At 46.6% G+C, this 71149-nt stretch overlaps 1 protein-coding gene across 13 annotated transcripts; it reads left to right on the top strand.

Annotated features, from left to right (window-relative positions):
• The first annotated feature begins 31920 nt into the window (after positions 1-31920).
• STX16 (syntaxin 16) lies at positions 31921-62372 on the top strand. Of its 13 annotated transcripts, none has more exons than XM_017891205.1 (10): positions 34894-34910; positions 42444-42455; positions 50102-50219; positions 50390-50497; positions 50891-51031; positions 52201-52363; positions 53415-53506; positions 54067-54210; positions 56097-56177; positions 59040-62372. In XM_017891205.1, exons 4-10 carry the CDS (start codon positions 50405-50407, stop codon positions 59142-59144), a joined length of 819 nt encoding a protein of 272 aa, XP_017746694.1. In that variant the 5' UTR covers positions 34894-34910; positions 42444-42455; positions 50102-50219; positions 50390-50404; the 3' UTR covers positions 59145-62372. The 13 variants fall into 13 exon arrangements, with proteins under 13 accessions (XP_017746690.1, XP_017746692.1, XP_017746698.1 ...); XM_017891204.1 differs by having other exon boundaries at positions 34895-34961; XM_017891201.1 differs by lacking the exons at positions 34894-34910; positions 50102-50219 and adding an exon at positions 31921-32133.
• Positions 62373-71149: the final 8777 nt, after the last annotated feature.

The raw sequence follows: 71149 nt of genomic DNA, 5'->3' as shown, positions 1-71149 counted from the left end.
GTCAGCAAGCAAATGGGAATGCCTAAATCCTGGAGTCTGGGCCAGAAGCCCCAGGAACCCCAACCCACACAGAAACCCTGCCCCTGAGCCAGAGCATTGCATACACACACACACATGCACACACACATATATACACACACATACACACGCACACACGTGCGCACACATTCACACACACACATGTGCGTGCACAAAGCACACACATGGAACTGGGGTGGGAAGCCCTGAAGGGTGTCGAGTCCCAGGACAAGGGACTGGGGTGTGTCCCAGCAGACCCCCAGGGAAGAAGCAGCTTTGGACTCGCCTGACCCAACCCCTTGCTGACAGACAGGCTTAAATTGCCGACTTTCCCCGTGAAGCTCAGACAGGAGGATGGAGTAGCAACTGCTTTCTGGGGTCAGAGTCTGTCCCCGCTCCTGCAGGCCAGAAGCATGTGTGGTCAGTGGTGGGCCAGAGCCTCTCAGCCTCTCAGCAAGGGCCTTCCTGTAGCTCTCCGCTCCTCCAACAGCCCCCATCCCTTAGCCAAGGAGGAGCTAGCGGAGCACTGCAGGGGCCAGGCGCAGCCACGGTGCAGCAAGGCACAGCTGCCTGATCAAACCAGATCAAAAGCCATTCGATCATCCAAGGACTATTTTCATTCGATATTTATTGATTCCTGCCGCTTACTGGGGCTGTACAGGGCCCTGAGCTTGCCGTGAGGAGCACATTTTAGCCCCCACCCCCTCCAGGCTCACAGTCTGGTGGAGGAAGCACAAGAAATAAAAGAATTGCACATGTAAATATCTCATTACAAATGTGCCAAGAGCCATGAAGGAAAAAAAAGAACATGATGGGAGGTAATCACAAAGTCCACTTATTTTAGACAAAGTGGTTGGAGACAGCCACATTTTTGCCAAGACCTAAAGTATGGGCAACAGTAAAAATCATCATCATCATCATCATCATCATCATAGTAATTTTTTGAGCGTTTCATTGATGGCGTGGTAAGCACTTAATATACATTGACTTTGTATGGACTGGCTTATTTAATGCTGAGAAGAACTGTATGAGTAACTGTTGTCATTATCTCCATTTTACAGATGAGGAAACTGAGGCACAGAGCGGCTCAGGGACTTGCCCAAGGTCTTAAGTCTGGTTGGGAGAGCCGAGCTAGTGGTGAGAGTAGCATTAAGCATTTTCTGAAGCAGGGGCCATGCCCTGCATGATGCTTTGCAGCTGGGGAAATGAAGGCACAGAGATGTCAAGCCTCCTCCAGGGACAGAAACCAACCCTCAGGGCCCCTCAAGCCCCAGCTGGTGGGACCCTGCAAAGGGGCCTTCTGCAGTCCTGTGTGTGCCCTCCACGCTGCCCAGGATGAGGCTGGGGTGGAAGAAGCCGAGCTTCCCAAGCAAGTCCCCATTGAGGCCCCAGGACTCCTGCCTTGAGGACAGTGGCACAGAGCCTGGTCTAGCTGGCAGAGCTGGCCGCCCCAACATCCTTCAGGGTCCTTATTGAAGCCAAGACATTCACAGGGGCCACTGAGGACAACTGTGCTCCCAAACCATTTGGATAGCAATGGAATGACAAGGCCTCTGTGCATGTGTTCCTTTGGTTGGGGACAATGAAATATGTCAGCAAGCAAATGGGAATGCCTAAATCCTGGAGTCTGGGCCAGAAGCCCCAGGAACCCCAACCCACACAGAAACCCTGCCCCTGAGCCAGAGCATTGCATACACACACACACATGCACACACACATATATACACACACATACACACGCACACACGTGCGCACACATTCACACACACACATGTGCGTGCACAAAGCACACACATGCACGCACACACATGCGCGCACACATGCACACACGTGCCCACACATATACATGCACACGCACACACGTACACATACACGCATACACAGAGATACACGTGCACATGAGCACACACACGCAGGCATCCCTCGGTGGTGGAAAGGGATGGCCGTGCAGGTATCAGTGTGTGCTTTACAGCCGTGATCAAATAAGAGCTGCGGTCCTTGGGGAGCCGCACAGGCAGCTGCTGCTTGCATCTGGTGGGTGCAGCCTGACCTTAACCCCTGGGCTTGGCTTCCCCAAATGCTCTCCTCTTCATCCCTTCCCATCCAGTCCCTCACCATGCGGCCACGGTCCACATCTCCTCCTCCAGGAACTCTTCACTGGCCTCTGTACCAACCTCCCACCTCACTGGAGGAGGTGTCATCTGTGTATGGCGTCCACTCAGCCATGTCGTTGCCAGTTTCTGTGTCATTGATGTCTTAGCTGGACAGTAAGCAGTGTGAGGGCAGGAAAGTGTCACAAAACTGAACATTTGGCACTTGGTAGATGCTTAATAAACATTTAGAATCAATCAGTAAATAAGGGGGTGTGTTCATTTGTCCTCACCATGGGAACTCTCATCTCTTGCTAACATAGCATTTTGTAGATGCACCTCAAAAAATCAAGCCCCCCTGGAGTGCACTGAATTGTTTCTCCCCAAAAGATAGGTCTACCTGGATTGTGACCTAATTTGGAATAAGCGTTATTGCAGATGTCATTAAGGTAAGGATCTGGAAATGACATCATCCTGCACTGAGGACGGCCCTCAATCCAATGGTCAGTGTCCTTTTGAGAAGCTGAAAAGGAGGAGACATGAGGAGAAGGCCGTGTGAAGACTGAGGCAGAGACTGGGGGTGATATGTCTACAAGCCAAGGAATGCCAGGATCCCCGCAGCCACCAGACGCTGGGAGAGAGCTGGAGGGACAGGTCCTTCCACACTGCCTTCAGAGGCAGTATGGTCTGGACGGCACCTTCATTTTGGACTTCAGTAAATTTCTGTGGTTTGAAATTACCCAATTTGTAACAATTTGGTGTGGTAATCCTAGAAAATTAGCACACTCTCCTTATGGAGTCTAGTACCCCCACCCCAAGGAGCTCCATCCACCAACCGCAGACCTCAATGCTTCATACCCACATCTTGAAATCTGTCAGGATGAATTCTAGTCTCTAAATGGGGACGTAGCCTGTCCCCATCTCCCCATTGCTCTCCACTCACAAATTCAGCCTATCTTCCCCCAATCCATCAGTCACCATCTCTCTGTCTCTTAGCAAGCAGGCCTCCCAGGCCCTGATGCTAAAGAAGATGGACTGTGTTGTTCCAACAGCCCTGCCTCGATTTCCCCTTCCGGTGGCAGTGCACTGGTTTTTCTTTAGGGACCACCCTTCCCCAGCTTTCAACCCATGATGTCTGTGTGAAGCCCATGACCCAGAGCTGATTAGAGCATTCTATCCTCTGGCCACTAGGGCTGACTTAGAGATGGACACATGAGCCAGCGAGTTAAGAAGATGAGATCATGGTTTTGGGAAGGACTATAGGGAAACAAGCTTTTTCTGTGGGAAGGCTGACTGGGTGGCTGCAAGTTGGGACCCATCATGAGCCCCCATATAGGGGTAGCCTGCCTAGGAATGAAGCCAATGTGAAGTCCAAATCTCAGAGTAGAGCAAGACCTAGATTCCTGGTGGCAGCTCAGATGTTCCTGGGTCTCACCATGCCTGAAATCCACCCTATCACCAGATATGCACTTTCATGAGCCAATAAAGTCCCAGTTTTTCCTGGGGCTACACTGAAGTGGGTTTCTGCTCTTGACAACCAAAAGAGCATTGTCAATACAAGAAGACATCCTTCTCCTCCACCTAGAGGTTAACAAAAAACCTCTGAGTGGTTCTTCCTGCTCAGCGCTGGTCACCTCTGGCTGAAGGCCACTCCCCAGCTCTCAGATTCCTGCTGACCACCCTTCCTGAACTGTTGGCAGCAGTAACTAGAAAGCTGAACGGCTGTTTATCATCGTCAACCCTCCCTCCACATTACCCCTATGGTTTTCTTCCCCAAAACCCAAGCCTTCTGTGCCTCCTACACCTACCCCACTTGGTGCCAGCTCGGTGGCTCACTTGCTGTCTGGAGGATAACTCATATGTGTACCTGTGGTCTCTATTCCCAGACTCCGGGTCTACGAAGAGGAGGATATGCAGCTCAGACTGCACATCCAGCAGATGCTCGTCAGATGCACAGCTCAGTGACTGATCCTGACCACAGGGGCCGGAGCCAACACTGTGTGCTGTGGTGTGTCCAGCTGCGATCAGCACTTTACATGGAGGCTCATCCTAGGAAGTGGCATTCATAGTCTCCACATCTCACAGATGAGGAGTCAAGGTGGACAATCTGCACCAGCCATGCATCCATGGGGTCACACCACTGGTGGCGGGGCTGGGGTAGGATGACCTTGGTCCCCAAAGCCATGTGCTGTAACCAGGAAGGAAGAGGAAGGCATGGAAAGGGAGAGAAGAAAAGAAGGAAGGAGAGTACGGAAGGAAGAAAGAGGGAGGGGCTGTGTAGGGCATATGAAATGTGGTATGTAATGGGATGTGGATGTGGGTGTGTATGCACGTGTGTGTGAATGGGATGTGAACATGAGGGTGTATGAGGGTGTGTGGAGGTGGGTGTGAAACCCTGTGCATACGAGTGTGTGCATTCCAAGGGTGTGTGTTGGGAATGTGGATGACCTGAACGTGTGTATGAGGGTGTGTATGTGTGTATTATGGGGTGGGCGTGGTGTGATGTGTGGGAACCGTGTGCAATGTGTGTTGCATTTGGAGGGGTGTTCTGCACATGTGGTATGCGTGTGGTGAGATAGTGTGTGATGTGTGTATACCGTGTGCATGTGTGTGTGTGTATTGGAGGGTGTGTGTGCATGTGTGAATGTACAAGTGTGTGATGGTGTGTGAAGTGTGTGTGAACTGTGTGCATGAGTGTGTGCATTGGAGGGTGTGTGTGTGCACCTGTGTACAAGTGAGTGTGATGGTGTGTGAATTGTGTGTGAACCATGTGCATGAGTGTGTGCATTGGAGGGTGTGTGCAGTGCACGAGTGTGGTGATAGTGTGTGATGTGTGTGTATACCGTGTGCACATGCATGTGTGCATTGGAAGGTGTGTGTGTGCACCTGTGTACAAGTGCTTGTGACAGTGTGTGTGACCTGTGTGCACACACGTGTGTCCATCGGAGGGGGTGTATGTGCCCTCCTGTGCCCTCTGCCTGAGCACCCCATCCTCCATGTGCTCTGTCCTGCTGGGGTCTCATTAGTGTGCTGAGGGCGTCAGAGCTGGCCGGAGCCGCAGAGCCGCTGACTCACGCAGCGTCTGGAGTGAGTCACTGGCTGAGCTGCAGGCTGCGGGGGCCGCACTCAGCCGGAATCCCTGCTGGCCTCCTGTTCTCATCCGCCTGCTCTGAGTCACCCACACCTATGCTTAGGGCCGTTGTGGAATTAAACTCTCCTCTCCTTGCGGAGGATGGGAAAGGGATTGAAGAGCCCGTGGACGCTGTTCCCAGCTGGAACCTGGAGGTCTGAGGGCAGAGAGATGTGCTCCCAGCACTGCTCTTCTCAGAAGCTCCATGAGCTGAGGGCCAGGCTCCAGCCATTTCCAGCCCAGTCTCTGGGGTGTCCCCCAGATGCGGGCAGTGGGGCCTCTCGAGTCTTGCTTGAGGCCTGAGCCTCTGGGAGGCTCTTCATGGGAAGAGTTGCCCCCATCCCCACCAGGGGCAAACCCCCTCCACAATGGGTTCCTCTTCTGAGTATGGTCCAGAAGCTTCTAGAGAGAAAATGTCAGCACCAACCCCCAACCTCATGAAGCTGACAGTCCAGGGGGAGGGCAGACAGCAAACAGAAACAGATAAATAATAAGAAACAGAGCCAATATCAAGGGGCCGTGCTCCATGTGTTTTCAGAGCTACTAGGACTGCCTGGAATCCACACTTGTTTGTGTACTGAATGCAAACCCCATATGGTCGGAGCCATGCTGATCTTGGTGCATCTTTGTGTTGAGTACAGGGCTTGCATACAGTAGGCGCTCAGCAGATTCATGCTAAGTGAAGGCTCGTGTGAACAGCAAGGCAGAAAAGTAGGTGCAATGATGCAAGAAAGAGCAACTGGGAGAGCTGCTAAAAGAGGGTGTCTGAGCAGAGGGAGCAGCTCGTGCCGAGGCCCTGGGGCAGGAGCATGCTTCCATATTCCAGGGAGGTCAGCAGGGCTGGAGAGCAGGGGGAGGCGGCGAGAGGTGCGCTTGCAGAGATGAACCTGTGGGCTGTGATCAGGAGGGTGGATCTTGATTCTCTCCTCCTGATGGGTTGTTCTTCTAGATGCAGCCCAGAAGCTTCTAGAGGAAGATGTCATGGAGCACCAGCTCCAGACTCTTGTCCCTCCTCAGAAAGCAGGAAGGTGTGATTCCACATGCATGCCTGTTATCTGTCAGCTGGTGTTAACATGCCCACCAGCAGGACAGAGGCCGGCTCAGAAAAGAAGAGCAAATTTGGAAACATCCGTGAGGGCCAGGGAACTGGAAAGAGCATGGTAAACATGAGCCCTCTGCTCTTGGCTGAGGCCAGACCAGACTCACATCTCCATCATTAGGGGCCTCCTTTGGAGACGAGAGAGCAGGCAGAAAGCCTGCCCTGTTGAAAATGGACCTATGTTTTCTAGAATAAATAGTAGCAGCATAATGACTCTTTAGTGTAGGTAAAAATGTGTTGCTGACACTTAGCAAGAGACTAGGCACCCAGTGACATGGGAGAGGTAGGTTTGGATGAGACACAGCTCAGAATTGTCCAGATCACAGAGAGTTTGGGAAGTGGCCTAGTGGCTGTGAGCCTTAAGGGTGACAGCGGAGAGGGGCCCCTAAATTGCATGTCTCAGTGTGACCCAAGGCAGGCCAACCTTCCTGGGTGGCGTGACCTGCCCTGCCCTCCCGCTCTGCAGCTGGCTTCACTGGCTTCCCCTCAGCCCGTGTCCCTGCATTTTTCTATCACTGCTGGGACACAGTTTCCCCACCCTTGCCACATGCTTTGCAGATGCTGGCACCAGCCTGTATCCCTGGCCACCTGGCAGTCATTGGACCTATTAAACTGGAGTTCACACGCAACACAGTGGTGCTTGGCTAGGGTCCCTCCCTCCCCCTGCCTACTCCACCAGGCTGTGAGCTCTGAGTGCAGATGTACTTCCTGTTTCTGGAAACCCAGCACCTGGAACAGTGTCTGGTGCAATGTACGAGGTCAATAAATAGCTGCCAAGACGGGGATAGGTGATCCCATTTTATGGATGAGGAAAGTGAGGCCACGTGGCAGAACCCTGTGTTCCTTCTCTCCCACTCAAGTGAGATGCCCAGGGTACTAATTTAAGGGGGCGCTCACCTTCAGAGTCCAATCCTGTACTTGCACCCCTTGTGAGTGAGTACCACCTTAAGTATAATGCCTTGCTTGCCTCGCCCTTGTCCCATCCCAGAGAGAAAGGAGGTGAAGGGCAGAGGGACAGTGGCCAGACAGCCCCTAGCCCAGGGGGCTCTCCATCCCACTCCGGAAGTATCTAGGCTGCCCTAAAAGTCCTGAGGTGAGCTCACTCTGTTCATCGCGTCCAGATACCCAACTGTGCAGGGAGCAATCAAGTCAGCCATTTCCCCCAGTGAGCTTGACTTTAGGGGACCAGAGGAGCTCTTTGTAGCACTTTTAAAACCTTTTATAGATCAGTGTGTTACCACTGACGACAGTGGAGGAAATGCTGCTATTAGACGCAGGAGCTTTAAGAGGTTTGGTTATTGGCTATTTCTGATCAGGAATGCCGTGCTGGGAATCAATGCTTCATGCATCCTCACAGTGCTGCGTGAGGAGGTCACATGTTGGCTTGAGCCTCCCTGCCATGCACACACCCCTTGGCTTGATAACCCTCTTGACTGAGAACTTGGGGTGATTTTCTCCTTGGTAGCCAGGCCAGGGCCCCCAAGCTTCCAGCTCAAGCCTAACCAAAGCTTGGTGTTAGGTCTGGGTTTCTTGGGGGTGCCGTGAGCTGATGGCGCTCCCGCAGTCGGAGGCTGCTTTGTCTCTCTTGCTGTCTCTTTTCCTCTTGTCTCTCTTGTTCTCACTCCCTCCTGCTATGTCTTTGCCCTTGTGTCTGCCCTCCCTCATCTTCTTTCTCTTTCTTTTGCTCTTTCTTCTCCTCCTTGCCTCTCTTTTTCTTCCTTTCCTTCCTCTTCACAGAGTCCAAGGAATTCTATTGAAATGAGAGGTGTGGGTTCGTAGGGTTTCTCACCTTGACCACCTGGGCTCCTGCTGAGAACTAGGTTCCTTCAAAAGGCCTATTGCATCTGTGGAAGTGGCTCTTCTGGAAGAGTCCGTGGCACCCATGGACAACAGCAGAGTGAGGCCCATTGAGACCATGAGGCTCATGTGATTCCTAATTCCACTAAACACTACGGGTTGGATGCCTGCTACCTGCCAGGGGATCCCTTTCTTGGAAGGAAGCCAGACGCAGCCCCAGGAGACCACAGTGCAAGACGGAGGAGGGCAAGGCCAGTGGAGGAGCTGAGGAATGACATGCAGGCCCCACTGAGTGAACCAAGATGGTGCCAGGTGGGGTTGGCCTTGGAGCGGGCCAGGACAATTGAGTGGGGAGGTGCTCATGGGTATGGCAGTGGTGAGGGGGCAGAGAAAGGCATTTCAGGAGGAGGTAAAAAAGGGAAGTGGATAAGAAGATTTAGTCTTGGGTTCAGATCTTGGTTTCACAGCTTTCTGGCCATGTGACCTTGCTGAAACCGCTTCCACTTCTGGATCCTCTTTTCTGACACGTGAAAGGGAGCCTACCTTGCAAAGGAATGACACAAGATGACGTTTGTTGTGTGTTTGCCCCCTGCCTGGCATATCCTCAGAATGTGGCTCGTGATATCTTGATGAACTTGACAACAGAGGCAAGCTGTGCATGCGACATCGCTGGGCGTGCGGAAAAGCCTAGAAAGGTAATCCTAGAAGCCCTTGCTAATGAGCACTCACTGTGTGCTAATGAGCACTTATATGTGCCAGGCAGCATTCTGCAAGCTGTGTGTGTCCTGCCACTCAGTGCTCATGACAAGGACTCAATGGGAAGGATTCACCACCACGATGCCCACATGGCTGAAAAAGTGGGTCCCCTGGAGGGGACGCGGCTGCCCAGCAGCTCCTGAAGCCGGCGTCCTCCTGGGCATGTCAGCTCTGGAGCCATGCTCCTCTCACCGTGGTTCTTGCCCCCTATTGAAGGGCTTCGGGGGCCAGATGAGGGGTTTGGGCTCTATCCTGGCAGGAGGGGAGAAGGGGTGGCAGCCTCTGAAAGTGTCTGTGCAGACCAGGCCCAGTCTTATTACTGGTGGCCAGTGGGGCAAAGGGCCTTGGGGGCTGTGGAGCAGCCACTATTGCTCCTGTTTCTAGGAGCTTCTCTCTCTCTCCCCAGACTCATCACTGGGGAGCATCCTGTCTAGGGTTTCTGGAAGGCTGTCTTCTTACTTCCTTCCAGCTTCATGTCCTGATGGTGTTGTGTGCCAGGGGGCTCACGGAATATTGTTTTCCTCTAACAACTCAGACAACTGATGAAATACTTGGTGCCTTGTTCTGCCTAAGACCTGTCCCCTGGAGAGCCTGCCTTCACATGGCTGCCAGGGCCTTCAGTGCCGAGGCTGCTTTCCGTGGGGACCATCCCCATGTGGAACTTATTTCTAATTTTAAAAGAACAACAGACTCCCCATCTCCTTTCCCGTCCCTCCCCTGCCTCCTGCCGCTGCTCCTGGCTATGTGGTGAACACCAGGCTGTTGCTACCTCTTGGCTTTGCCATCTTGTCCAGCCTGGAAGTTCTTGCTGGGCTATCTTCAGGGACCAAGCCAAGGCCCTGGCCAGACCAAGGAAGCCCATAAGCACCTCAGCCTTCCCCATCTCTGCCCCCTGCATCCCTCTGACTTCTAGGCAAGCTGACCCATGCACTCCCTTCTCTAGCAGCCGCCCTCTGCCTGTCCTTGGCAGGGCTACGGGAAAGAGCACCATGACCCAAATCTTTAGATGGTTTGGACAAAAATTAGATGGGTTCAGTCAAACTGTACCTACTGTCCCAGCAAGGCTGACGCCTCCCTGAGCGTGAGGGTCTCCTCCTACAGACAACACCCCGCTCATGGCTGCTCCTGCCCAGACCCTGCGCTTTCTAACTCCTGAGGTGCACTGATTGATTTTGTCCTCCTCACACACCCATTTTACAGGTGGAGAAACTGAGACAAAGGGGCTGAGTAACTCATTCAAAGTCCAGTGGTATAGGCAGGACTTGACCTGAATTCTGACCCCAAAGCCTGGCCCTTGACTGCCCCCTAGAACTGCACTGGCTAGGGTTCCATGGTGGCCACCTTCTAAGATGGCATCACAGCTCGGGGAGGGGCCCCAGGACCACTTACTTGCTCTTAACATTGGCTACAAGGATGTGCTCTTGCAGATGTTGGTTTGTTCATGAGAAATTCGAATCAGATTTGAGGGGGAAAGAGGAAAAGAGAGAGAATGTGTGTAGAGCCATTATGTCTAATTCAGGTACCAACACATTTCTCTGTGGGCCTCTTCTGGCTCCTGAAGCCCCCTCCCCAGCTGTGATGTCACCAGCCAGCCTCTGCAGATGACAGCCCTGTGATTTATCATCAGCCACCTGCTTTCTCACTGCTGGGGACAGCCAGAGCCCAGAGCAGGCCCACTGGTCTGGGCAGCAATTGCCCCCTGCCTCACTGCCGCCCTTCCAGACCTGTGAGCTTTTTGAGATTGTAGGCATTTTGGGAAATGCCGGTTGTTTCTCCTAAATCTGCAGAGAGCAGCATCTCACTATCCAGGGTTGGAATTTCTAAACAGTCAGATAACCTTGCTCGCAGAGAAACAGCCTGAACACCATTTACAGAGAGCGACAGGATTTAATGAGATAAAGCCTTGGGCATCCATGAACCAATTTATGTTACGAGCCATGATGAAATGGCTGTTTTCTTAATAGATACCCAAACGGAACACAGTTCAGGGCTCCGAGAGCTTCAAAGGAACTTCTCAGCTCTAGCCTCTTGAAATTTTGGGCAAAATCCGAACACTTACCAGTCTTACCACTACCATGAAAATGATATGTTTTTGTAAAATTATGTGGGACCCACCTGCCAAGGGAGAGATGCCCCAGATGCTTTGGGGGCTCCAAGCCAGCACCTTCAGCCTTTTCTCACATAATGTGAACACCAAATTCCAGTACCACTTTCTAGAGGGGAGACTGCAGATGGACAGCTTGTCCTGGAGAGGTTGAAATGGTGGGAAAGGGAATAAAAAGCATGCTCTCACTTTTTCTCCAATTCCCTGAACTAGCTGATTTCCTAAAGACTCCAGCGCAGCTAGACTGTGGCAAGTGGGCGACCGAATACTGACCTAGTCCTTGAAAAGAAAAAAAAGGTCAAAGGGCACCCTTCCAACCGCCACTGTGTGACAATGACCTCCTCAGGGAGCAGCCTCATGGCCCCCCTTTGAAAAGGCACAGTTACCCCCTGGTGTCTGTCTGTTCTGCCCTGCTTGGAGAAACAGCTTCCTCCTCTGAGTTCCTAAAACATTTATCATCCCTACGATTTGCCAGGTAATTAATCAAGCCCTGCCTTGAATATCTCTTCTATTGTTGTATCAAACGGCTGTTTAACCCTTATCAGCAGTGCAGTTTTCTATATCTTGTCTTTCTAACTCGATGTGAGCTTCCAGAGGGCTGTGCAAATGTCCACCCATGTCTGTCTCCTGTGCCCATGGTCCAAACACATCTGGTCATCACCATCAGAGGGTAGGACTGTGTCCTGCCATTACAGGTAAAGTGTTTAGCATGCAAAATGCTTAGCACAGACACTGGCATCTCACAAGGGCCCAAGAAAGAAACCCTCGTGTTTACCTTGTTATTCATATTATTATCTGGTTTACAAGAATAGCTACTGAGCACCCTCCATGCCTGGTGCTGCTGAAGCCACTTGAAAATGGTACCCGTGAATTTCCCCAAAGCCGTCTGGAATCCAGGTGAAAACTCTAGCTGTTTCCTACTGAAGGGAGACACGTACCCCTCAGTGAGAAGTCTTTCCTCAAAGGCCCTTGGTCAACGTCAAGGACCCTGCAGATCTAGGTGAACTTGGTTGTTTTGGTCTCCAGAGTGGTGTGTGACTGTCACAGAACAGAGGATTTGTAGGTGGAGATCCTTGTCAACCTCTCCCCCAAAGAAGTCAGAGAAATGCCAGAAGAGAAGGAGCTCTCCAAAGAGGGGTGGGCTGGGCTGGGGGAGCTCGGAACAAACCATGCCCACCGTGGCTGGAACTCACTTGTGTCCCAGCTACTCCTCTCACTGGCCAAGGAATAAGGTGAGACAGTACAAAAGGTTGAGGTTGGAGAGCTGGGTAGATTTAGGAAGATACAGAGTTGGAAACTTTGCTGTAGCCACGTCAAGTCAGACCATCTGATGTAACTTCATCCACGCCAGCCTCCACCTTCTTTATAAAAGCTCCCTCTGGTTCCTGTGTGGAGAATGTTTAGGGGTACAGGAGGGAACCCAGGAGTCCCATGGGGGACTTTCACAGTGGCCCAGATGACCTGGATTAGACCAGGGAGGTGGGGGTGGGCAGGGCAAAGGAGAGCGAGAAAAGCCAGGACCTTCTGAAGCCTTCCTCCTGGCCACCTGGACCCCAGCTCAGGGTCCCTCCACTTCCTCCAATCCCCTTGTCCCCAGCCCTCCTTGCCCTGTATCAGGGCTTCTTGTTTGCATGTTTGGCCTCACGGATGGGGGGTTCCATGAGGGCAGAGCCCTGGTTTACTTGTCCCTGCTCACTGACCCCAGCAGGAAGAAAAGGAGGCCCAGTCTTGCGCACCCTCCCGGCTGAGCTCCTCACAGTCCCTGCATCTGCAGCCTGTAACGGCCAGGCCTGGAATGAGAGGAGAAAGTCTGATCTCCCAGGCTGTCAATTGTTTCATTCTAACCCAAGCATTCTGACCCATGCCGCACTCCCGCCTGGGGTTTATGACTCTCTGTGAGTCCACTCTGCAGGCCACTTCCCAGCAAAGCCTGCTTTGAGGGCAGCTGAGACCAGCCCCAGGCCCCAGGAGGAAGGAGACCTACATCTTCCCAGAGTACCCCAGCCCCGTGGACAGTGGATCCTCTGTCAGCCTGCAGCAAATGTTACAAGGCCCTAAAAACACTCTCTGGCCCTAGTGAGCCTTTTAAGAAACAAAACAAATTTTTAAAATACACATACCCAACAAAACACAAAGTGAAAATTGATGATGCTGATGAAGATGATAGAATCCAAGGTGAACTTACCTTCACCAGGCCCCAAAAGAAAAGAAATGCGATGTGTGGCATCTCTAAAACGACTCCGGAAAGTGAGGGGGCAGAAGCAGACCCCACTGAGAAGGAGCTCCATGCCAAAGAGGAGCAGGGCTGGAGGTGTGAGGATCACCAGGAGGACGTGAACAGCAGCAGTCTGGCTGCCCATGTTGGCCTCTCTTCTGGGGTCCTTTGGGCCTGTGGGAAGTCCTGGGTACCCAGGGACATCTGCCCATAGCCAGCCAACACCCTGATGACCCTGGGAATCCCTACAAATTCCATGTCCACTGGAACCTCAGAGTGAGCTTATTTGGAAATAAGTTCTTTGCCAATGTCATTAGTAAAGGATCTTGAGGCACAATCATCCTGGTTTTAGGGTGGGCCCTAAATGCAATGATGGTGTCCCTCTGAGAACAGAGGAGGACACAAGACACATAGGGAAGAGGGGCCATGTGAGGACACAGCAGCGACAGGAGTGATGCGGCCACAAACAGAGGAATACCAAGAATCAGCAGAATCCAGAAAAGGCCAGAAGGATCCTCAGCTAGAGCCTTTGGAGGGAGCGTGGTCACACCTTGATTTCAGACTTCTGGTTTCTGGAACCGGACCTTGGCCAAGTGAATACATTGATGTTTATGTTTTTCCATGTCAAGGTTACATGATTTATGGATGATTTTCTATCCACCAGCCAGTGGGTTGACCACACCAGTCGTTGCCTCCTGTGCTTACCTAGGGAAAGCAGAGCCCCCACTGATCGGGTCGGGAGAGATGCAGAAGTAACTTCGCAGAGGACCAATGAGCTCATGCAAGGGACATAAGTTGCTCTGCGGCTTTCCACAGGGGCAGAGTTATGGACAACTTCAGAGTAGCAACCAGGATTCGGTGAAATACTTAATGCAAAGTACTGCTCTATAGCAACCTGACAGCCCTGGCCTCGTGGCCAGTACTTCCCAGGGAGACCACTGCAGGTGCATTTGTTCTTCATTCTTTGGACAAATACTTATGGGGGAGCTAAATACGCCTCGCACTAGGCGTTAGGCCCACCGTGGTGAGCAGGCCAGGCCGGCTCACATCCTAGTAGGAGAGACACATGAAGGAAATGAACAAGGAACCAGGACAGAGACTTACAGGAGAGAGTGTGTCTGGAAGGCTTCTCCGAGGAAGGGACTTGGGGACCTGAAGGACAGGAAGGAGTCAGCCATCAAATGAGCTAGGGCAAGACCATTCCTGGCCGAGGCAGCCAGAGAACAGAGTCCTTGAGGTGGGGAAGGGCTTGGCCAGTTCTAGGCATGTGCCCAAGGCCACTTTGGCTAGAAAACAGTAAGGCCTGGAAGGCTCCGATAAGGAGGAGGAGTTTGGCACCATCTCACCTAGGAGAGGTGAAACTGCTAACACAATGGCACATCACTACCTCCAGGAAGTCTTTCAGGGTTGCCTTTGTGGAGGTGAGCCGCAATATCACAGAAAGCTTGGGCCTACTGTCATGGTCTCAACTGGCCATCATCATCTGTGACTTTGTCTCTTAAGATTCTTTGTATTATGAGGGTTGGGTGTCTTCCCAAAGGCCTCTAATTCTCCCACCGCCACTGCTGGAATGACCTCCTAAAGGTATCTAATACTCAGCATAGGGTGACGTGCGGGTGATTGGTCTGTGATGTCTGTTACACCACTGATCACCAGGATCCGTGTGGCACATCTCCGGCTGGTCAAGTGGGTGGCCCCTTACCTCCCACAGCCATGCACGGAAAGCCCTTCCCAAGAAGCAGCAGCCCAGAGCTCTCTGTCAACCAGCATTCTGAAGCTCCAATGTGGTGATGGTTTAGCAGTGTCTGCTGGGAGTGTGGGAGGGGAGGGTGGGGTTAGGTGTGCCATGCATTTGCCCTCCTTCCTAACAGAACCTCCTTCCCCTCCCCAAAGCCCCATATACTTTCTAGGTCTTAACCTAGTGGCATATACATGATAGATGTTCAAAACATGTGCTGTTTGATCGATAGTGCATTCAGCAGTCATTTCGCAGCCTAGTGACTGTGAACTCGACTCAGAGAGGGAGTGACAGTGACGGGGTAGAAGCACGCGGCTGCCAGATGGGCAATGGGAAATGTTCTGCACACAGAAGTCAACCCTCCTGCCAATTTGGGAACAAGAAGTCACTCGTTCAATGCCTGTTAAGTCCCTCTGCTGTGCCTGCCACTGCCCTTGACACCAGGGTGCCATGAACGCCACCAGGAAGACACCTTCCTTGTCTCTAATTCCATGAACTTTCTGCAAGAAAATCTTGCTTGCCTTCCCCAGGGGTCAGGTCTTCAGAGGGGAGACCCCTGCCCTGGTGTGCCCGGCTCCTGCCCATCCAGCAGAGCAGGAAAAGGTGACTCAGTTTCCATTCGACAAACGCTCTTCTGAAAGCCACCCTTAGCAGGCAGGAGAAAAGCTCCATTTACTGGGGCCTTGTCAGAGTTTCTAGAGTTTAAATTCTTTTCTTGAGAAAGGGAAAATATCTGCGGCCCCACACCCGCAGATGCATAAACGTGGGCGTGATTTATGAGTGCACACGGTATCCGGCGCTTTCCCCCAGCTACTGTGAAATCGTTCCTCTTCTCTGACTGAGACGTCAACAGTATGGTCACTGTATATGTTTCCCTACTTTTTCCGGAGCCAAGAACCAGGGGAAAAAAAAAGAAAAATGAAAATGTACGGGAAGTCAAGGTCAGGCCATACCCACCACAGTTCGGGGAGCCAAAGAGGAGAGCTTTCTTAACAGTCTGCTGGGCCCCATCTGGGCCTCCCCTGGGACGGCGTGCTCCCCTACGGAACCTGATGGCTGGAAACACTCACACTCCTGCCTGTCCCGGCATCTCTCCCTCCACCGCAGGGGCTGGTACTGCCACAGGACACAGAGCAGCAGGCCCCAGAGACTTCTGGAGGCTTCTCTGCACCTCTGCTGCCTTTCTGAGTAATCAGAGGAGGCCACACCCACTCCAGGACACCCAGACTGGCCTCCTGGGCAATGACGCTTGTGGCCTGGGAGTAGGGGGCTGCCTCACACCTGCTGCTGTGGGGCAGAGTCTCTCCTGGATCGAGGCCTTGCTGGCAGATTTGCTCCATGTCGTGTGATGTGCTGCAGCCCTGCGTCACCAAGAGCCTCTTGTGGGTCACCAAGTCCAGACGGCCACTGGCCATGGGGCACCCTGCAGGTCCTCTGGACACGGAGACCTGTGGTTCTCAGCCGATGGTGATTTTGTGTCCAGGGAACACCTGGCAATGTCTGGGTTCATTTTTGGTTGTCAGAATTTAAGGTTGAGGTGCTGCTAGACATCCTCCAATGCACAGGACAGCCCACAGCAGACCAGCCCCACTGTCAGCCTCATCGAGCCAGGAAAGCCTGGTCTGGAGCCGTTTCTCTCCAGGCTCCCTGCTGGGGAACCCCTCACTGCCATGGAGAACCCCTCTCCTCCTGTCTCTCAGGACTCTCCGAGGGTCAAGGATGGATGCCTCCCCATCGAGAGCCAAATAAACTGACAAATCGAGTGGGCAAAGGACTTACTCAAAGGCCAGAAGCAGCTACCCCACGGCTGCTCCCTCGACCTCTCTCTTCTCACTTTCCTCCCTATTCCATCCTTTGATAGGTGGCCTGTCACATGTTTGGAAATAAAAACAAGTGGGAAAGAGTGCCATAAACATTCCTGGAAGAAAAGCAGGGCCAGCTGGAGGTTCGTTGTTGCTGAGAGACAAAAAAGATCAAAGAGAAAGAAAGAAAGGATGGAGGGAGGGGAAGAAGAGAGGGAGAAAAGGAAGGAAAGAAGGAAGAAAAGGAAGAAGTGAAGGAGGGAGGATGGAAAGGAAGGAAGGAAGGAAAGAAGGAGAAAGAAAGAATGAAAGAAAGAGAGGGAGGGCGGAAGGAAGGGCAGGAGGAAGGAAGGAAGGAAAGGAGGGAGGGAAGGAAGGAAAGCAGGGAGGGAGGGGAGGGAGCAAGGAAGGAGGGAAGGGGGGAGGGAAGAAGAAATGGAGGAAGGAAGGAGGGAGGGAGGAGGGAGGGAGAGAGGGAGCATGGAGAGAGGGAGGGAAGAAGGAAGCAAGAAAGGAAGGAAGGAAGGAAGGGAGGGTTGGTTCTCACCGGTAAATCTCCCTGACTGCCCTCTGTGCACGTGTCATGTAGAGATGTTCTGTAGAAATTTCAGGAGAAGGGCTTTGGAATCCTTTCATCCCAAGTGATATCAAGCGCAGGTGACCATCAGGATGTGGGGATGAGACTGCCCAGTTGGTGGGAGCTCACCAGACCAACATTAAAAGGAAAGGCCACCCCAAACCTTCTCCAGAGCAGTAGCTGGGAAGGCCTGAATGGCTGTGTCTGGCCTGGAGGAACTGCTCCCCTCAGGAACTGTAGCCCTTCCAGGGCCTGAAGCTTTTCAGAGCGGAAGAGGTAGCCCCTGAGATGCCCACATGTAGATGTTCCAGGAAACAGCAATACCTGACTACACTCAACAAACCCGAAGTCCTCACGGCCTGGCAGGCTCTTCACCTCTGGCCCCTGCCATGCTCCAGCCTCACAGCTTCCCCTTTGCTCCCTGCTTTTCCCACTCCCTGTGATACTCTTCCCCGCGACAGCTTCGTGGCTTACTACTGGTCTCTGAATCAATGTCACCTCCTCCTGAAAGCCTTCCCACCATCCTTCTTGTGTGTCTCCTGTCTGTCAGAGGGCAGGGAGCTTGTGTCTGGCTGCCAGTGGCATCCCCAGCAGCCAGATCCTTGCCTGGCACATAGTAGCTGCTCTGTCAATATCTGTCTGTGGTTGAGTCCAGCTCCTATTCCTGGCGGCTCTGTGAGGTCCCCAAGGACTTGGTTACAAGGTGCTCTCAGCTGAGTGGCCTTAACTAAGATTATCATGGGTGATGCTGGTAGGTTTCCCCCAAATCAACATGATTGAGTGGTCAGGAGGTGGGAACTGGAGCCAGACATATCTGAGTTCTATCTTGACTCTGCCTCTCCATGACCTCAGGTCACCCGAGCTCTCTGAAATGGCTTCTTTGTCTGTAAAAGAGAGCTCAGTGAGACAGACCGTTTTCGGTGCTGAGCACAGAAGAAACTGTGGCATCCTGCCTTCCCACTAGGGGAAGCCCAGTTAGGCGAGGTCTTGAAAACCTGGATGCTTCATCAGCCTGCGCCAAGAGCCTGGGGATGCTTCTTTCCCAGCAGGTCCTTGGGGACCACCAAATTCTTCCACCCTCCATGTGCCTCTCATTTTAAAAGATCAAAAATCTGTGAAAAAGCTGCTCCCTGCACATGGGAAACTCAATTACAGGACTTGCATGAGACACATCCCAAAGCAGCCTTGTTTTGCCTTCGGACATGGGTGGCCCCTTCTGCCCACCCCTTCCCAAGGCTGAAGATTGCCTTTTGGAACTTCCTGCATTGAAAACAAAAATCTTCAGCTCCATTGACATTGTCATTGGCTCAGCTCTGCTGGTTGGGACCCGGAGGGCTGGACTAAGGACAGCAAGGGGACACCAGCCAGGCTGAGGTCCGCCTCCAGGGTAGATAGAGATGCTGTCCCATCCTTGCTCCCGGATGTTCTATGGGCCTTCTACAACCACCCCATCTCAGCAGAAATGCCTATCCATTCTCCATTCTGATCTGCGACAGCTCAGCCTCCATGGAGTGAGAGAAATTAGCATGCCTTCACTCCAGATCCATCTGTTGCCTCCAAAGTTTCTCTAGGACGAGGGCCGCTGGCCAAGGCTGACATGTCTGAAAAGAGCAGCCCTCATTTCACACTGAGCTGCATGCACCCTGAGCCTCAACCCTGCCACCAGCATGCCAGCCTCCCTGCTCTAACTCCAAGCCCAAGTGCCCTTGGCAGGGACGCTATCCTGCCTGCTGTGGCCCTCCACACTGTCCAAACAGCCTGGGCACCAGAGATTGTCTCACTGGCCAATCACACCGAGTGTGGAGCCCGCAGCCGTTCCCTGCACACAGTAGTCCCTGCCTCGTGCCCACTGTAAAGACCTGCCTCTATCACTCGGGAGGTTCATTCATTCATTTACTATTCATTTATTCATTCACTTAGCAAATATTTACAAAGCCCTCACTCTGCGTGAGGATAGTGCAGACATGAATTAAGTACACGTGGTTCCACGGTTCTTAGTGGTTCTGACCAGGAGATAAGGAAATCCTTGTTTGCCATCTGTAGGGCTCGCTGTTCTTTCTTGCTTGCCAGGGTGTTCTGGTAACAGCACCCTGATTTTCCTCAGGACAGCACCCCGGTGCTTCAGTCCACACATCGGGAGGGCCTGGTCCAGCTCTAGCTCTGTCGTGAGCAGGTGACCAGGCTGGACCAGATGAGCCTCACACCCCTGGTGATAGCCACTAAGTGGTCACAGGTATGGGCATGTGACCCGCTTCAGGCCATTGAGACTCAGTCCTGGGACCCTTACCAGAAGGACTCATGAGTCCAGAAACAGTAGAAGTTGCCTAGGTAACTGGTTCAGGCCAAAGACTGATCTTCCACTAGTACAGGAAGGCTTCCTGGAGGTGGAACTTCAGGTCTTTAAATTATGAGAGAGAAGAGAGTGAAGCCAGCACTCACGTGTGACCACCATCCACCTACTGACCCATTCATCCAATGCAGTGAGGGCACACGGCACTGCATGCCGGGTGGGCTGCGTTTTTACCCTGCCATATGCTTCCTGTGTTGGTTGCCTCCAGCCTGTGCACCCCACCCTGCTCCACTCCTGCTTGTGAACTAAATCAAGATCTAAGTGATCATATCTCCACGGTGAGAAAAGACACCAATTGTCCCAGAGAACCAAATACAGGAGGTACTGGTCTTTGTAGGAGACTTGGAGAAGAAACGAACTCTTCTCTGAGGGGTGCTCAGGGCTGCTCTGGCAGTCGAAAGAGCTATCTCCAAGGCCAAACTATGCTACAGAGCTGCTGCGTGACCTTGGGCAAATAGATTCCCTTCTCTGGGCTACCTGATCTCCAGGCATCTGTGCAATAAATACATCATTTTAAAATCAATTAGACAGAAATGCTGAGGCTTAGAACAGGAGCCAGAGAACGTGAGGCTGACCAGTGACTCCTTGGGAAGGTGGCTGCCATCGGTCCTGTTTCCAGAGCCTCTCCCTCTGGTGGGCTCCAAAAGCCCTGCTCTCAAATGGCTGCCCTACCACTCCCAACCCAACTTCCCAATACCATTTCCCTCTTTCCATTTTTCTTCTGTTCCAAGGCAGAACAGGGTAGGAAATTGTGTCGAATAAAGACAGAAGTGCTTGATGTTCCTAGTGGCATCCCAAGGAAATGAAGCGTAAAATCACACGAGTTACTCAGCTTCACATAATGCTTTTATCAGAGGCCTGGACAGAACTCCTTAGCAGGAGGAAACCTGATTTCCTTGGGAAGATGGAATTCTGGTGAGAGCAGCAGGGAGCTGGGTTCTCCTGGCACCGGTGTAGGATGGAAAGGTCTGTAAGCCACGCCGAGGCAAAAACCAAGACACAAATCACCTCCCCCCACCCACACACACAGAACAAGACCACATTTTATCCCCGCTTTTCAAAGGCAAAGCTGTGTGTGGGCATTCACTCGGCCAACTTTGAAAGATCCTTTAACTCCAGGATGCTCTTAAAATAAAATCCAAACTCCCTGCTTTGTCTTCCAAGCCCAACAAGGTTGGAGCCAGCCTTGGGTTCCAGCTTACCCTGAGCTCTCTCCTCAAGCCCTTTGGTCTGCCTGTCTCCTTTCTGTTCCTCAAAGACTCCAGGCTCATGCCACCTCGGAGTATTGCCCCAAAGTGCCTGTTGTCCAGAGTGCTCCTGCACAGCTGTCCCCTCCTTCCCTTCAGGGCTCAGCTCAAATACCATTTGTTCTGAGAAGCATCCCTGAACTACCCCTGGTCCAAGTAGGTCACTCTTTTTGGTTTTCTCCTGGCATTTATCACTGTCTGGGATTGCATTATTTATTTGTTATTTTCTGATTCCTCCTCCTAGAAAGTGAATGGTGGGGAGGGCATGGGGGAGAGGAAGGCAGGAATTACACTGGTTTTGTTCATCATTGTATCCTCAGAGTCCACAACAGCGCCTAGCACAGGATGGGTGAATCTGCCAGAGTTCAACTGGAAAAGTGGAAATAGGACATATATACATATAAATTATTTTAGGGGATTTGTTACAGAGAATTGGCTTATGCATTTGTGGGAACCAGGTAAACAGTCTTTGCAAGGCTGCGTCTCAAGTCTGATGCTGGTGTTAGGTCCACAGAATAGGCAGTCGAGAGGAAAGGCAGATGTCAAGTAGGGAGGGCGGGAACCCACGAGCACAAGCTAGAGTCCCAGGATTGCAGCCTGAAGCCCATGGCTGTTCTTGTTGCCTCTAACCACAGTGATGAGGCTGTCCTGCAGAAGCCTAGCCCTTCATCACAGAGCTGAACACATACACATGGCCGGAAGTCAAAAAGCAGCAAGAAGATGTGGGAGAAGGTTGCGGGTGTTGTGGCAGGCTGCTTCACTCCAGTGAGGTGAGTCAGCAGATCAGCAGCAAGGTATGTCAACTGCAAAACACGGCTGCAGCCTCTCTTGCCTTCTGTAGCTTGCAAGAATCTTCCAAGAATATTCTTTGTGGTCCATCTTAACTGCAAACATGCAGGAAAGATAGTTCCAGGAAATGCAGTTGAGCCTGGCCAAGTTAACAGTCTCTGAATCCATCACAGGTCCACATTAATGCTGATGGATGGAGAGAGGGCGTGGTTTTAGACTGAAGTGTGAACCCCTTATGTGGCACACCAATCTCAGGGTCCAGCCTCTGCCTGCCTATCAGCCACCTATCCAAAGTCTACCTTCTCTCCAAGCCCTGTTAGGGTCTCTAAATAGCCGGGCTCATTTGGACTGTCCCCTATGTCCAGAACCCTATTCCTCGCCCATCTGCCTGGGTAACCCTCAGCACCTTCTAAGACTCAAGCTTTAAGCAATACCTCCTTTTGGAGTCATTTCACATCAAGATTGTGTCAAAGCCTCAGCTGTATTCCCCTCTTCATTCTCCTATCTGGAAACAACTATTATCCACGTCTCATGTCTCTTTCCAGAGATGGCCTAGTCATTTACGCACAAAATGTATATTTCTTTTTTTCTCACATGTAAGACAGAACACAATATATTTTTTCTGGATCTTGCGATTTGTTTCTCTTAACAGTGTATCTCCAAGATCTTTCCAAATCAAAATATACAGAAATTCTTTATTATTTTTAAAGGCTGCCTGGGGTTTCATGTGGGTGGACCAAATTTGTTTAACTTGTTGCTTTTTGCTGGATGTTTAAATTGTTTCTCATTTTTCACCAGGATAAACAACACTACAATGAACATCCTTACATGTGCCTAGATCATGCTCCTGCCCCTTCTACTTCCAGTGCTCTCTAGGATTAACATAAATATCACCTCCTCCGTGAAGCCCACCTAAATCTTTCCTAAATTGGGTTGGCTGGTTGCCCCACTTGGCCTGCTAGGCAGCTACTTTCACTGCAGCACTTACCATGAGATATTGATGTGTCTGACTTACCCTGTGACTTGTTCATCTGTTAATGTCCTGCACAGTTTCACAGTACCTGATACACAGTAGATACTCCATAAATGTTTGTGAATTCAATGCACATCAAATTTAAACCCCTGACTTTTGGGGCCTCCAAATCTTGCTCTTTTTTTTTAGACAGAGTCTTGTTCTGTCCCCTAGGCTGGAGTGCAGTGGTGCGATCTCAGCTCACCACAAACTCTGCCTCCTGGGTTCCAGCCATTCTCCTGCTTCAGCCTCCTGGGTAGCTGGGATATCAGGCACCCATCACCACGCCAGGCTAATTTTTGTATTTTTAGTAGAGACAGGGTTTCACCATGTTGGCCAGGCTGGTCTCGAACTTCTGACCTCAGGTGATCTGCCTGCCTCGGCCTCCCAAAGTGCTGGGATTATGGGCATGAGCCACCATGCCTGGCTGCTCCATTATAATTTATGTGTCCACACCTTGCCCAGGCTTGCACAGATCAGCCAGGCTCTCTCGCCCACCTTATTCTTAGCCCTGCTTCTTCAGCTGTGCTCCTACTGTTTGCTCTTGTCTGGAACACCCTTCCCTTTCTGAAGCCCCTTTCCATCCTTCAAGGCACAGGTCTTCCCCTACCTCCTCCATGAAGGATGCTCTCATTGAAATATCATCTCTCCCCTTTCTGAACTGCTGCTGCCTTTACAGTCACTTTGGCATATTTTTTCAAGCTCCATTGCTCACTAATTGTTTCCCGTCTGTTGGTTTTGTGTCCCCAGCTAGACTGTGAGTTCTTTGAGAGCAGAACTTCTTTATATAACTCTTGCGTCTCCCACAAGGCTGGGCTCATGGTAGCTACTCCATACTTCTGTGTTGGTCAGTCAACTGGTTCTTTCATGGATTGAGTCAGATCCTGGTACCGACTGTTAACAACCTTGTCCCTGGGGCACCACGGAGGTGCCAGAAATCATCGTGCTGGTAACTGTCACAGTAGGAAGCACGCTTAGATGGGGGAGTCCACTGGAGTGCAGCTCCTCTTATCCTCCTACTGCACCCTACCTACACTGGCACTTCTGCAAGAACAAACCTCTCAGTTACACCACGTTTTATCACTCTAGCGTCTTTATGGACCCCAAAAATATCTATCCTATGGAAGTCTCTCCTTTGGAAGACACAGATAACACATATCTTGGGTCCCCAGATTCTGAAATAGCTAGCTCCTCAGGAGAAATGGAGCACCCAGAGAGAATCAAATGAGACTCACCCAGACCCCCCTGTCCAGTCATATTTCCAGAGATAATGTGACACAGGTCCGACTCAATCAGCCTTGATTTCCATCAAAAAGACATGAAGGCCGGGCACAGTGGCTCACGCCTGTAATCAGGAAAGGAACATGAACAGATTGATATTTTTAGAAAGGTGATGGTTTGGAGAGCATTCCACACCAGGGACCAGCACTGGAGGTGTGACAGCCAGCTAGATAGTCTGTTGTGACTTTCCAGGCAAAAAAGGTGATAAGAGCAGTGAAGATGGAGAGGAGAGCAGACTGTTGATATTTAGGACGCAGAATCTGTCACACTGTGGTCCTGGGTGGTATATTGGCAGGTGGTGGGGGCACGTGGGAGCAAGGATGGTGAATGATACTAAAGGCTCTATTTAGGGGTGCCACTGAAAGATAAGGAATAGAGGAGAAGGAAGAGCATGCTCAGATGGGCAGCCAATGGTTCACCGTTGAGCATGTAAGACACCCAGGCAGCTCCGTGCAATGGAAAATCCACATGGATGCTCTGAATGAGTGGCAGAGTGTGTGCAGGAGGCCCATAGGTAGGCGGGACCTGCCACTGTGGTTAGGTGAAAGGAACAGAAAAGCAAGGACTTAACACGGGAAAATCAAAATTTAGGGGCTGGGCCTCAGAGGGATTACGAAGGAGAAGAACCAGGCGTGACCAAAGTTCCCGAAGCCAGAGGAGTGGGTTTGAAGGAGAGGCATATGGCAGTGGGCAAAGGGCACAAAGTGGATTGAAAACAGACCTGAGGCAGAAATCTGTTGCATGCGAGCACCCAACATCGCTTTCCTTCATTCCAACACACTGATTTCAGAAGAGGCAAGTTTGTAGCCCATTGTGTTTGGGTGGATCAGACCCTGCCACCCTCCCTGAGTTCAGAAGTGGTCACGTGATCCTGGTCTGACCCCTCTGATGATCACTACTTTCTGGCTAAGTTTAGAATTTCGGGATACCAGCTCACACCTGCAATTCCAGCACTTTGGAAGGCCCAAGGCAGATGAATAGTTTGAGCCCAGGAGTTCAAGACCAGCCTGGGCAACATGGTGAAACTCCATCTCTACAAAAAGTCTAAAAAATTATGGCTGGGTGTGGTAGCTCACACCTGTAATCCCAGCACTTTGGGAGGCCGAGGTGGGTGGATTGTTTGAGCCCAGGAATTTGAGAACAGCCAGGACCCATCACTACTAAAAATATAAAACTTAGCAGGGTGTAGTGGCACATGTCCATGGTCTCAGCTACTTGGGAGGCTGAAGTGGGAGAATCATTTGAGGTTGCAGTGAGCTATGATCGTGCCACAGTACTCTAGCCTGGGTGGCAGAGTGAGACTCTGTCTCAAAAAAAAAAAAGTATAAGAATTAGCCAGGTATGGTGGTACATGCCTGTAGTCCCAACTACTTGGGAGGCTAAGGTGGGAGAATCACCTGAGCCTGGGAGGTTGAGGCTTCAGCGAGCTGTGATTGTGTCACTACATTCTAGCTTGGGAGACAGAGTAAGACCCTGGCTCAAAAAAAAAAAAAAAAAAAAAAAAAAATTCAGGGATAAGGATGTAACTCATGACAGGCCAATGAGAGTCAATTCTAGGACTTTTGAAACCACTGGAAAAGAGAAATGCTCAATCTATTGGGTTGCCGTCCTGTGAGATAACAGGGCAGAGCTTCCAGAGAGCAATTTGCCACCTCCTGGGGTTCACTGGCTTGAGAATGAAACCAGCACAAGCAAAGGAAGAGCTGAGAGATAGAAACTCCTCGTTGATATTTTTCCCCCTCTGGATCCAGCCACGCATAGATGTTTGGGCCAACACATTTGCTTTGAAGCTTAAGTCCAGTTGATTTGGGTTCTATCCCTTGCGACCAAAGGAGTCTTGAGCCATGTATGGCCACGTAGCTACTAAGAAGCTGCTGGTTGCACAGGCAGCATCTGGGGAAGGTTGGAATCGAGCCCTGCACTTGCACCTCACACAGATGACCATGAGCAGGTCAGTGGCCATGGCCATGGGAAAAAAACTAGAAACGAGTGAGCTGGCTATGTTTCAATACCTGCTAGCGGAAAAACACAATGATTTCCTTTATGTTTTTCAGGGGTTGAGTCATCCAGGTCAGTCCTGGTTTGGCACATTAACTTATTGTTCCTGCCAAGGGAGATGGTTAAGATGGGAGGGTTGATTTATTTGAGTACACATGTGTCAACATCATCCTGGACAAAAAAGAAGTAAAATGCAGATATGCTTTGCTGGCATGTGTTGTGACCCAAGAGGCCTCTTCTTGGCCTCAAAGACCAAAAGCCATGATGTTAGACATTGTTTCAGTCTTGAACTTGACCAAGCGTGGGCAGGCACCTGGTGTGATGGTGACACAGGGGCCCTGGGAGAGGAGAGTCCTCTCCCCACACCGTGGACAGGGTAGGAGGATTACTTTCTATTGAGTGGTCTGAGACAAGAGTGGTGGGAAGGAGCCAGTTATTTGAAGAAGCCAGTAAGGAGAGCAGAGCAGGTGCTAAGGAGGAGTGAGGAATAGTGAGAAGGCTAGTGTGGCTGAAAAGGGGTGAGTGAGGGGGACAGGGAACTGCCCTAATCTCTCCACCCATTTTGAGTCTTGACCGTCTGGTATTCTCTAGCACTTAATATATTTAATCTCACCTTTTGTGCATCAAGCCATCCATTCATCCATTCCGAAAACATTTATCACACCTGACAGTGATGGGGGCGCTAAGTCTTGAAGGAAGGGTTTACCAAGCACAAGCAGCAAGACACATCCCCCGCCACTACCCCCACCAGGCAGAGAAAGGTCTGGGAGCCAAGTCCTGGAAAGAAAAAAGCTCACCATTTGGGTGAGGCCTGTTGGGCAGGGCTTTGAATACCCAGGGGCACTCCACCATGTGGAGAGCATACAAAACCTAAATGCAGAACTCCAGAAAATACTGATATATGGGGAAAAAAAATTGTAATGAAATCCATGATTCTGGAATAAGTCAGATCTAGTCTTATACTATATTCTAATACAGCCAAGTGGTAGCAGGAACTGAAGGTGTAAGAGAAAGTGAGAAGAGAAACACTTAAGATGGAGACTATTCTATTAATTAGCTGCTGCTGCTGCTTCTTTTTTTTTTTCTGACAACCAAGTAAAGACCATCATTAGTTAATATTAGTGATGCCCAGCTTGGTTCAACTTAGAGAGCACCTGTTTTCTGCTGAGTGTCATTTGGATTGACTGGCATAGGCCAGAGGGAGCTGTTTCAGGGCCTCAATCAGGCAGTGACATGATCAGATTTGTGCTTTGGAAAGGTCACTGTGGCTGCAGGATGAGGAGGGAAGAGACGGGTGGCTGCTAGCAGGCTGCTGGAAAAATGTACATGATGAGAGCCAGAATTTGGGCAGAGACAGTGGAGATGCAAATTCCCTGAAAGCAAAAGTTTTGCTCTGTTTCATTATTTTAGCAGTGCCCGGCAAGAGATAGGCACAGCCACTGGTAGATTTTTAGAAATGCCTACTGTATTGAATTGTCTGGTACTAAAAGCTACGGGACTCCAGACAAAACAAAACTGTTGCCTCTCTCCAGAGTCCCCCTTCTTGGGAGAGGCATCATAGCTGAAGACAGACCTAGGTAGGGAGTTTTCTGTTGTTGGAAATACTTAAGGTTTTGAGGAACTATTTGGAGACGTAGAACACACAACTCCTGTTACCTGAACCTGGCCCATATCTGTCTGTTAGATCTGTGCAGACAAGACATGTGTTAGGCTTGGGGGCTTTTGCTGCTTGATAAACGAACAACCATCTGTCTTTCTATAGGTGGGAGAAAGGCCAATGTTAAAAGGCATCTTTGAGACTGTTTAGCCCCCTCTTCCACATGAGAGTGAACCGCAGACACATCTGGATTCCCAAGGTCCAGAACAAGAAGCTCAGAAATGTGCTTAGATTTCCAAGTGTTCAGTTCTCAGTATCATGCCATTCTCTTTGCAGTTTATGATGCCTTCCAGGGAGAGCAGAGCCCACGTGAGCTTTCCAGCAGCAAGACTACTGTTGTAATAAGTCACATTGCCCATTTGTGGAGCACTTACTCTATGCTGAGGTTGTATAAGGGCTTCACAAGTCCTCTCACTTAAATTGTTTTCACCAAAGGTGTGTGTCCCACTGCTGACCTGTTGTGCTAACCATCCCCTCTCAGTACTTGAAAACCTGCTCCTGCCCAAGTCATGGCCTGGCTTCACTGGGGTTCCCTCCCGTACCGAATGAGATGACAACAATGAAATACTTGTCCCCAAAACTGACTTATTGGATTCGTTGGCAGAATGTTAGAAAGTGGGTATGAAGCCCAAGAAACAGGACGCTGAGCCTCACCAAGCCCAAGGAGTATTACGGAATCCGAACCCAGGCCAAGAATGAGTCACAATGAAAGCTTTTAAAATGTAAAACCATCAACCTAGATTTCAATTCCAAGGAAACACATACTTGGCCATCGGGGAATGCTTTAAAAAAAAAAAAAAACAAAAAATCAAGCTTAAGTTACTTGACAGGAAAATAAAACCGCCAACGAACATTCAAACATAATGATTTACATCCTTCCCCAACTCCCTTCCAGTGTGCGAACATGGACCATGGACGTGACTGGAGCCAGGAGTGCAGGCCCTCTCTGGGTTTCCTCTTCATTAACACTATTTCAGGCACACAATCCCATACCTCAACACAGCCTGGTTAGAGCTGCACGGTGCTACCTTTGGGCTGTTATGCCAATTTCTTGGATTTTCATGACCTCCCTGCTGTTGGGCTCTTGAGTTGCTTGGGGTGGCTGTTTTGGGAATACGAGGGTTTTTCTTCCGTTATTTATGTGTGCAAGCAGTGTTCATTTCGCTCAAAGAAATGGAAGCTTGATTGATTTCCTAAATATAAGAATAAGATTGTCCTGTAATAAATAAGACTGACCAGGAAAGGCGACCACCATCTGCTTAAACACAAGACCAGGAATTATTCTGTTAAGCTTCCTGAACGGAAGGAATGAATGAATAACCATCCTATACAATATTTGCTCAGCACCTGGTAGTTTACAAAGAGTTTTCACTTATCTTATTTGATCCTCACAATAACCCCAGAGAAGTAGACAGGGCACGGATTACGAAAAACCCACATTTTTTTCTTTCTTTCTTAACAGATAAGGGCTCTAAAGGCTTAAAGTCACTCAAGGGAGGTCAGAGAGTTTGGGGACTAAATCTCAGGTCTCTCATTCATTCATGCACATATCTAAAAAATATTTATCCGGAGCCTGTTCCAAGCCAGATGAGACGGCAGTGGGTACAAAGATGAATAAAACACAGTCCCTACGTAGGAAGAAGATCACGTTCTAGCCTGGGGGAGAACGCCAGGAAAAGTAAACAAGACCCCCTGCTTTGCGAGGTGATTAGTGCTGGGGAGATAGGAACGGAGTGGGGACCGTGTTTCTAATCTGATTCTCCTACCGACGACCAGCTCAGTTATTTGCAAATAACTGTCCCCTAAAGGGGCGAGGGGGGAGGCTTGGCCGTGCTACTGGGGTCAGAGCTCGCGGGGGGATCTGCCGCGGTGTGAGGACAGAACTCTCTCTTATTGGGCAAATATTTCCCGGGGCACCGCGCTAAGCACACAGGCTCCCCGAATTTCCCTCCCCAGGGCCTCTGTCTTTGGATGGCCTGTCAGCGCGCCCCTGCAGCCCCCAGCCCGGCCCACGAGGCGACCCGGTCCCCTGTCGCCGGAATCTTCCACCGCTGCGAAGCGTCCCCGGGCGAGTGCCCTGCTCTCCGCGCAGAGCGGAAGCTGGCGGGTCCTTACAGTGAACTCGCCCAGCCCCGCTCGCGGTGCTCTCGATTTTATGTGGGTTTCGTTGTATGCATTTTGTTATTTGCCTCAATGGATATGTTTGACATTAATTTTTAGTTGCACAACGAACGCGCGGGAACATTCTCCGTGAGAGAAAAAGCACGGCGGGGGGCGGTTACCGGCGTTTCCCCCGGTCGTCTGGGGGTCCCGCACGCGCCCCGCGGGTGCCGCTGTCCGGCCGGGGTCCCTGGGTGCGCCGCGGGCACCGGCTTCGCGTCTCCCGGGGCGCGACTCCGCTTTGCAAGCGCTCAGCACACGGGAAACCCTCGGAAAACACACACGTGTGTAAAGTTTGTTGCACGCAGAAACAAAGGACGCGTGGGGGCCGCTTCTGGGGCCTAGGTGTTCTGTTGGAACCCCACTCCGGAGTCCGGCCCGCAGCCTCGCCCGGCAAGGGGAAGCCGGCCCTGCACTGGGAAGCCGGCCCTAAACAGGCCGGGGGCCCGGAAGGCGCAGCAACACAGCTCTGCGCCCTCGACCCGCTCTCGCCGAGCGCTGGGCCAGGCCCTTGGCCTCAGGCCTGCCGGGCGGCTCCGGGCCGGACCAGGGTCTCCGTCACTGGGCGCCCGCCTGTTTCTGGGCGCCGTGCTCGGGCCCGGGCGGCTCCTGCCCGACGCGGCCCCGAGGAGCCCCTGCACGAACCCCGCCGACCCGGCCCGGGGCGGCAAGCCGGGGTGCTTAGGACGCCCCGGGCCCGGCCAGCGGCGAGAAACCGGGCCCGGGACGCCCCAGGGGGCGCGGGGCTCCGGGCCAGGGCCAGGGGGAACAGAGTATTTTTCGCGGGGAGGGGGGGCAGGAGGTGTCAAAGTTTTCGGGAAACTTTTCCACTTGAGGATTCCACGACCCCTGCAGTGCCACCTACAGAAAGCGGCAGCCTGGGGAGGGCGGGCCGCCCCAACGACCCCCGACTGCCAGCGGCTGCGCGGCCAGGCTGCCTGGAGCTCTCGCTTTTTTTTTTTTTTTTTCCCCTTTTTTTTTCCTCCTGGTTGTTTTGTCGGGTACATCTTTTTTTCAGAGTGAAAAAAAAAAAAAAAAAAAAAAAAAAAGCGAGCGCCGGCGCCTGCAGTAGAGCGTGCTTGGCCTGCAGAGGCAGTCGTCTCCAACTTTTCCTCTCCCGCTCCAACTCCCCGCTCCCAAAACTTCGGCTCTCGGGGAGCCCAAATTTGCCTGCCGCGCAACTTCCACTCTAATGCAGGGACCAAGGGCCCTGGCAGCGGTTTGCAGCCTGGGGGTCACGCTCCCCAGGCTCGGGCCTGCTCGCTGGCCTGCTCCTAGTGCCTAGACCCAGTTGGGGAAGACGAAACGGGGCGCCCCAGGAGCGCCCCGGGAGAGGGCGGAGCACTCTCGTGCCCCGGGGCAGGAGTGCAGGGAGCTCCCGCTCCCGGAACGTTGCAAGCAAGGCTTGCGAGATTCGCAGGGGGGCACTCGCGAGGGACGGACAGGAAGAGGGCCAGGGGGGACGCCAGAACCCGGGACCACAGCACGGAAACGGCCCGGGGCTGAGCTGCAGTCAGATCCGGGGATGGAGGGAGCCGGAGAAGAGGAGTGAGAAGGCCGGGGAGGCAGGCCCTGCTGTCCTCCTGCAGGCCGGCAGCCTGCTGGCAGTGGAGGACCAGGCCGCCCAGGAAAGGAAGGGGTCAGGAGGTCGGGCAGGGCCTCAGCAGGCTCAGACAAGGCCCCAGAAGGGAGCTGCAGGCGCCCTGGAGTCCAGGCCCCAGGCCTGGCTCTGGTTGTCCAAAGAGGGCCTAGGCCAGGCCTCTGGTGGGGAAACTGAGTCACAGCCAGACCTCAGGGCACGGCCTAGACGCTTACGAGCCAAGTTAGGGGTAGAGAGCAAAGACCTTTGGGGTCTCAGGGAGTAGGGGCTTCAGGGCCTCCTAGTCTAGAGCTGGATTGGCGAGTTAGACGCTTGTAGATCCAAGGTTGGATTGGGGTGGGGTCTCTGGACGTTGGATCGCTACGCAAGGATTGGGGGGATTCAAGTGCTTAGAGATCGAAGTCGGTCCTGGGTAGGGGAGTCAGACAATTGGAAAGCCTAGGTAGTTATTTGGGGAGGGGTCTCTACGCTTTGGCGAAGGGCACAGCTGCGCCTTTTGGCTTGAGGCCTGAGGCCTTGTCGAGAAGCTTCAGTGAAAGGGTGGGCTGGCCGGGCCAAGAGAAAGAAAGTGAATAAATCAGGAATATAAGTGGGCGGGGGGCCCCTGAGAGGGGGGTCACAAAGGGTGAGACATGGCCACCAGGCGTTTAACCGACGCTTTCTTGTTGTTGCGGAATAATTCCATCCAAAACCGGCAGCTGTTAGCCGAGCAAGTGAGTAGTCACACCACCTCCAGCCCTCTGCATTCACGTAGCATTGCTGCGGTGAGTCTCCCGGCGGCCTCTCCGACACACGGACCGTGTGCACTGCGGCTCTGCCTGTTTGTCTGTCTCTGTCTGTCTCTCTGTTTAAAAAAAGAAGATAAGAATAATAAGACTAAGAATAATAAGATCTCTTGGCTAGAGTCAGGGGCATCTGTAACCCTGGATGGGGAAAAGCGGTGCTGTGGGGCCGCAGCTCCACCTCTGCCTTGTCTTCTTCTCACTTCCGCAGCACCCCCCCGCATCCCCGCCTTGGCGTCACTGCGCTACAGGCCGCCTGCAATTTACATATGTTTTAACGCTAACATTGGGAAGCATTGGGCCTTTCTGAAGGCTTTTGTTTCGTTTTGTTTGAAGCTCCCCTCCCCCCAATAGGGAGCCTCAGTTCGGTCCTGATGGCTGGATCGCGGGACCGTGGACCCAAATCCTTGCAGATGAACGACTCCCTCCCCAAAGAGGAAGCAGTTGTGTTGTTGTTTTGTTTTGTTTTGTTTTCCGCCCGTTTTAACGGTCCCGCAGCCCTCTGTGTGGCCTTGTTCCCTATGAATAATTGTGTCACTGTTCTTCCTGGGGCTTGGGTTTGTGAGACTCAAGGTGCTAGCCTCTTCACTTTCCATTTCCCAGACGGGAAATTACGCTTTCCTCTCCATTCGAACTTCTTAAAAAAGCCTGAGGAGGTATATGTGAAAATTAACCCTCTAAAGTAGCATTTTTTTTTTTTTAATTAGCCAGAACCTTTAGTTGGCCTAGTAGGAGCGTTTTTTAAGGGTGGTCCTGGAAAATTACTGTTTCTGGTTTGTTTTAATGGGGCTACTTTTCCCTTTCTGAGCCACAGTTTACTGCTTTGTTAAATAAGGGGCGAGTCTGGATGATCTATACCAGACAGTGATCGTTAGCTCGGTAATGTCTTCAATTGAAAAGTGAAGTTATGAAACTGGCTGTAGTTCAGGCTACCTGCTGTAGGCAGGCTAGGTTGGAATAGAAGCAGCGTTGGAACAGGCGGGGAATAGCCATCCCAGGACCACATTCTTGGGGATTATATTTGATAGGCAATTTTGGAAACCCCGCATTTATTTCACCTCTTAGGGACTGTATTGCCAGTTCATTTTTTCTTTGTGATTTTATCTAAATGCTTCAGGAAAATTTTGCCATATGTCATGATTATCATGTCTACAAAGACAGTTTCTCCTTTTGTAAGTCACAAGTGGAGAATGTGTTTGGCCATATAACTGATAGAAAAGTGATATTAAGCCATATGAGCGGTTTCAGGAATAAAAGCATGTAAACTCAGGTCAAAAGCCTAGAAACAGGGACAGAGTGTGTGTGAGATTTCAATTAAGAAGTTGAAGGGTTTTACATTTATAAATTGAAAGGAATGACATTATATTGAAATAAATGTAAAGATGTCTGGTAGCATAGAAACGGGCTAATTCTAGCGCTAATTTTGAAGAAGAAATAAGAAATCGAGTAGCAATTGGATGAATACAGTTCCTTAATGGAACTTCAGTAATGTTAAATAAGAACTACATGTTCCTTAAATGACTTGATTTTGTGCTGCCTCAAAACAACTGAAACTGATATTAAGATTTCTAAGGTATCAGTTTTAATCGATTGAAAACATATTGTTTATTTTTCAATTTTTAATCATTAAGGTTCAAAATACCCTGAACCTTTGGGTAACATGAGGGTTTTTTTTTCCCCCCTCATTTAGTCAGACGGTTTAAAAACCTAGTATCTGAGACAGGAAGCTTTTTAAAAGTCCTTCTCTGAATCAGACCACTTTAGAAAATTATTTTCTAAGTTAGGCAATTTAAAAAAATATTTAAGCTAAGCAAANCACTCGCGAGGGACGGACAGGAAGAGGGCCAGGGGGGACGCCAGAACCCGGGACCACAGCACGGAAACGGCCCGGGGCTGAGCTGCAGTCAGATCCGGGGATGGAGGGAGCCGGAGAAGAGGAGTGAGAAGGCCGGGGAGGCAGGCCCTGCTGTCCTCCTGCAGGCCGGCAGCCTGCTGGCAGTGGAGGACCAGGCCGCCCAGGAAAGGAAGGGGTCAGGAGGTCGGGCAGGGCCTCAGCAGGCTCAGACAAGGCCCCAGAAGGGAGCTGCAGGCGCCCTGGAGTCCAGGCCCCAGGCCTGGCTCTGGTTGTCCAAAGAGGGCCTAGGCCAGGCCTCTGGTGGGGAAACTGAGTCACAGCCAGACCTCAGGGCACGGCCTAGACGCTTACGAGCCAAGTTAGGGGTAGAGAGCAAAGACCTTTGGGGGTCTCAGGGAGTAGGGGGCTTCAGGGCCTCCTAGTCTAGAGCTGGATTGGCGAGTTAGACGCTTGTAGATCCAAGGTTGGATTGGGGTGGGGTCTCTGGACGTTGGATCGCTACGCAAGGATTGGGGGGATTCAAGTGCTTAGAGATCGAAGTCGGTCCTGGGTAGGGGGAGTCAGACAATTGGAAAGCCTAGGTAGTTATTTGGGGAGGGGTCTCTACGCTTTGGCGAAGGGCACAGCTGCGCCTTTTTGGCTTGAGGCCTGAGGCCTTGTCGAGAAGCTTCAGTGAAAGGGTGGGCTGGCCGGGCCAAGAGAAAGAAAGTGAATAAATCAGGAATATAAGTGGGCGGGGGGCCCCTGAGAGGGGGGTCACAAAGGGTGAGACATGGCCACCAGGCGTTTAACCGACGCTTTCTTGTTGTTGCGGAATAATTCCATCCAAAACCGGCAGCTGTTAGCCGAGCAAGTGAGTAGTCACACCACCTCCAGCCCTCTGCATTCACGTAGCATTGCTGCGGTGAGTCTCCCGGCGGCCTCTCCGACACACGGACCGTGTGCACTGCGGCTCTGCCTGTTTGTCTGTCTCTGTCTGTCTCTCTGTTTAAAAAAAGAAGATAAGAATAATAAGACTAAGAATAATAAGATCTCTTGGCTAGAGTCAGGGGGCATCTGTAACCCTGGATGGGGAAAAAGCGGTGCTGTGGGGCCGCAGCTCCACCTCTGCCTTGTCTTCTTCTCACTTCCGCAGCACCCCCCCGCATCCCCCGCCTTGGCGTCACTGCGCTACAGGCCGCCTGCAATTTACATATGTTTTAACGCTAACATTGGGAAGCATTGGGCCTTTCTGAAGGCTTTTTGTTTCGTTTTGTTTGAAGCTCCCCTCCCCCCAATAGGGAGCCTCAGTTCGGTCCTGATGGCTGGATCGCGGGACCGTGGACCCAAATCCTTGCAGATGAACGACTCCCTCCCCCAAAGAGGAAGCAGTTGTGTTGTTGTTTTGTTTTGTTTTGTTTTTCCGCCCGTTTTAACGGTCCCGCAGCCCTCTGTGTGGCCTTGTTCCCTATGAATAATTGTGTCACTGTTCTTCCTGGGGGCTTGGGTTTGTGAGACTCAAGGTGCTAGCCTCTTCACTTTCCATTTCCCAGACGGGAAATTACGCTTTCCTCTCCATTCGAACTTCTTAAAAAAGCCTGAGGAGGTATATGTGAAAATTAACCCTCTAAAGTAGCATTTTTTTTTTTTTAATTAGCCAGAACCTTTAGTTGGCCTAGTAGGAGCGTTTTTTAAGGGTGGTCCTGGAAAAATTACTGTTTCTGGTTTGTTTTTAATGGGGGCTACTTTTCCCTTTCTGAGCCACAGTTTACTGCTTTGTTAAATAAGGGGCGAGTCTGGATGATCTATACCAGACAGTGATCGTTAGCTCGGTAATGTCTTCAATTGAAAAGTGAAGTTATGAAACTGGCTGTAGTTCAGGCTACCTGCTGTAGGCAGGCTAGGTTGGAATAGAAGCAGCGTTGGAACAGGCGGGGAATAGCCATCCCAGGACCACATTCTTGGGGATTATATTTGATAGGCAATTTTGGAAACCCCGCATTTATTTCACCTCTTAGGGACTGTATTGCCAGTTCATTTTTTCTTTGTGATTTTATCTAAATGCTTCAGGAAAATTTTGCCATATGTCATGATTATCATGTCTACAAAGACAGTTTCTCCTTTTTGTAAGTCACAAGTGGAGAATGTGTTTGGCCATATAACTGATAGAAAAGTGATATTAAGCCATATGAGCGGTTTCAGGAATAAAAGCATGTAAACTCAGGTCAAAAAGCCTAGAAACAGGGACAGAGTGTGTGTGAGATTTCAATTAAGAAGTTGAAGGGTTTTACATTTATAAATTGAAAGGAATGACATTATATTGAAATAAATGTAAAGATGTCTGGTAGCATAGAAACGGGCTAATTCTAGCGCTAATTTTGAAGAAGAAATAAGAAATCGAGTAGCAATTGGATGAATACAGTTCCTTAATGGAACTTCAGTAATGTAAAATAAGAACTACATGTTCCTTAAATGACTTGATTTTTGTGCTGCCTCAAAAACAACTGAAACTGATATTAAGATTTCTAAGGTATCAGTTTTAATCGATTGAAAAACATATTGTTTATTTTTCAATTTTTAATCATTAAGGTTCAAAATACCCTGAACCTTTGGGTAACATGAGGGTTTTTTTTTCCCCCCTCATTTAGTCAGACGGTTTAAAAACCTAGTATCTGAGACAGGAAGCTTTTTAAAAGTCCTTCTCTGAATCAGACCACTTTAGAAAATTATTTTCTAAGTTAGGCAATTTAAAAAAATATTTAAGCTAAGCAAAATAATTAAAAATGGATAGCTAAAGTATACAGTTTGGAAAAATAGATACGTCAGGGTATATACAGATACATTTAGCCAACTCACGGTTTTTTGAAAATGATTTCTAAACCCAACTAAAAATATATTTCTAAGTCAGAACGTTAAAAAATGTTTTCTAAATGTCATGCCATTGAAAATGTTAATATTTGTATTAGTCTGACCATTTAAAATCTTTCTCAGATCATTGAAAGCAGCCATATCATTTAAAATACCCTTATAGTCAATTCATACTGTCTAAAAAATAGGTTTTGCAGTCTAACAAACATAGTTTTCCTGAATTAAAATTTAAAAAGAAAACACAGATTTATATATTTTAATTGTGTTTAAAAAAAATGGCATGTCATAAATTTCTGAAGTATTTAGGGTTGAAGTGTTACATCTTCACTTTGCTTACAGGTGATTCTTACAAAATCTGTTTCTGCACACAATACGGCGAAATGCTAACAAGACTACTTAGAGGTTATGATTTTTTCAACTTTTCTGGAAGTTGGAAAAGCTCTATAAACGTTCTGAAGCGAAAGCATGTCTAACACAATTTGTAAAACTGTATTGAGTAACTCTTAGCAATGCTTTTCATTGCATATCTAGCTCATAAAAAATTTAAAGCCTTGTTTCTGATTTGTAAATTTCAAAGCCATGTAGCAAACCAAACAATACCATATCTGTCAGATTTTGAATATGGACTAGGTATTAGGTGACATTAAGGAATTAATTAATTATAATACATTACATTTGATAATTTTACTAGAGACGCCTACTAAAGTGTTTAGTGGTGAAATGTCCAGGCGTCTTACCTAAATCCTTAAACCCCTCCAAAAACAGAGGAAGCAAATAAGCCAAATTGTTGAGTCTAGTGATGAGTATGTGGGGGACATTTTACCATTTTGTAGTCTTTTCTACATGTTTGAAAATTTTTAAATAGAAACTTACAATAAGTATATTTGTTATAGTAAAGTAAAACAGTTAAAAAGAGACAATTTGTAAATATATATCTAACACTCAGGCAATTTGAAAGGAAGAAATTAAACCTGAGTTTAACTTAATTTAAAAAATAATAACCTGGAATTTTAAGTTTCTAATTAGAAGAAAAAGCTGTAGACTTTGATCTTGATGCATTTGATACCAACTAAAAATACACCTAAAATAACAGACTTTTAAAAAAAATTATAATCCTGAATTTTGACATCTTTATTTCAGGAAAAAGCTGCAGAAATTAATGGCAGAGTAGTATGTCTCTTACACCTCAAAGCAAAGCACACCTTTAGCCATGTCATGGCTTTAGCCGTGTCATTCAAAAGATTTAAACTTGCATTTTTTTGCATCCTAGTTGGAGGGAAAAAACTAGAATTTGGTTGTTGTCGTGGGGTTGTTGTATGTACCTGTGCGTGCATACAGGGTTTTGCAGCATTCAGGCAAATACGCCAAATAAACAGGAATTTAAGGAGGAGATGCAGTGACCAGATAAACACAAAGCCTTAAGAGCCAGAAGGGACCTAAAGGTCATTTGGCCTAGTGTACCCGTTTGTGATAACTCCTTATGCCTGTCTTGTTTGGCCATGTTCTGTGATTATGATGGAAAATGCCAGCAGCTCCACGAATTTTACCACTAAAAAGTCTTTGCCTGTTAATCCCAACTGTTTGTGTCCTGGGGTCCTGCTTTTAGTTCTGTTCCTTCGGGTCTTCCTTCTGTCTGGTAACCCTGCAGCCTTGTTACCCAGAGTTCTTTCCAGGCTTAGCAGTCCTGGCTCAGAGTGGTTACGTTTCTTTCCTGTAAATGATGTTTAGTTTTCTGTATCCTTTTAAAGTTCAGCACCCAGAACTGAACAAAATTCTACTTTTTTTGTGTTCTTAGTTGTATTAATGTTAGTAAAACTGATTGTTAAAAACAGATGGGTTTGACTTTATACACTCCTAACAAAATGCAGTTGTATTTCCCATGCATTTTGCTCTGGCCTCAGTTTTGAGTGCCCCATCACGTTCATGCCTCAGGGCAGCATGAAATAAAGGAAAGAGCACTGAGAATTGAATCTGAGAATTGAGGCCTAAATCCTGTTCTGCTGCAGGCTCAGAGTGTGTCCTTAGGCAAGCTTTTAATCTTTTTGGATATCTTTTGCCTCATTTGTAAACTGAGGGGTTTGAGTTAGGTGATTTCCAGCCCTATGGCTTCAACAGTATTTTCTCAAGTTCTGTTTTAATACATTGTTTCTCCTGACTTTAGCTTTAATTTGAAAAGGAGGAATTCATAGTCAACAGCTTTGTGGCTGTCAGTCCAAGGTGAAATCCTTAGAAGTAGCCTACCAGTACTGTGCAAAAGTAACTTTCACATTATTATGCCAGCCAAGTGCAGGTTTTAAGGTAGCAACTCATTCAAGCAGCTTGGCCTTAGGAAACTGAAGTGGATTTATGAAGCTAAACAATCATTCAAAAAAAATTGTAAAGTCATAAAGAAACGAATGAAAGGTAGATATTGAGATGCTCTTCTGATCTGATGAAATTCTGTATGGATTTGTGTGGTTTCCTTCGATCCCTGGGAATGGATCTAATATAGGGGTTGGAGCTACTTTCTTAGTGTTTACTGCCTAATCTATACTCTGCTTTAAAATAATGCATAATCTATAATTGGAAGCTAGAGTTAATTGGTCTTACATTAGTTTGAAACTTAAGCACATTATTTTTAATAAAACGTGTGCTTTAGGAAAAAAAAGAAATTAAGGATTAACTATGGCTATAAGAAACCTGAGGTTCTTATTCAGGCTTGACTACAGTATTAGCTAAGATTTATGGAGAGTTTACTTTGTGCCTGACTCTGGGCTAAGCCCTTTCCATGTGTAAGCTCGGCTCATCTTCACAGTGCTCTATCAAATAAGTACTATTGTTTTTCTCAGATACAGATAAGGAAACAGATTTTAGAGGAGGTAGGAAACTGGCCTAGCATCACCCACCTGATGGGTTGGGGGCTGTGACTGGAACTCTGGCAAACCTGGCTTGAGAGCCCCGTGCTCACCTCCTGGGCCACTCTGGTGTTGGCTGCATTTTCAGAACTTGTGTTGCAGATCCTGGAAAATGGAAGGACCTATTGTTTAAAAACAATTTTTTTTTTTTTCTTGCAAGAGGCTAGCATCTTTCTTTGTATCACTTTTACAAACCTTACACAGTCAATTTTAACTTGCACATTGAAGGTTCTAAGTTTTAGTACAAGCTGAGTCTGTTGGAAAATTAGTTCTCTGTCTTTAGAATCCAAGTATGAAATCATTATATATTTCTCTTTAGATCTACTTGCTTTTCTGCTTTTAAAGATTCCATGGGAGCAGTGAGGCTTACTTTGAGAATAAGGGTACTTTGTTGGATAAAAGTGAAGCAAACTTTTATTTTGGCAGTAACGGAAATAAAGTAAATATCACTATAGTATAGACCTGTGTTTCCAACTCATTTTGCTCAACTTTTCCAGACTTCCTGAGTAAACACAGATGGGTTTCCACTGATTTTTCAGTTTTATGTAGAAAGTTCTTTAGACTATAAATTCCACATGCTACTTGGAGTTTTCAGTATTTGCTTGATTGCATGCCATTGGCAGGTCAAAAACCTAGATTTAGACATAAAGATTTAGAAGGTGATGATGTGTAGTAATGTGTTTTCATTTGGCTTTATTTTGGTCTTTCCTGATGGTAATTCTAAATGTTTTAATTCAGGTCTTGACTAAATTTCCTGGTAATTTGGTGGCAGGCAGAGCTTCGAAAGCCTTCTATTTTTAAGTAGCAGAATGGTGGGGAGGGTCTTTGAAAAGGTGACCTTAATTTAATATTCCTGATGTGGTGGTAGCTGCCTATTACAAGTAATTCCCTGAATTGTTAATAAAATTAGAGAGGCTGGAGGGTGGGGTGGAAAGAGACCTGAACACCTGGGTCTGTCCCCGGTCTGACCATTAACAAGGTCTGTGGCTTCGAGCAATGCATTTATACATTTTGAAGCTTAGTTTTCTTATTTGTAAGAAAAGAGTTATTCTAGCCCTAGAATCCCATGATTCAGATTTCACCTCTTATCAGCTAATAATTGTAGCAATCAGAAGATCAGGGTGTGTGTGCTCGGTTAATAATCCGAGAGCATAGGCACATGTGCAGCAGAGATTTTAACCGAGGTTTGCAATAGTACATCGTTCAAAGATTAAATGCCAGGGAGCCGCTGCAGAATAGGAAGAAGACTGAGATACTCAAGTTAGGGGTTTTGTCTTGCATCATGTTTTATTAATAAAAGATTTTAATGTTCTCTTAATGTTAAGCTTTTAAAAAATAAAAACATTTTTCTTTGTGAAGTAAAAGATAATTAAATCAGATTTCCATTTGATACTATCTTTATTAATATCGTCTAGTGCTACTATTATGGCAGGGTGTGTCTAGAGTTCTCTCTTGCTCTCATAGAAAATTGTGGAAGGAATGAAGAGGATTTGCAGCTTTCCATGTCATCTAATTGAATTTTTACATGGAGTAAAGTTTGATTACATTTTTATTGCTATCATTGTTTAATAATATTTTGGCCCTGATACAGCAGCTTCATTTGCACTATTTTTAAATAAGAAAGTTGTTTTTTTATTTTCTAAATTTACTGCTAAACATAAAAAAACACAATTGATTATTGAATTTCACCACAAATTATTTCAGTGATCAATACTGTACAAAAAAAGACCTAGTTGTTTAGATTATCTGTCATTAGTAAATGTCTGTCCAGAAGATAGAGTTCCATGTTGATCTAAAAAAGAACCTTTAGTTTTCAATTGAAACTTAACCCTCTGGTGTCATGCTTCTCCCTCCCCACTCCCCTTAAAAGAAAAAATGTATTCTTACCTTTTGTTTTGTCTCGTTTGCTTGCTTTTATAAGAGCTTTATGAATAACTGTACGCTTTCTAGCTAATGATAATACATACCAAGAGATGGTAAGAGTTTTTCTTTTATTTTGCCACCTGTGTCTCTCTCCGGGAAAGAGTGGTTTCTCAGCTCTCTTACTACCAGGGATGAAGCCGTGTCTGCAGGATGTAATTTGCAGAGACCTTGCATATGTGGTCACTCACATGTTATCTGAATACGGCTACAGACAGTTTCTGTGGGTCGTTCATTTTTTAATTTTGTTGCATTTGCAGGTCTGATTTACATGTGAAAATATACATTTATTTAACATGATAAAATTACATTGCAGCTCTGCTCTCTTATTATATTTTCCTAAGGGAAATTAGAATGTGGTATTGTATGGATATTTGGTGTTTATGAAACAGATTAACAGCATATTTTATTGAAACCAAAGCAAGTGTGTTTTATCTGTTTCCAGTGTATTTTAATATTTACAATCATGTTTTGCTTGTTTCCTAGCTCATTTTCAAAACAACCGCAGTAAATAAAAATAAAAGCATATATTGATGTAGCTTATTTTAAAAAAAGAAGACTCAAAAGGAGATTTTAAAATACCTTGCTTAGTGGATCTTTATATTTAGTTAGCTTAAAATCTCAGTGTTTTCTCAACTGACCATGCCTTGTCTGTCTGTCCCATGCTGCTTTCTTTTTGCTTTCCCTAACTGGATGGGACTGATGGGAACAACATGTCTCTTCAGGAGCTGGACGAGGTATCGTGTTTTGAATATTTTTATATGTTGGGTAATTTGAGATTATAAAATACCTGCTTTTCCTGAAGTCTTTGCTCATATATAAAATGCTAACAGCTTATAAATATTTAGCATTTGTTTTGATTACTAATTTTTTTAACAGTTTAATATGTAGAATTTAATATATTTTCACACCATGTGAACTGATGATTTGAAAAAGGCTTTGGGAAGATTGTTGACTACTCTTGGGAAAGTGTCTCAACTTTGGAAGCAATAGAAAGGTTGAACACTTTCTTCAAGGAAGCCGGAATGTTCTGGGAATTAATGTCTGTAACTTCCTGATTTCTGAGAGGTGAGTGGTGCATTTGCTCAGGTAGACAGTATAGAAGACCAGCGTGTCTGTGAAGGCCCTAAGTGAGGAGGACTGTAGCCACAGCAACTGTGGGAGGGTCTTCCTTGTCACTCCTGTCTGGAATGAGTTGACACCCAGTGGATGCACCTGAAGCTATTGTCACCTGGGCCCAGTTCTGCATCTCCTAGCTGGGGATGCCTTTGGCCTTTTTATTAGCTAGTAGCATCTTGCCCAGAAGGTGGAGAGAGTATATATTCAAAGCACTTTATTTTAGTAGCCCTAGTAAAAGGGTTCAGAAAAAATGAGATGAAAACTGTTGTTAATGTTTGTGTCTATTGTCTGTTTCAGCATTGAAGGGGTAAGAATATTTTTCCTGAGTATAGAATGATGGAGAAGTGAGGGTTGTTCTTGTTTGTTTTCATTTAGAAGTATCAACAGTGTAGGATTAGGATCACTCTCCTTAAAACCAGTGGGGTCCTAACTAGTAGATTCAGATTTACCTATATATTCTAAAAACTTTAACTAGTTGATAATGACAACAGACTGAGCACAGCCTAAATAGCTGTCGTTGGGAGCTGGCTAAATAAATCGTGTAGCATCTCTGACCCTCTGTACCAGGCAAATGGTGAGGCCCATCCATGAGAACTGCAGTGGAATGAGCCCCAGACACATGGCGGAGTGGAAAGACCCAGATGCGGAGTAGCATGGATAATGTGATTCCTGCTCCTTTTTGTTTTGTTTTGTTTTTTCAGGAAAAATAGCTCATATTTATGCTTATGTGTGCTTAAAAAATTCCTGAAAAGATACACAAGAAACAGTGGATACACCCCAAGAAACATCTGAGATAGAAGAAAAACTTCCTTTGTATTACAAACCCTTTTCTTAGGGTGCATATATATTTTTAAACCATGTGCATGTATACTTTGCCACTAAAAACAATTAGTTAAAAAAAAAAAAACCCACTTAACTGGTAGCTGACTGAGCCAGGTGTCATGGTCATACCTGCGTGGGGGTTTCCTTTCCCATTCAGGAACCTCACGGCCAGCTCCCCGCTTGGGCACTGGGCCCTGGAGAGGGCCCAGCTCACACACATGAAGGTAGGGTTCTCTGGAGCACAGTGGACGTGGGTGGATTTGCTGATCAATCTTTAAACATGTGAAGGCTTGGGGGCTTGGAGAGCAGGCATTCTGAGTTAAAATAGATGTTGCTATTGGCTGAGCAGTTTGAAGATATGGAGCTTCTGACCTCAAAAGGAAGTGTATAGGGTGCAGGGGAGGGTAACAAATTATAGAACCACTTAGGTTGAAGAACCATTTGAATAATGTTCCAAGGAGGGGCACCTAAGTGGTCATAATTACTTCGGGGTCTGCTGTCTGAACCGATTTCCAGTCTTTCCTGCTTCCTTTTTCAGGCAGCAAGTTCCAGAAACTGGCGACTCACTGCATGAACTTGGCAGGCCCTTTTGCTTTCCTTATGCTTCACCTCTAAGGGCTTAAAAGGGAGTCTTCATGCCCCGTGATCAGAGGCCCTGCGTAGAGAGCACCGTCTCCTCCATGTGCACCCCAGTGCTGTTAGAAATGCAGGTTGCTGCCTCATCGCGGGTGCCCACAGCCGCCTCATTTCCTTGTGCGTTTCACTTGCCCCTTTTGCTCTTTTGTCCAGCACCATTATCTTTGTCATGAAGTGCGGCTTCCACAATTGTCCGTGACGTACATTTTATTTACCTCGTTCATTTATTCCACTCGTTTCTTGTCGGCTCACTCAGCTGGCTGTGATTGTGCGTTCAGGACTCTGAAGTGCCAGGTACTGGCCTAGGAGCTGGGGTTGTGGTTGGGGACAGTGTCCAGAGGCTTCTTTGAAGCTGAAGCAAGGCCTCACATTGGCGTCTCTGGAAATAGTAAACGCCCAGCTCCTGAGTGGATTAGGTGGTAGCCACCCCTTATAGGTGAGGCCTGAACAAATGTCCCTGAGTGCATATCACCTGCATCTCCCAGGGTGAAGGCATCGACGGCCCCACTTCAGGGGCTTCCTGCGGTCTGTTCATGTTTGATTGTCATTCTCCTCCTCTAGCCTGAGTCCCCTGGAGATGTCACTTTTCCTTCTCAGAAAACACTAAGTAAGGTGTTCCTGAGGAGGAAGCCGAGCCCACCATTGCTTCTCTCACCCAGGGAAGTGTCTGGCCCTCTCCTTTGTTCTCTATCTTTAATCTACTTCCCATCTTATGACAAAGAAATCTCCCAAGTTTGGGAGTTTTTAAATTCAAGATAAGAATTATTTTAAAAGTCACAAGATACAAATATCGAGCCCCCAAACCACACTGCCTGGAGGATGGGTGATTGGTGCACATCTGAGAGTGCCTGGGCTGGGCCCCAGTGTCCATGTTGGTGAAATAGGGAGCGGCGTCCCTCTGAAGGATTGTTGTTGGGACCGGCGTGGGCCAGGTCAGTAGCAGTGCTCAGGACAGTGCTCACAGAAGGCAGAGAGGGACGGATTGCTCTCTTCCTTTTTCTCCCCGCCCAGAGTGTGTATGTTAGTTGAGAAAAAAGGAAAATCAGTGAAACTGACAACAGTATCAGGATGATGTGATTCTCAAGTGTTATCTCAATATTTTTTGTCTCATTTTATTTATTTTTGTTTATCTATTTTTTTGAGACAGAGTCTCACTCTGTCACCCAGGCTAGAGTGCAGTGGCGCAATCTTGGCTCACTGCAACCTCTGCCTCCCCGTTTTAAGTGATTCTCCTGCCTCAGCCTCCTGAGTAGCTGGGACTACAGGTGCGTGCCACCATGCCTGGCTATTTTCGGTTTTGTGGTTTTTTTTTTTTTTTGTATTTTTTAGTAGAGACGGAGTTTTGCCATGTTGCCCAGGCTGGTCTCGAACTCCTGAACTCAAGTCATCCACCCGCCTCGGCCTCCCAAGTGCTAGGATTATAGGTGTGAGCCACTGCACCATCCTATACCATTTTAAAAGTGTTTATTTTGACCATTTATTAATTTCATAATCAGAAAAGATAAGCATTATTTTAAAATTATCACAGGTTTAGAAAAATGTAGTGCTGACATCACTTTTATCTACATGCTTATTCCCTTCTCCAACAACTCGGATTTCTTAAGCCTAATTGTCTATTAGCAAAGTGGTCTGACTTCATCATACAGGCGCCCAGAGTTTCATGTGGAAGCACGAGTTGCCAGTCTGTTGATTTTCAGTGTCCTTTCTGGACTTGTTAAGTGTTCATTGCCATAGACAGTCCAGAATTATCAGTATTGTTCTCATTACCAATGCGTTATGGCTAAGCTTAGTTGATTTTTTTAGATGGGGAAGAGGTGTAGCTGACTTTTCCAATCTCCACAGAGGCTTTGCTATTTCTGTAATCTTAGGCTACACTAAATCAGTCTTCAGGGAAAGGCGGGGTTTCAAGAGTAGGAGGGCTGTAGATCTGGAACAGCAAGATTTATAAGAGAGTGTGTGTATGTTCCTTCCATAGATGGACAACTTGTCCACACTGGCTGGTACTCTTTAAAGGGACAAATGTCAACGTCTAAAGTGGATCAAAGGCAAAAGATACCTTTGGTGAGATTAGCAGGAAAGCCATTGGGTGTGCTGTTTTGAACATCTGTTGGATTTTTTCTGCATGTCTCTCAGGAAGGATGGCTCTAGGTTAGGGTAGCAGACCCCAGTAGTTCTTGGAGAGAGGAACTACATATCAAAGAGACAAGAATTCTTAATTCTCTTAAGTACAATTTTTATTTAAAAAATATGGAAAGGTTTTTTTTACTTCAGAAGCACAAATTAATTAATTAATTAATTATTTTTTGAGACAGAGTCTCTGTCACCCAGGCTGCAGTGCATTGCTGCGATCTCGGCTCACTGCAACCTCTGCCTTCCGGGTTCAAGTGATTCTCCTGCCTCAGCTTCCTGAGTAGCTGGGATTACAGGTGCATGTCACCATGCCTGGCTAATTTTTGCATTTTCAATAGAGACAGGGTTTCACCATGCTGGCCAGGCTGGTCTCGAACTCCCAACCTCAGGTGATCTGCCTGCCTCTGCCTCCCAAAGTGCTGGGATTACCGGCGTGAGCCACCACGCCTGGCCGCACAAATTTATTTTTAAAAAAGCTTTAGTAACCAACATCATATATTTAGAGGGGCCACCATGTTGAAATTCAGCAGGGGTAAGTAAAGAGAATTAGAAATCTGGCCATTTTTTAAGATCTGTATGAAATAGGATGATAGCTTGAAAATTGATATATGTGCTAGATCTTCAACAAATAAGAAGACATGTTTTTAAAATGGGAAGTAAGGTTTCTGAAATTAAAAGGGTGCTTATTTTGCACATAAAAATTTTTTATGTCCATCTTTGTTGACGCTTATCTTCCACAATTGTTTTCCCTTCCTAAAACATACTGTCTTGTTTTTTAATAGTACATACTGTGATACACATTATAAATCCATACTGATAAACGAAATGACACACTTCTTCTCAGTAGGGCGGTGTTTCTTTATCATAATGAACTATAGCTATAGACTGTGTGATAAAAGAGACAAATTATTCGCTATTTAAAGTTTTCACTCCCAAAGAATCAGCTGTTCTATCTTACTGGCAAAACCCTGATACAGTGTGTGGGAAAGCTAGTACCAGCTGAGCGGGCTGGCATCCGTGCCCTTCATGTAGGGATCTCTTAATTAGCAAGCTTCCTTAGGACCTTTAACAAAGAGTGTGTTCTCCCCACTTTTGATTTACATCTAATTTGGGGGGAACACATGCATAAAATCAAGTACTACTTCAAAGAGTTGTATTCACTTCAACTGACTTTTCATAATGTGGTTTATAATTTGTTGTTTTGGATAAAATGATGCTAATCCCAATGCAGGTAAATTTAGATAGATACCATCTCTCTGTCTTCTTTAGTGTAATGTGTATTTGTAAACAGTAAAAACAGTACAAAGTAAGATCATGAGTTTGAAAACTATAAAATCACTGTAAATAATTACTGTATTGAAATGGGTAATAATAAAATATAGTGGATTTGATAATAAACTGGTGTGGTAGAACCTAGGACCCATGAAGAGGTACTTTAGCAATTTTAGATTTTACTTTGTATAAACAGCTGGAATTCAAGTTCTGTTCCAGTCCAGCAGTACTGTAGACAGCACCTGATGTATGGCTGGCAGGTGCTAGGAGCTGGGCCTGGTTTGTCCCCCTGTTTTTTAGTCAGTGTGTCTTCCACAGAGTTGTGTACCTCTTGGTGACTTTGGAGCAGGAGTTGTTGAGGAATAAACAAGTCTTCCTCTGCTTGACACTGGCCTCCTCTGTGCCTGCGCTGTAGAGGATGAGGTCTGCACCTCTCTGTCCACGGATGGTCAGGAAGAGAGGGTGATCTTTACTGACACTTAACGTCACTCACTGGGGGCCTATCCTATAGTCCCTGGTGTAGCAGGTGGGAAATGAATCAAACTACTGTGTTTTGCTGTTTTAATCTGATGGCTTGTCTTGATTCATTTTCTTAGCAAATTGCAGTTATAGTTCATGGGCCTGTGGAGTGATTGGCACCTTTGAGGGTGGAAGGGGTTTCTGGAGTCAGCCGACCCAGGTTTCAGTCAGTCACATAATAACTCTGTGACCTTGGGCAAGCGACTTTTCTGAGTTTCAATTTCCATATTTATAGGTTAGAATAATAGTTTCTAGCTCACCTAGTTTTTGTGAGGATTAAAATAATGTCAAGAATGTAAAATTCCTATTGGTGAACGCTTAAAACCAAACAACGTGGTGGTGGTGAAGAATTACCACTTCACGGCCTGGGAGCCCGAAACAGTGCGGGTTTGGATGACACACCATTTGTTTAAGAAATGACACTGGCCCTGCAGCATCCCTGCCGTGCTGGAGCACTGGTGGGCTTAATCACGGCTCCTGGATGCACTGGGATTAGTGAATGGGGCCTGGTCCGTCCAGCATGGTCATTGCCCAAGATGTGCTCCCTGAGTGGACACATGCCCCAGAGCACCCAGAAAGCCTGAAGTAGATGGTGGCAGAACCACCCCGGGGTGTGCAGGGAGGTTGATGGTGAAGATACCAATTTGCTTTTAAGAATTTTACTGTGAACTCTTTAGGATTTAGGGCCTATTACTTGAAGTGTTCTTTTAATCTTAAGTTTTTCTTTATATGACATTTCTCCCCTTCATCTGTGGATTTTAAAATTTTGTCTTGTTCCTTTATTATTAGAAAAGCAAATAAGTATTTAATGAATGAAAAAATAAATTTAGATAAATGCAAGGAAGAGGGAAGAAAACAGTATGAATTTTCACCCAACTCTACAGTGTGATTTAGAAAATTTCCAAAGTATTATCTATAAAGGACTTTTATAGATTATTTTCCATTATACTTTGATCATCATTTGGATCTTTTGAAATTGGCATTTAAAAATTCTGAGCTCTGGAGGGCATCTCAAGAGCGTTTCAACCGATTCACTGCCTGCAGGCAAGAAAACAGCTTAACCATGCCAAACCCATGATTTCCCTCCCCGTTTTTTTCTTTTTCTTTTTCTTTTTTTTTTTCTTAAAGACAGTTTTGCTCTTGTTGCCCAGGCTGGAGTGCGATGGTACAATGGTACAATCATGGCTCACTGCAACCTTCACCTCCTGGGTTCAAGCAATTCTCCTGCTCGGCCTCCCAAGTAGCTGGGATTACAGGTGTAAGCCACCAGGCCCAGTTAATTTTTGTATTTTTAGTAGAGAATGGTTTTCACCATTTTGGCCAGGCTACTCTTAAACTGCTGACCTCAGGTGATCGCCTCGGCCTCCCAAAGTGCTGGGATTACAGGCGTGAGCCACCACATCCACACGATTTCCCTCCCATTCTTAAAAGCTTTCTACGGCAGTGTCTTATATAGTTAAAATAAACAAGAACCATCGATATAATTTCAAAATAAGGGGAAATGTTGCCTGTGGACATTTAACTGAAGAAAAGAAATGACAGTGTAAGATTGCATTGAGATCTTAAGGACTGCTTTTGCCAAATGGTAGATAATTTGCTAGCAGTTTTAGGCAGTTGTTTCACACATCTTAACACATGGTTAATGACTGTGTGACTGAGATAACTGGACCAGCCCTCTTTCCAAAATCAGCTAAGCGTATTTGAGTAAACCTTGCTACTATTGAGCATTTTGCAGTTGTTTCATTTACCACAGAGTTTTGTTTTTTTTTCCACTTGTAACTGATCACACGAATCATTGTGGTTCTTGCTGTTCTATCACAGTACTAGTACTAAGAGGTATTTATTTTAAGGAGCTATTGTTGACTTTTTCATTACATTTCTATAGCCAGATCAAGTCAAATTCACGTTCTCAAGTATGTCCAAGGAAATTAACAGCTGGTGCATGAAAAGATAGGAGAACAATCCAAATCCTAGCAGTTATCAAAAGCAAGTTTATAATACAGGCAAGTGCATTCACTCCTTTCTATATATTTTCAGGGAGCGACATTTAAGAGAGAGTAAACATTCACTCCTTTCTGTATCTTTTCAGGGAGCAACATTTAAGAGAGAGTAAGAGTATTTGTATTTAAATTGGATTGGAATAATTTTTTCCTGTCCCTTTACTTTCCTGTAGCTTGCTGATGACCGTATGGCACTTGTGTCAGGCATCAGCTTAGATCCAGAAGCAGCAATTGGTGTGAGAAAACGGTCACCTCCTAAATGGGTGGATGGAGTGGATGAAGTAAGTTGCATGTTAGTTTCATACCATCTTGTTTTTGTAAGTAATTATGACAACATATTTTAAGATATCTGTCACATAAACGAATTTGGCCACACTTGAATCCATATTTCTAGAAATACTTTAGGTTAAGTTGTCTGTGTGTGTGTTAATGATTTTAGCTTTAGTTTTAACACTGGTAGTAACTACCTGAATTATAGGAATAAATTGAAAACCATGCAACAAGGGAGAATGCTATGTGATTTTCTGGTAATTTGAATTAAAGCTGCTCACACATCAGCAAGCCAACAAGTTTGCTGAAGACCGAATTCTGTATGCTGAGTGTAGCTGATTGTCTCGGAGGCAGACCAGTAGCCTGCCTGGCATCAGTGGAGTTCTGTGACTTCATTTGCTTAGATTCAGTATGATGTTGGCCGGATTAAGCAGAAGATGAAAGAATTGGCCAGCCTTCATGACAAGCATTTAAACAGACCCACCCTGGATGACAGCAGTGAAGAGGAACATGCCATTGAGATAACTACCCAAGAGATCACTCAGGTGAGGAGTGCAAGTGAGTCCTGGGGAAACCAGTGAGCCTTCTCATGGCAATCTCAGAAACTAGAGTGTTACTCAGAATCAGTCTCCTGGAGTTCATTTCCTAACCCGAAGGTCTCAAAGGGACCTCAATAGGCCCTGAAGTCCTCCAACTGTCAGCGTAGGTACCTGTGAGGCCTTGGAGGTGTGGGGACTGTTTTTCAATTGTTGGCAGATACTGCTGTGGACTGATCAAGTAAATAGGAAATTTCAAACATTATCGAGTTCAATCTTTTGATTTTAAAATGTATAGCTAATACCATATACTAGTGGTAAGAAATTTTAATGCTAAAATATAGTCCTCATAATTGAAAAAACAACTTAGTATCCTAGAAAAAAATTTTATAAAATACTAAATTTGATTAATTTTAAAATAATAGGACTAGTGTTTAAACTTCAGTGTTTCCGTTTTTTACTTAAGTCTCCTGGGTGCTAATTATCAGAGGAGTATGGTGCTTTGAGAAAAGCCCTGGGGTGTTGGAATGTTCGAAACCTGACTCTTATCAGTTTACCAGTTACATGATTCTCATTTAATCCCTCTGACTCTAGTGTTCTCATCTGTAAAATGGGACTAATAATAATAGTACCATCCTCATAGGATGCTTGTTAGGGATTAAATGAGAGGAATGCAATAATAATACGATATATGATAATACAGGTTGAACATTCCTAATCTGAAAATCTGAAATCCAAAATGCTCCAAAATTTGAAACTTTTTTTGAGTTCCAGTATGACACTCAAAGGAAATGCTCATTGGAGCATTTTGGATTTTGAATTTTCAGATTGGGGTACTCAACTAGTAGGTATTCTGCAAATATTCCAAAATCTCCCAAAATTTGAAATCCTAAACATTGTCGATCCCAAGCATTTCAGATGACGGATACTCAGCCTGTCTAACGTGATATGTGAGCAGCTGGGCACATAGCAGGCCTTACACGGCAGGAGCTGAAATCTAGTGAAATCTTTCTGTGTGTATAAATTAAGCCGCAGATTCCTTGTATCTGTTCACCTTTCTCTAAACCAGCCTGAGTGAACAGAGCCTCTCACTTCTCCCTCTGGCTTGTGATGACGGCGGTGTTAGCAGAGGGGCTTCTCTCCCAGGCTTATCCTGAGCCTCGGGCTTGTTCTCTTAGCTCTTCCACAGGTGCCAGCGCGCCGTGCAGGCCCTGCCGAGCCGGGCCCGGGCCTGCTCCGAGCAGGAGGGGCGGCTGCTTGGGAACGTGGTGGCCTCGCTGGCGCAGGCCCTGCAGGAACTCTCCACCAGCTTCCGGCACGCACAGTCGGGCTACCTCAAACGTGAGTGCTGCCCGGGCCTAGTGAAGGGATTTTGAGTAAGAAAAGCACTTTATGTTTTCTTTTTTGCGACTAAGTTTTCATTTAGTCCAACACCTTTCATTGTTACCTTTTGAACACGTTCAGGCCTTATGCAATAAAGGGAAGCCTCCTCCTCATGTGAAACCCTGGCTTGGAAGGCACAGCGTGGGGTACTGACCAAGGCTGGGGGAGGGCACCAAGATAGTTCAGCGTCTTAGCAAACAAAATTTGTTTTGTGTCAAGCTGCAAGAATTTGAAAATCAAGCACATTTTAAAAACCTGTTGTTTTCTAGATGTTGGGGTTTGGGAGAGCTGCTCTTCAATAGGTAAAAAGCAGTTGTTATTACCAAAAGCCACATATTTGCATAACAACCAAAGTGTTGGAGAGCACCTGAGAAACCCTCCCCAGGGCTCTTGAAACACTTCCTCTGCTGGCACCATGGGTTTCACCCAACAGACCTTTCCTTCCCAAATAGTGCAAAGCCAGATTTCAGCTCTCTTCTTATTCTTATCACCCTGTAAACTGGGTTTTTTTTTAAATTGCCATTGTAATCAATAAAGTCCCCACATACTCCAAAAAAAAAACTTCAGTTTGCCCTCCCTCTGACAACTGGCACATTTGTATTTTAATTTTATTACTTCCAAAATTTGATTAGGGCCATACGGAATTCTTATTAGAGATGCTTCTAGAGAGAAATACTGATTTTTTTTAATGTTTTGTAACAGCAGTTAAATATTTCTGTTTCACTTAGAAATTCTCAGATGGTTGTGTCATTTTTGTCTTGGCATCAAGTGAATTGTGCACATTTACACTGTGACTTTGTCTTGAATAATCCCAAATGCCTGCATATTATTGTATGTTTGTAATCCTTTACTCTCCCTCCACCCCCATTGGAGTTAGGCGTCTTTAAAGCGGCTAAGAATATCTCAATTTTGACTGTTGGAGTTTACTCTAGAATTCCCCCTTTTAATGGTAGAGCAATACCCAGGATGGTCTACATATTCAAGTAAAATGAATTCCTATCTGTGATAGGCATGAAGAATCGAGAGGAAAGATCCCAGCATTTTTTCGACACATCAGTACCACTAATGGATGATGGAGACGATCATACTCTTTACCATCGGGTATGTGAGTGGCTGCAAAGCTGATTGCTGTGTCTGTGCACCCCATTCTGCTGCTCTCTCCTCCTAGACCTCGAACTTCTGCACAGTGTCAATGGATTGGTACAATTGACTTGTATATTCATCAAGTTGTTTTTGCAGCAGGTGGAAGAACAGCCATACTGTTTCTTCCTTTCCAAAGGCCACAGAGAGACCTTGTAATCTGCTTTCCAGAGCCTTTGGGAAAGTGGTCAACACCCTGCCTTCTTAGGAAGAGCCCAGAGAAGTAGAGGGCTATCCCAGGGGTTTTGTTTATCTGCGCTTGCAGAGTTACAGACGTGGGCTTCTGTCTTCCCTGCTATGGCTTCAGAGCTTTAGATCCTGCTGGCTTAGGGAGTTTGAATCTTTCCTGTTAGGGAAAAATAAGTGCTTGCTTATTATTTATGTGCTTTGTAGAAATATTTTCAGAATTCATTTTCTTTAAATTATTGTCTTTATATTTAAATTATATCTAAACAAGTACACCATAGCTTTCCTGAGAGGGGAAAACAATCTATCCAACAAATTGTGCACTATTTTGCTAGGGTTTTACAGATGACCAGTTAGTTCTGGTGGAGCAGAACACACTGATGGTGGAAGAGCGGGAACGAGAGATTCGCCAGATTGTACAATCCATTTCTGACCTGAATGAAATATTCAGGGACTTAGGAGCGATGATTGTAGAACAGGTATGTGAGCTGGCCTTCCTCGTGAATAGGTTTTCCTGCCATACTATCTGTTTCTTCTTTTTCCTGTACTCCTTTCAGGGGAAAAAAATTGGAGCCAATTCCCCCAACATGTGTGTGTGCACCTGTCGTTTTATATGTTTATGAATATATACATAGCATCCCTAATCAGAAAATATGAAGTTCAGAATGCTCCAGAATTCGAAACTTTTTGAGTGTTGATATGATGATGCCACAAGTGGAAAATTCCTACACAAGACCTCATGTGACAGGTTGCAGTCAAAACTTTGTTTTATGCACAAAACTAGTAAAAATATTGTGGCCTAGTGCGGTGGCTCACACCTGTAATCCCAGCACTTTGGGAGGCTGAGGCAGGTGGATCACCTGAGGTCAGCAGTTCGAGACCAGCCCAGTCAACATTGTGAAACCCTGTCTCTGCTAAAAATACGAAAAAATTAGCTGGGCATGGTGGCAGGTGCCTGTAATCCCAGCTACTCGGGAGGCTGAGGCAGGACAATTGCTTGAACCTGGGAGGTGGAGGTTGCAGTGAGCCGAGATTGCACCATTGCACTCCAGCCTGGGCAATAAGAGTGAAACTGTCTCAAAATATATATATACACACACACACACACACACACATATATATATAGTATAAAATTACTTTCAAGCCATGTATATAAGGTATATGAAATATTAATGAATTTTGTGTTTAGACTTGGGTCCCATCCAGAATATCTCATTATGTGTATGCAAATATTCCAAAATCTAAAAAAAAATCCCCAATCCAAAATAATTCTGGTCTCAAGCGTTTCAGATAAGGGATATTCAGCCTGAAGATGTGTGTATTTACAAATTATATACATAGGCTACTGTCATTCCCTATAAGAATATTAATAAATCTTTTTTTGATAAAAAATAAATAGAAGTTCTAATATTCTCTTCCCATGCCTCGAGGGTACTCATGTGAGCACCCTACTGTAGAGACCGTGTTGACTCTGACCAAGCTCAGCAATGATTCTGATGATATAGAAGATTTCCCTTCTAATTTTGGCAGGTTATTGTGTAATGGCGATTGGAACCACTAGCTTTCAAGTAGAATTAAATTGTTCACTGTTAAAATCTGATTAGGGCATTTTATTATCTTGCCAGCAGGGATTTGGGTCCTGATCCCCCTGAAACCAACTGCAGAATGGAGTGTTCAGGCTCTGGAAGATCCAGTTACATTAATTACTCCAGCGGTTCCCAGTGAACTGCTATCTCTTCTAATCCAGCATGTTTCCAATAAAAGCTCTGTTCTTCCTCATAGCCCAGTGTCCACTTCTTCTAATTTGTATTAAAAGATTAAACAATTAAACATCTTCCCCTTGAGTCCAAATTTTTAATTTTAGGTGGTAGACTGGAGTTTACCATTTTCTGCTGTGACCCATAGAGATACGTATCCACGTTTATAGACATGATAGTCAATTTGCAGGTCTACTCATAACATGGTCGAGCTTACCTGGTGTTCTCTGCTTGCTTGAATCCAAGTATGTAGACAGCAAAGGGGCACAGAGCTTCTGTGTCTGTCCACTGAACCATGTATTTTTTAAGGCCCCAGCAAGTCTGAGTATGGCATATTCTATGGTAGCTGAAACTAATAAGGAAACCTCAGTCTGTCAGTACTTCTTTCTCGTGAACTAGACGTGATGGCAGTAACCAGCACTCTGCCATCAAGCTCCTGACACTGCTTGAGGGTGAACTCCAGAGCCCTCCGTGTGTACCTGCAGCACACAGGGAAAGAAAATAGCATCTTATGGATGCTGACGTCTGTCATTTGCATATCTTATTTTTGACGTTCAGTCTTCACAGTTGCCATTGTTGATTGTCTGTAACTGTTATTTATTACCCAGGGCACGGTCCTTGATAGAATTGACTATAACGTTGAACAGTCCTGTATCAAAACGGAACATGGCTTAAAACAGCTTCACAAGGTAATAACATGTCTTTCAAAAGTTGGGACTTGTAGGAACTATTTTCAAAGAATCAAGACTTGGTAAGAAGGTTCTCTTCCGCCATAACCATCTTCAGCATTCTTGTTTGTGTTGTTCACTCTCAATACAGTCGTGGAAAAAGGGATTCGTCATTGCATTTAAAGCCAGTTGTGGGGTCTGTTGCCGTTTTATTGTAGGTAATGATTCCAGGTGCATCTCACACTTAAATCCAAATTGCCAAGAACTCCTTTTTGTGACAGTACATTCTAAAGGAATTGGAGTTCTTCCTTTTAGAAAATAGTTCATTCTTTTTTGATGCTTCTCGTTTTAGGAAATCAGTTGGGCATTTGCTAAAATATGTGTTGAAAATCTGTCTGCTTGTTGCCGCTGACTTGGGCCTCTCTTGTTGTGACACATTTCAGATGAATTGCTTGTGGAGAATCATTCTGGAGAAGATAAAAATCTAATTTTCTCTTTAATTATCACAGCATATCTGTATATTACCTTGAGAAAAGAGTTTGTTGAAGTGAGAGTAGAGTAGTAATTCTTTCATTCTGTGGGCTATAAGGCAGTCTGTTCCAGGGATGTTTTTGTGTTTTTTGTTTTTTTTTTTTTTTGTTTTTTTTTTTTTTTTTTTTTTTTTTTTTTTTGAGACCGAGTCTCGCTCTGTCGCTCAGGCTGGATGCAGTGGGTGGGGGCGATCTCGGCTCACTGGCAAGCTCCGCCTCGCCGGTTCATGCCATTCCCACTGGCCTCAGCCTCCCGAGTAGCCTGGGACTACAGGCCCACCCGCCTCATCGCCCGGCTTAGTTTTTTGTATTTTAAGCTAGAGATGGAGTTTCACCATGTTAGCCAAGATGGTCTCGATCTCTTGACCTTATGGTCTGCCCACCTCAGCCTCCCAAAGTGCTGGGATTACTGGCGTGAGCCACCGCGCCCGGCCTCAGGGATGTTTTTTATGATATTCTTTCTTTTAAAAAAATAGATGGAAAGCATCTTAGGAATCTTATCAGTTATGAGAAACATGCATAAACTGCTGGAGACTCCCATATATAATTGGTTACATATTTTCTTTAAAAGGAATATAACAATACTTCACAAATTAAGTAATATCCGTTTCCTTGTATCTTTGGGACTCAGTGGAGTTTCTAGCCATATAATGAGTGTTTTGCCATTTCACTATTGGACTACGCTACCATTTTTCTAAAATCAGTCACTTCCTATACCAGAGATCACCCTGTCTAACAGCAGTATTGGGTTTACAAAAAGTCAGCCCTTGCACCAGTCTAACCAGAAGCCCTGAGCTGTCTTATCAGGGGCCTTGTTGCCACGTGTGGGTGGATATGAGACTCTAGCCTATGGTGGGGAAGAGAAGTCTGACCTCGTCTATGCAGGGGTTTTTTAAGCATTTAGATTAATTTGATTGCCAAGCCCTGTCTATTAAAAGTGAAAACTAACTTTAGTTTCTCACTCTGTAATACCCAGGTTCTGATGTGCTGCTGAATTATGCATTGGTTTTGAAGTTTCTTAAATAAAAACTAGTGAAATATGTTTTGTAATATAACACAGATAAAAGGAAAAGCTTTCTCTGCGGGAGTGAGCAAATCTAGTGGGAACTAAAAATTTTGTTTTAGATTCTACTTTATAAATCATTTTGAGAGGTTTTACAGTATATTATTTAGTACTGGCTTCCCTGGTGTTCTGGGTTACTTATTAGAAAAGTCAGCGTGCTCCATCTTCCCTCCAGCCACAAGGCTGTAGGCACGCGCGACTGGCCGCGTGCTCGGCAGTTGGCTAGTCTGAGGGTGATTGAGCGTCGGGAGCTGCTCCCCATGACCGGACTCTCCGGTCCTCTTCCCTGCGTGATGTTTCCTCCTGGTGGATGAGGGGCTCCTCCAGGTGGGCGGGCAGGCTCAGGGAACAAGCCCACCACAGGGGAGGGAGCAGGAGAGATTGCCATTCTCGCCAGGGCTGCCTTCCCACTGTCTCCTCCTCCCTCCTGTGCCATAGCAAGGTCTGGAAGATGCAGCGCATGCTCTCTCTGGACGTGCCTCCCGGCGCCCTCTGAACTCTGCTGTCCTCTGGCTCTCCTTTCTCAGTGCTGTGTGTCTTTCGCCAGCCAGGCAGGGCCCTTTGGCATTTCTCCACCGGGCATGGTGGAGTTCCCGCCCTCCTGCCGAGCTTCCAGGATGCGGTGTTCGGGTGAAGAGATGTGCAGGGTGAGGCCTGGTCCCCAGATGGAGTTTGAAGAGCTCCTTCGCTGTATTGTTAGCGGCACTGGGAGGATGCGCCTCAGAGGGATCTTTATGCATATGACATCCATGGGGCACACGTGTGTTTTTATTTCAAACGATGAGTTCTTGTTTCCAAATTCAGGGGAGGTTGAAATGGGGCCTCTTTGGGGCATCTGTTGCCTACCTGCCAGGTACGGTCCTCCAGCCCGTTGTTTCCTTCCGCGGTGAAGGAACTGTGCCTTCGCTTCAAGAACACGGAGCAGGAACAGGCGGCCCTTGCTGCAGGGGCGCTTGCCACGACCTGTAAGAGGAGAGGCAGGGAGAAGCACGCCCAGCTGTACCTGGAAGCATGAGCTTTCACTTCCCTGTCAGCCTTTGTCTTCGTAGTAGGTTTCCAACAAGTCCATTTCCACGTCCAGGGTAAATAAGCAGCTCCGGGATCATGGGGCTCTTCCACTCCTGGTGATTGAATTCCCTGGGATTGATGGAGGGATTACAATCATGTAGCCTGTAGCAGAGACCTCAGTCACTGTGCAGAGAGATCTGGAAGCCTCATTCTGGAAACAAGTGGGACCTGATCTGGGATTTTGGGGAAAATGACGGCCTTTTTTCCCTCCTCTTTTTGTAGGCAGAACAGTATCAAAAGAAGAATCGGAAGATGCTTGTGATTTTAATATTGTTTGTCATCATCATTGTACTCATTGTTGTCCTCGTTGGCGTGAAGTCTCGATAAGTGGCATTGGGTTTTCGTGTGTGCCGCACGTGTGGATCTCCCGGGTGTGAGGGGCTTGGCCTGCGCCCCGCCAGCTGCCCACAGAGGTGCAGCCTCGAGGAATCCGAGGGCGTCCGGGCAGCGAACCTTACCATCCACGGACTCCTCCTCCCCTAGTCCTGCTCAGGCGGTCCGGGGAATGGGTTTTTGTTTTTCCTTCATTGTTGAGAATTTAAGGACCTTTGGTACTGCTGCACAATAGAGATTGAGTTCTGTGATCAGTTATAATATATATTTTTTTTTAGAAAGAGAAAATGAGCTGAGAGTTTACAGGCACTGCAGAAGCTGTTCAGTATTATATGTGTATATGCTATTTTTTTAGCAGCCATGTCTGAGCAGAATGTTAAAATAATTTTGGAAAATTTTCTTTAAACCATCTGGTTTTAAGAAATTTGTTACCAAAATTGATGAGTAGAGGCAAAGATGTCTCTTCATCTTTCTCTATATATTTTCCAGTTGAAAACAAACTAAGAAGTCCTTTAAGAATTTATAATCCGTTCCCCATTAACTTAATTTAGCTTTTCCATCACTGTTAATGATCAGAGTAACAAAGTGTGAAAAATAAGAAACCATCATTGATGTTAATTAACACATTTAGATAGGCCAGTTGAAACAGCTTCATAAGTTTAAATTAATTGTAAATGGAATATTCCTCATTTAAAATGTTTGCACTGCATTTTCTACTGTAAACCAAAAGGGGTTACTAAGCAAAACCACCTACATTTAAGTTAGTGATTTAAATGAATCTCACATTAAAAGAAAGCTTGACAGTGTTATGAAAGCCACCAGACTCGGCTAGTGTGTCCCCGTGGGTATCCCCAGCCATCCTTGCTCAATCCATGGCTTATATACTAACTACATAATGCCCTGTGCAAACCAGACTCTGTTTAATGAACTGTGAATTTACACAGAGGCCATTTTAAATGGGTCACCCCATTTAGGATTAGTGGATCTCAGATTATTAACCAAACATCACTCCATTTCAAAGTAAAATATTCCACCAGCGATTTGATTTATCGGCTGTTCCATTGCCGCTGAGCAATGCCCAGGAAGCAGGCACATTGCCAAGGACTGGGCGCATCTTATCTAGGAAGCTCCTCGTTTGTGTGAGCGTGGGTTAGATCGCCAAAGTAGGACTTTGTCGTTTACCTACCTATTATCAATATGGTGCTTGAATATATTCCTGTAACTGTAGAACAGTGTGGAAAGTGATGGTAACTTTGAAGTTGTTAATGTTTTATTGGCCTTGTTTTAATTGACACCAGTAGAGTTTTAATGGTCTTTGTGTAAGTTTTAATGGCTTTTCCATTGTTTTTGCTTCTCTTAAAAAGTTTAAGAAGAATATGACCTCATTAAATGTGTTTTATTTGGACCAGTCACATAAAATGTCTCTCTGGAATTGACTTTGAAGTTGTTTACAGAAATTTAAACTCAATTCCAGAGACTGAAGTTGTCCAAACAGCTCATGGGCTTAACATCCAAACCCCTGCCCAGCCTTCCCTTTCCAAGTTGGTGCCACCTCCAGGTAGCCACTGGTTTTCTTATTACTGATGTGGCTGTGGAATGGTAAGGACCTAGAGGGACCCTGGCATTTCAGGAAGCAAACCTGGTATTCCATGACAAGCATTGTTTAGGAAAGAGGGCTGGAGAAAAAGAAGCCAGCGCCTCATCAGTCGGCCCTGCAAAGTCACTGCAGGTGTCCTTTCATCCCGGCTGATTTTAGCCCATGGTTGAGACGTTCCAAATTAGATCTGCTGCTCTTAGGAGTGGGGCTGTCCAAATTAGGGAACCTGCCTCAAAAACAGCCCACAGTGGCAACACCGGATTCCTGTTCAAGCTTTTTAAAGTGCTGAGTCTCACAAACCCGTGAAGGAAAATGACCCTTTAAGAGAGGATCATCATTTATTTATATTTATTTTCACCAAATAGGGGGATGAGGGTTGGTTTTTGTCCCCTCAACCCATTTGGGTAAAATAATGGATCTGATTAGAAATTGTTTTAAGGAGGGGCTGGGCGCGGTGGCTCACGCCTGTAATCCCAGCCTTTGGGAGACCAAGGCAGGCGGATCATGAGGTCAGGAGTTCAAGACCAGCCTAGCCAACATGGTGAAACCCCATTTCTACTAAAAATACAAAAATTAGCTGGGCGTGGTGGGACACGCCTGTAATCCCAGCTATGCGGGAGGCTGAGGCAGGAGAATCGCTTGAAGCGGGAGGCAGAGGTTGTGGTGAGCCGAGATCACACCACTGCACTCCAGCCTGGGTGACAGAGTGAGACTCCGTCTAAAAAAAAAAAAAAAAATTATTTTAAGGATCCCGTCTGGGTGGGAGAGCTGCCCCTCTCCACCTGAAGCCAGGGCACTGGTGCTATAACTGGTTTCCCCAGGTGGGAGAGAGACAGACCCAGCCTGCAGCTGGCCCCGGGCCTGTGTGCTGACTTCTTGGGATCCACTGTATTTCTCTGTTGAGCCTGTACTTGGGGAGAGATCAGTAGCATTTGAGGAAAAGAATCATGGTACCCCAGGGTTGCTTTCCCTTTACTGGCTGACAGCCGTTGTCTGTGAGCACCTCCTGCTTTTCCACACTCTGTTGGGCCATGGAGGTAATGATCACCCAGGCCAGTCTCCTCTGCCTGGGATGCACCCTCTGAGAGGAGGCCTAGCAGGGCAGGCTCCCTTTGGGCATCGCTGGACGCATCCTCTGGACACATGCCTCCTTTAAAGTGTCCAGGGGTAGCTCAGGTTGAGTGGAGGTAGAAGGAGAAACAGACATGTTTACCATCCATTTTCCAAAGCTCCTGATCTTTCCCAAGATTGTAACTGAAAACTGCTGTCTCTTGTTTTGTTGGTTTTTGGGGGTGTGGTGCTGGCTGAGCCATGCTTGTGAAGTGGTGTGTGTCTCTGATTTAACGGATTCACTGCTTTCTCTGCTAATTGAGAGAGCGTTATTTACATTATTTATTTGTTTTGACACAAGTGCTTTCAGTGTTTTATCCTAGCTAATAGCTTCTTAAAGGTAATAAAACCCTTCCAACCTAATTGGTCAGATAAGACTTTTTTTCTTGTATGCTTAAATAAAGCAATTAGTGAAGCGCTTCTATCCAAAATGACTTTTTTGTCCTTTTTTAAAACCAATTTACTGTTACTGGAAACTTTTTGTACAATAAAGCAATCATGCAGATTAAAGAACATCCTGTAATCCTAGTATTAATTTAACAATGGGTTCATGGTTTCTTCCAATGCATTTGTGTTAGGAGAGGGCCTCGCCAGTTTTGTGATCCTCTGGGCCCCTGACTCTGTTTTGTGCCTGAGGCCTTTGCCTCAGTGTCTGAAAGTTGATCTATCTAATGGATGCTTTCAAAGGGACAATCTATTTGCTATCCAATATACAAAAAGAACAACTGCCTAAAAGGCAGATCATTATTTTTCTTATGAAAATATATGCTTTATATACATACCAAGAAGCATTTGGAAATCTTCAAATAAAACTGTGATGTGCCTTATTGAGAAGCAGTTCTTACACACAGGCTCTAGGAGACTTAACTTTCTAAATGACATTGTTTCCTACTCTGTTACACCAAAAACTTCAGAGACAGTGTCTGCCAGTTGAACTCAAAGCCAAGACTATGTTTCCCCTTGATTGTGCCTGTCCTGGGGTCCTCCAAGGAGGACCTTTGTCCTGAAACTTGACTTTGATGCATATGTTTTGCTGCTGGGAGATGTGGACCTGAGTGATGGTGGGGGTATGTGGTTTCATCACCAGAACTTATGCATACAAAAAATAGCAGCTGTCATGCCAGGTCTCCTTGGCGCACTTGGCGTTTGGTTTTGAGGTGCTGCGGTGACTCAACAGCAGTTCCCTTCAGAGCCTGTTGACAAACCACACAAAAGAAACAACCTCCTCTTGCGCTCTCACCTTGTTTTTTGTTTAGAAATTACATTTCCCCAACTCGCATGTTGGCCACTGGCTCTGTCCAAGAATCAAATCCACTCTCAAAGGAGAGACATTTGCCATAGGGTTCAAAAATATTCTGAGCGGCAATGATATTTAATAACATTAAAGAAATCCTCCATCCCGAAGAGGACCACATAAAGGTACAACACCCATGTAATTGGTGACCTCTTGGGTTACGTTCTCAGCTAAGTCTTTGGTGGCCCAGTCTTGAACCAGCGCTACAAGAGTATGCAGACACAATCCGAAGAAGCATTGCTGTCAGTGGAGAGCTGCAAGATGCCACCAATGACTTGGAGGCATGACTTGCCAGGAGGCCTGGAAGTGAGGGACCATTGGGGTGCCCCTTTGAATGCTCACTTTGACAGCAGATAAACAGGCTAAGTATAGATTTCCTCTGTGAAATTTAGCGACCATCCTATAAGAAGTGTGATCCTGATCCAATGTTTGAGCAATCTAGAATCCTTCCCGGTCTGTCTGCCATAGTTCTGTAGCCACAACAAAATTTACCTAGCCTCTTTTCCTAGCACCATTTCTATCTAAATCTAATAGGATAGCATGTCATTCTATGTGCGGCCTTAATTTTGATCATCGGCATCCCTTACTCTAGTTAAGCCATATGGGACCATGTGGAGAGATCTTTTCACAGAAGGGATATCCCTAGTTGGGTGTAGGGAAGACAGCTCATCACAAAGACTTCCTGCTTCTCTGTGGTTCTAATTCATCAATTGGTTATGGTAAGTTTCCATTCTAAGATTTAGGTAGGCAGACATGGTTCATCCAGCATGAGCTACATTTCAGAACTTAGCACTGTACATGCACATGAATGCATGCCTAGAATTGTATATCTTGGTGTATATTAGCTCTTAAAAACTAATTTTCTTGGCCGGGCGCAGAGGCTCCCACCTATAATCCCAGTGCTTTGGGAGGCCAAGGCAGGTGGATCGCTTGAGGTCAAGAGCTCAAGACCAGCCTGGCCAACATAGTGAAATCCTGTCTCTACTAAAATACAAAACTAAGCTGGGTGTGGTGGCAGGCGCCTGTAAACCCAGCTACCAGGGAGGCTGAGGCAGGAGAACTGCTTGACCCCAGAAGGCAGAGGTTGCGGTGAGCTGAGATTGTGCCACTGCACTCCAGCCTGGGCAACAGAGCGAGACTCCATCTTTAAAAAAAAAAGAAAAAAGCAAGGCACAGGGGCTCATGATTGTAATCCCAGCACTTTGGGAGGCTGAGGCGGGTGGATCATGACGTCAGGAGATTGAGACCATCCTGGCTAACACAATGAAACCCCATCTCTACTAAAAATACAAAAAATTAGCCGGGCATGGTGGTGGGCACCTGTAGTCCCAGTTACTTGGCAGGCTGAGACAGGAGAATGAGGTGAACCCGGGAGGCGGAGCTTGCAGTGAGCCGAGATCTCGCCACTGCACTCCAGCCTGGGCGACAGAGTGAGACTCCATCTCAAAAACAGAAAGCAAACAAAAAACCTAATTTTCTTGGCCACCCAGATTCCACTTCTAACATTGTTGCCTGATGGTTTTGTTTAATTCTGTTTTGAAAACAACCTCCTCCCAAGTGAGGGGTATTAGAAGGAACTAATGAGAGCTCTGGGTGCAAGCAGAGACTTTTAGCACGTGTGAAAGTGCTTCTGATTTAGGACTCAGAGTTAGATGGTGGGTGTCAACTGCGTGTCTTGTCCCCAGCTCCATGCCACCCTCGGACAGACGTCATGGTACCAGCCTATGGCCAGGCTTTCTTACTACACAAGGGACATTCTATGGAGTCAAATGGCAGAGATTTGTGTACAATTATCTGGTCAATTGAGGCAAAAGAAAATAATCATTTGTCCAATTGTCCAAATTAGCTCTCTGGACTGTCCTGAATGCTCAGGGTAACTGTGTGGTTCTCCACTTCAGTTCCGTAATCTGGCTAAGATGGACCATTTAAATGAGGCTCCATTCAACACAATGCACATTTAAATGAGGCTCAGTGACAAGAGACCACTGGGCTTAGCATTTTCTGTTTGTCAACTACAATTCTATAATTGCTTTTAGCTAATCATCCAAATGATTACATGTAGTGGAGGCAGAAGATCCTCGTATGCATCATTTGGTCTCTTTCTCAGAGGAAGTGCTGAGGGATTAAATTGTGTGTGTGTGTGTGTGTGTGTGTGTGTGTGTGTGTGTGTGTGTGTGTGTTTAACTTGGTGTTCTGACCCAGGACACCATAATAGACCTCCATTTTCGTCAACTGTGGGGGAATGAGAACAACTCCCCCCATCCCAACATCCCCCTTTTCCAGAGGGGGAAACTGAGACCCAGGATTCCCTCTTGCCAAGGCCACAGGACTAGAACTAGAATCATCAGCTTTCTGATTTCCAGACCAGGACTATTTCTGCTTATGCCATTTTAATTTTTCATTTCTTTCCATAAAATTAAATGACCTTCTTCAAGAAAGATTTAATGGTCAAGATGCGATTTGGTAAAAAGCTTCCTCAAGGATTTTTTTCTTATTACAAAGATGAGACCGGCTAAGGCTGAGAGAGATTTGCAAACACTGGTATGTCATTATCCTCAGCTCAGTTTTTTGTGTAATTGGTGTGAAGAGATTGCTGCTGATGAATCAGCCTGCTGCTCAACGGAAAATAATGATTCTTTTGTGACGTGACTCGGTGTATGTACGTGTATGTTTGTGGTTGTTTATGAAAGGTATGTGTATGTACATAAAACGCTTATCAAGATGGATAATGTCATGTTAAAGTTGTAAATAATAAAAAATAGTCCTGAGCAAAACTGATTTTACAATTGCCTGAGAATGCAGCACCTCATTTCAACACTATGCAATGGCTAGAAATTGATTTTTTTTTTTTAAATCCAATTAAGCCTCAAGGTTGGTTATCCATTTAAAAGGTCGGATGAGTTAAACAATGACAGTACCTTCACTTCGTGCTAATAAATGTACACAGAACTTCAGCACTTACATCGTGTGCCTCACGGAGGCATACATTTTGTATCTGCACAACACTGAGCTACCAAAGTCCCAGCAGTGGTACAGATACACCAGCAGGCCCTGGACCCCAACAGGGGCAGTCCCTGAGCTGACCACCGACCCTATCACCTCTTCCACTTAGATCCCCGAAGCACCCCTCACCCAAGAGTGCTGAGTCCTTCCATCTACCTGGCCCCCTTTTCTGTGGTCCCAAGAGCACTGGGAGACGAAAAGTTGCCTCTCATTCAAAAGGGGGGGAAAAAGATGTATTCACTACTTGGTTTCGTGTGCTGCCGAGTTTATAATGTAACGAATAAATCGTGTTTTAAAAACAGTACTTTATAGTGTGTATTTACTGTGTATTCCTAGTGCGTCAAGAAAAAGACTTCGGCCGGGCATGGTGGCTCACGTCTGCAATCCCAGCACTTTGGGAGGCCGAGATGGGCAGATCACCTGAGGTCAGGAGTTCGAGACCAGTCTGCCCAACGTGATGAAACCCCGTCTCTACTAAAATACACGCCTGGCTGATTTTGTATTTTCAGTAGAGATGGGGTTTCACCCTGTTGGTCAGGCTGATTTCGAACTCCTGACCTCAGGTGACCCGCCTGCCTTGGCCTCCCAAAGTGCTGGGATTATAGGCATGAGCTACCATGCCCAGTCAATTCTTTTTACTTTTTAAAAGATGTATATTCAGATACTACAGATAGATGTATAATAAACACAGGGTGTTTCTGGAAAAAAAGGTGACTCAGGTTTTGAAGATTGAATCATTTTCAATGCTCTAGAGAAACATACTGTTTAAAAGGATCCTGTAAGTGAAGGTTTTCCTAAAGAAAATATTCCATCAAAAAAAACATTTAGCCCCTAATTTTGCTTTTCTATAAGTCTCCATTTTCTTATATTGAGTTTGCTTAAAGGAACGTGGAACCACATTTGGTCTGTTAATTATTTCTCTTTTCCTTCTCACAGCCTCCCTGTCCAAAGGCTCCAGGTCTTCAACATGCCCTTGAAAACTTTTGCAACTACAAACATAATTTTGCTGGTGTTCAGAAGTAAATAGAGTTTAGTTCCTGAGACATGAAGGTTATTGCTGTCTTACATTGTGTCCTTCCTGGGAGGATAATTTAGGCTGCTAGATTGGCAAGGGACCTGAGAGAGCAGCTAGTTCAGCCCACTCATTTTTTTTTTTTTTGAAATGGATTCTTGCTCTGTCGCCCAGGCTGGAGTGAAATGGCGTGATCTCAGCTCACTGCAACCTCCGTCCCCCAGGTTCAAGCGATTCTCTTGCCTCAACCTCTGGAGTACCTGGGACTACAGGCATGTGCCACCATGCCTGGCTTTTTGTATTTGTAGTAGAGACAGGGTTTCTCCGTGTTGGTCAGGCTGGTTTTGAACTCCTGACCTCAGGTGATCTGCCCACCTCAGCCTCCCAAAGTGCTGGGATTACAGGCGTGAGCCACTGTGCGTGGCCCCAGCCCCCCTCATCTTATCGAGAGGTCCTAAAAACTGATGCTAGAAGAGATGTTTTTTGTTGTTAATAAATGATTCTGCTGGTACGTTTTTATTAACACATTCTCTCATCCCACTGACACCAGGAAGTAAAGACACAGTACATGCAATGAGGCTACCAAATGTGCTTTTCAAGCAAAGTGCAAAAGATGGCATGTAGTATGCTACCTTTCAAGATCCATGAATAATCTTATTTTTTTTTTTTTCCAGAGAGAATCAGGAAAGATAAAAGCTAATAAAATGGTTACCTGTGGGGTGAAAAGGTTACCTGTGGGGTAAAATACTACCTATGAAGGATGACTGAGAAAAGGGGGGAAGGGCAGGGATGGGGAGACTCTTTTGAACATTTCCTTTTTACAGGTGTGATTTGAATGATACAAAATGTTATACGTAGTCAAAAAAGAAAATGTAGAAAAAAGGAAAATGGTGAACCCTTCTGTGAAGTACAGGTTTATGAAACTAAATGTACATCAAATCAGTAAGCTGCACAAAAATCAAGTAAATGTGGAATATATCGCTGGGATATACTCTTAGGAACAAAAAGTTAAAACATCTTGAACTCTGTGTTGTGGGTTTGTTGTCGGGAGCAGAGGCTATTGGTGAGTGTTGTGGGAAACAGAGAGTGAGAAATCCCAGGAGGGACTGGGAACCAGGGTTCTCACTGTGGCAGAGGGAGATGCAATTATGGAAGACGGGCAGGTGAGGAAAAGCCCTGTCATGTGGATTTGAATGGGAGGAATCAGTATCAACTCATGATGTTAAAGAAAACCTGATCTTTCCACATCCAAGAGGACCAGGAGCACTGATGCCCAAGTGGCAGGAAGCATGCCCAGCACAAGGGCTTGGTCTCTAACTCTGAAGCTCTTGGCTCTAACCAACCTTTCCCCTCACTGAATGGAGCCAGGGTTTCTTGGAGGAATGACTGACTCTGGATTTGGGTCAAGGAAAGAACAAAGTGAGCCTGTGATCATCTTTTTTTTTCTTTTTTTTGAGACGGAGTCTCACCGGTCACCCAGGCTAGAGTGCAGTGGCACAATCTTGGCTCACTGCAAGCTCCGCCTTCCAGGTTCACGCCATTCTCCTGCCTCAGCCTCAGGAGTAGCTGGGACTACAGGCGCCCGCCACCACGCCCTGCTAATTTTTTGTATTTTTAGTAGAGACGGGGTTTCATTAGCCAGGATGGTCTCGATCTCCTGACCTCGTGATCCACCCGCCTCGGCCTCCCAAAGTGCTGGGATCACAGGTGTGAGCCACTGCGCCTGGCCTGTGAGCATCTTACTGTTCCAGAAAGGACAAAGCCCTTGAAAACGGATAAGAACACATCAAAAAGGAGCCTGCCTGATGCAGCTCTCATTGGCCTAAGTGGGTCCCCACTTGGGAGCAGTGAGATGCACACACGTATGGGCTGTGGCAGGGCTGGCTTCATGGGTGTGCAGCCACCATGGCCACATGGGCCCTGTGCCTGGTTTAGTGCTCAGCTGTTGCCATCTTGAAATTGTTTTTTGAAAGAGAGGCTCTGCATTTTCGTTTTGCACTGGACTCCACAAATCACGCTGCCAGCCCTGGGGAGAAGGGGAAGGTCTTTGCTGAAGAACGCCAGGTAATAAGTGTAGAAGGGAGGATAGAGCTGGAAAGTCACTCAACCAATACTTGATTCAGGCAGAAATCATCACTGGATACTAAAGACATTCAGGAAAAGGTGGTTGGGACCCAGAAAGTTCTTAATCTCAAAGTGTCACTCCATGGATTATAAAGAGGAAATTATTTTAATTCAATTAATTATAAAAGGGGGAAATACACTTTTACCATGAAGAGATCTGGCAGACCCCACTTGCCCAATGATGGGGGACACTTAGATTATGTGCCTCCTGATGAGGTTCGATGGGAACCATAACCTGTATTTTTGCCAAAAACGTTCAACCCAAATCTAATGAAACAAACGAACCCAGATGGTGAGAGCTTCTGTAGGACATACCAGTGCATGAAAGAACGGTAAGGACTGTTCTGGATTAAAGGAGGCCAGAGAGTCTTTGCAACCAAACGCAATGACTTATTTGGATTCTGGATTTAAAAAGAAAAAGCCATGAAGGACAAGGGGACAATTGAAGTTTCATTGCAAACTGTATAGTGGATAATAGTATTGTTTTAATGTTAAATTCCATGGGTATCATCAGCACATGATCATGATTATGTGGGCTCGTGTCCTTGTTCTTTTTTTTTTTTTTCCTGAGACAGAGTCTTGCTCTTGTTGCCCAGACTGGATTGCAATGGCGCAATCTCGGCTCACTGCAAACTGCGCCTCCCAGGTTTGAGCGATTCTCTTGTCTCAGCCTCCCGAGTAGCTGGGATTACAGGCGCGTGCCACCATACCTGGCTGATTTTTGTATTTTTAGCAGAGACAGGTTTTCGCCATGTTGGCCGGGCTGGTCTTGAACTCCTGACCTCAGGAGATCTGCCCGTCTTGGCCTCCCAAAGTGCTAGGATTACAGGCATGGGCCACCGCACCCAGCTGGTGTCCTTGTTCTTAAGACATACGCAGTGAGGTAGGGGTGTATACAACTTACTTTAAATGGTACAGGGAAAAATATGTGCACATACATACATATACATATACACATATACATACATATACATAAACACACATACACATATATGCATGTTTGTATATATACGGGCATACCTCACTTTATTGTGGTGGTCCAGAACTGAACCCAGAATATCTCCAAGGTGTACCTGTATGTATCTGTGTGCATGTGTGTGTGTGTGTGTGTATGTGTTTGTATATTTGTGTGTGTGTGTATATATATCTGTATATATATATATATGAATCTAGGTGAAGGGTATACAAGTGTTCATTATACTAGTTTTTCATCTTTCCCAAAAGTTAATCAACTTTTCAAAAAAGTTTCTAGAGAAATGTGTTTTCATGGCAACAAGTTCTTTTTCCTCCCTTCAGGGAACATTTAGTGCAAATCTAGGTGGCGTGTCTGGTGCCAGTTGCAAAAGGGAACGGAGGCCCTCCCTGCTGTGCAGGCACTCAGGTTGTGGTGAGGGACAGCACAAACATCCACAACGCAGGGCAGTATTTGAGGCGGTCGTGTGGCTGTCACAGTTTTCACTGGTTGTGGGCTCACTTCTCAGCCAGCTGCTCCAGGACCATGTGGTGGAGGGAGGTCCTTGGAGCTGAACCTGCTTCTGCTTTGTCTGGGCTCATGAGCAGGTCATTCTGAAGCAGGAAGGAGCCCTTTCTTGATTTCACTTTAGGCCTGCCTGAGGCACTTCCACTGGTTTCCAGTTACTTGCAAAGTCAAGTACAACCTGCAAGGTCAGTGTATATTTTATGCACACTTTATGTCTGGCTACACGAGCTTTTCCTTTTTTTTCTTTCTTTTTTTTTTTTTTTTTTTTTTTTTTGAGACAGAGCGTCTGTAGTGCAGATTGGAGTGCAGTGGCACGATCGCGGCTAACTGCAACCTCCGCTTCCCAGGTTCAAGTGATTCTCGTGCCTCAGCCTCCCGA

This window comes from Rhinopithecus bieti, unplaced genomic scaffold (genome assembly GCF_001698545.2).
Source record: "Rhinopithecus bieti isolate Rb0 unplaced genomic scaffold, ASM169854v2 scaffold_20477, whole genome shotgun sequence".
In the NCBI taxonomy this organism is placed as follows: domain Eukaryota; kingdom Metazoa; phylum Chordata; class Mammalia; order Primates; family Cercopithecidae; genus Rhinopithecus; species Rhinopithecus bieti.
Note: the sequence above shows the minus strand (reverse complement) of the source record. Positions and strands in the feature narration are given on the sequence as shown.

Excerpts from the sequence above, each read along its gene's own strand:
- STX16 (XM_017891198.1), top strand. The coding sequence starts at position 34,830 with ATGGCCACCAGGCGTTTAACCGACGCTTTCTTGTTGTTGCGGAATAAT. Across the intron at positions 50,498-50,890 it reads GGGTGGATGGAGTGGATGAA|ATTCAGTATGATGTTGGCCG; the intron begins GTAAGTTGCATG and ends TCATTTGCTTAG. Across the intron at positions 56,178-59,039 it reads GCTTAAAACAGCTTCACAAG|GCAGAACAGTATCAAAAGAA; the intron begins GTAATAACATGT and ends CTCTTTTTGTAG.